The 72,089-nt window shown below is 42.8% G+C and overlaps 1 protein-coding gene across 11 annotated transcripts; it reads right to left on the reverse strand.

Annotated features, from left to right (window-relative positions):
* Window positions 1–7,087: 7,087 nt before the first annotated feature.
* Window positions 7,088–50,691, reverse strand: PPM1K (protein phosphatase, Mg2+/Mn2+ dependent 1K). Of its 11 annotated transcripts, XM_075565585.1 has the most exons (10): window positions 46,130–46,281; window positions 44,660–44,768; window positions 44,099–44,199; window positions 38,101–38,240; window positions 36,861–37,358; window positions 32,544–32,644; window positions 26,043–26,208; window positions 11,502–11,646; window positions 10,733–10,867; window positions 7,088–8,431 (listed from the first exon to the last, which is right to left on the reverse strand). In XM_075565585.1, the coding sequence occupies exons 5-10, from the start codon at window positions 37,304–37,306 to the stop codon at window positions 8,300–8,302; spliced, it is 1,125 nt and encodes a 374-aa protein (XP_075421700.1). In that variant the 5' UTR covers window positions 37,307–37,358; window positions 38,101–38,240; window positions 44,099–44,199; window positions 44,660–44,768; window positions 46,130–46,281; the 3' UTR covers window positions 7,088–8,299. The 11 variants fall into 11 exon arrangements, 9 of the variants coding, with proteins under 9 accessions (XP_075421700.1, XP_075421710.1, XP_075421720.1 ...); XM_075565595.1 differs by lacking the exon at window positions 44,099–44,199; XM_075565605.1 differs by lacking the exons at window positions 44,099–44,199; window positions 44,660–44,768; window positions 46,130–46,281 and adding an exon at window positions 50,514–50,691.
* Between the last annotated feature and the right edge of the window lie 21,398 nt (window positions 50,692–72,089).

Consider the following 72,089-nt stretch of genomic DNA (forward strand, 5'->3'; position numbering starts at 1 on the left):
ACCTGTGCCTGCAAAATGTCTCTGTAAAGCGCTATGTAAAACTAGTAATGTTGTACAAGAACATGCTGCTATTATTATTATTATCAACAATCCACTCCTATTTGGTGTAAGGAAATTATTCGGTTAGTTAGATCACTGCATAATCACATGCCAAAGACTTATAGTTGAAAAAAAAAAGCTAGAAACTATGAATATAGTAGTAACATGTAGCAAGTTTTCTTGCCCCAGTTTAACGGAGATCCACCGTCTCAATCAGTTCCAGACACAAGAAAAAAAATCGAATTGCGTTCAGAAACGGTCATAAGAGAGCCATCATCATGCTCAGCCTCGTGACAATCACCAAGCATTATACAGCTTAGCCAGGACACAGTGTTCAGCACAACCCCAGTCCTCAGTAGTGGTGACAATAAAGTAAACACAAGCTGATGAACATCATAAAACCATCAAGAACTATTAAGGTAGACAAATTCGGTACAAGAATATCGTAGCAATTTATCAGATTTAGGGGGTTATTCAATAAAGTCCAAAGCGGCAGTTTTCATCTGAAAACCCCTTTTGACTTTATGGGTGTCTCCGGCTGAAAAAATGTCCATAAACATCTCTACAGACATTATTCTATTAACCCCCCGGACCTGGTAATGGTTGGAGAGATGGCAGATAAGGGTATATGTGGCTTACCAACATTTCTTTAAATAGCCCTTAACTTTGTTCCAGGTTGTACAAACTGACCTGTCCAGTAGTGGACAAGGTAGCTGTACATATGAGACACTGATGGATGGATGTGTAGCAGTTATACTAACCTGAATTCACTGCAAAGACAGCAAAGTGTGTTAAGCTGTCATATTAGTAAAATGTTACCCAAATGTATCAGCCACTGTCAGTAGGTCCCAGCATTTCGGGCTGCTATCATAATTCCAATGTAAAATAATAAGGGCGCAAACAAGTACTAAACATTATGAAGAAAATGTAAAATATAAACACGCAGCAAATACCAAGCATTTTATCATAACAGTGGTATATTTTTTATAAAAATGTGTGAGGTTAAGCTTAAATTAGACTGATTTCTTATTTAGTTCTTAGTGTGACAGTGTATGCAAAGCTTGATTAAACACTATTTCTGTTAGTCGATTTACAAAATACTTATTTTGATACTAGGTAGACATTGAAATACACATGACAAGCATCTAATGGTGTTTAATTGGTAAAATAGCAACTGTAAAATAATAAAAGATTATTGCAGTCTTATTTTAGGTTTTCAGCACCACCTAGTGGGTGTCATGGGAGTTCTTTATGAAAGCGTTCTGACTACAACTATGGCAGAATATCAAAGATAGTACACTTGTCTAAGGAGGGATGTGCCTATTTTATAAATCTGGTGTTGTTTCTTGTAGTATATGTTCACTAGATTTGCAGCCAAGAGAGAATCGTATCAAGGTTCAGACCTTGTTTCTGGCACTGCTAGAGAAGTATTGAACAAGCAGCTTTAATAAGAAAGTACAGGCACTCAACAGGTGTTGCAAAAACTATAACATTGATTCAGTGGTTTGACGTTTCGGTCCCAAACTCAGACCTTTTGTCAATAGTTTGTTCTACTTTGTGGTATTGTCTCTCTGCAAAGGATGGATCTCCATGCACCCGAGGCATTTCCTTATTGTGTCCGATCATGCGAGTGCACCTAACTCCCTCACATACTCCATAACCTTCAATAATCCAATGGTGAAAAACGTTGTTTGTTTTAACTCTGTCAGTTGTTGTGAAATGTAACTGGATATTTGCAAGGGTCTTGAAAGAGCTGTGTGAGACTTCGTGTTTCAGGCATTTGAGTTCTTTAGACATTTCTGCAACATGTTAACATTTTCCACAAGATAGCAGAGAAATTAAATTACAAATATTTTTTTATTTATATTTTTATATATTTGTGGGCATAATGAAAACAAGGCTGACCACAATTCTGCAATGTCCTCTTTTATATACCATTCTTTAAAGCAGGGGTGTTCAACGCCAGTCCTCAATACCCCCCCGACAGGTCAGGTTTTAAGGATATCCCAGCTTCAGCTCCTCCCCCCTTGATGAAGTGTGAAGCATCACACGAAACGCGCGTCGGGGTGTGACGTCACTCGTGGGCGTCTGAGAGCGAGAGTCCTCGTGGAGCTGAGCAGCATCTGTTGGGAGTTATTTTGGTCCGGTTGAGCACAGGAACGTAAGGAGCACGGTTGTATGAATCTTGTTTGTCTGCCACTGATGTTGCTTACCTCTTTGGGCACATCAGGAGCTTTTGACTGGGGATTGCAGTCATTTATACTCCCCCAGGGCTGACTACAATATACACATATGTCATTTAATGATTCGATTATTGCATACTTACCTATGTTAGAACAGTTAATCACACATATGCTGCTCTGAATATAAACGCCCCTGTTTCTGGTCCCGCAACCATGTCCTACCAGTCCAGACTCTTACCCACTAGTGCCTCAACCCCGTCAGTAGATTATCCTTTATTAGATTATGAGAACATGCAGTTTGATTTCCAGACCTCCCCAGTATAAAAGGGGTTGTCATGGTGATGACAAAAGGAGGGACTGATAATATATATATATCAGGGGTGACTCCATTTTGTCTCTTATATAACCATTTCCTGCTAACACTGATATTCCGCTTAATCATATGATTTAACTAAACCTTTTTCCAACTACCCTTTTTGTGTTTTAATGTTGGCTGAACTTATGTGTTGAAATAGGAAGTATTGACCAAACAAGGTAGCGAACGGGAAATTAAGTACGTCCTCAGCTATTTTATCAGGAGCCATGTGATGTACGGTAGTTTCCAAATAAATGATTTAATGACATGTTATGTCTAACATAAGCACAAAATACGGGAAATGGAAATTGGCAAATATTCATCTTTGTTTCAAGGCCTATATAACCTGAATGTGAACGCCTAACAAACAGGAGATTCTTGACCACACATTGGTGTCAGACTCAATTATTTCTCCTCCGAACGTTCGATTACTTTTCCAGGGCTGTAACAGTGGGAAATCCTTCGAAGGTGTTCGATCCGATGTACTGGAGATGATCCCTACCTTACGGACGTAGAGGATTTGATTATTAAGAACCTACTTAGGCTCCTTTAGTGTATTATTGCTCACCTAGGTTCATACCCACAGAGCTTAATAGCTTTGGTAGCAACATTAGGGATATTATGATATACATACTTGACTAGAACTTATAGTGTATTTCCCTACCATGTCTGTTGCTGCCCCTCTCTCCTACAGGGGTATTTTAACATCACATATATTGTTTTATGTTTATGTTACTTGCTTTTCGGCATTATATATGGTTTATTAAAGTTTTTTTATTTTTTGGATTTTATTAGTGGATGTCATTGTTATACCTTAGGCCAGCGTTTCCCAAATGGTGGGTCGCGACCCGGCACCGGGCCACGGCACCAAAATTGCCGGGTCGCAGCGAGGCTGGCCGCGCGGTGTCTCCCGTCCACCCTGCTCAATTTTAAAAAAATGGCGGCGATTCCCCCCGCGGTCCTGCGCGCTTGCGCAGGGCCCGCTCCCTTCCTCCCCCCCACTCCCAACGTGGGACGGAGGAGGAAGTACCAGCTCCTCTGCGGCCCGCACGTTACGTGGGACGGAGGGGGAAGTACAAGCTCCTACTGCGGCCTGCTTCCCCCCGCGGCCAGCTTCCCGAGCTCACCCCCTCCCGAGCCCACCTCCCGTCCTGGGCAGCAGGGGATATCGGGGGCAGCAAGGGAAAGCGTCCTGCGGCAAGGTAAGTCACCCCACCCAGTCACTGCCTCCCACCCAAGTGCCTCTGGCCCCCTCCCTCCCACCCAAGTGCCTCTGGCCCCCTCCCTCCCACCCACGTGCCCCTGACCCCCTCCCACCCACCCAAGTGCCCCTGGCCCCCTCCCACCCACCCAAGTGCCCCTGGCCCCCTAGTGCCCCTGGCCCCCAAAAAGTGCCCCTGGCCCCCAAGTGCCCCTTGTGCCTCACATGGTAGTAAGCAGAATCCAGGGGTGAAGAAAACGGAGCACAGCAGCAAAAACTCTTGCGCGTTTCACGCTATCAATAGCGCTTCGTCTCTCTGACGAAGCACTATTGATAGCGTGAAACGCGTAAGAGTTTTTTTCTGGGACATGTTGCTACCGCTCTAATAAAGATGATTTTAGTTCCATTCCTGTAGCCCCTTCACTTTTTGCTGCTATGTTCCGTTTTCTTCCCCCCTGGATTCTGCTTTAAAGAATTTGAATGTGGTCCAATGTTCTCAAATAATGAATCTTTCATCATGTAAAGAGATGAAACATAGTAAGTGCTGTACAAACTGAAAGTATATACAATACCAGTACAAAGATAAATGATTTGAAATTTTCTATGCTTTCTTTTACATTTTTTGTTCTGTGATAGTTAAATAAATAAATTGTGTATTTGTATATTCAATTGGTATACTAGAGTGCTATTATTTTGGACTCCTTTCTTCTCTCCTTACATATTATTTGGCCCTTGTAGCACCACTGACTTACTATTAAGTATTCATTGCAGTTGGTATTTAGTTACCTCTATTTGTCTTGTGGATGCGGGTTCCGTATATATATATATATATATATATATATATATATATATATATATATATATATATATATATATATATATATATATACATATATATATACATATATATATATACATACATACACACACACACACACACACACACACACACTATCTCCCTTCATGGTGAGCAACACTCCTGCATTTGGTTATTTACCTCTACACACCACATGGTAAGTGCAAGTTTGACAAGCAGTGAGATACCCATAGTAAATAGAGATAATACTAGAAAACTTCTAAAGACTAAACCAAGTGGGAGCAGAAAGGAAGGAGCAGATAAGATAATAGTACAGGCTGAAAAAAACCTTAAATGCATGCTTGCTAATGCAAGAAGCCTGACAGATAAAATGGGGGAGCTTGAATTAATAGCTACAAGGGAGCAGTATGATATCATAGGCATTACTGAAACATGGTGGGATGAAACTCATGACTGGACAGTTAATTTAAAGGGGTATTCTCTTTTTCGGAAGGATCGAACAAATAGAAGGGGAGGTGGAGTATGTCTATATGTTAAACCAGATCTAAAACCTATTATAAGGGATGATGTATATGAAGGGAATGATGAAAATGTAGAGACCTTGTGGATAGAAATTAGCAGTGGAGGTAAAAGTATAAAGAAAATGTTTGTGGGAATATGCTATAAACCACCAAATATCTGTGAGATTGAGGAAGCTAAAATACTTTTGCAAATGGAGAAGGCATCAAAACTGGGTCATGTTTGCATAATAAGGGATTTTAATTATCCAGACATAGACTGGGGCAATGAGATTAGCGTTACAACAAAAGGAAACAGGTTTTTGGGGGTGCTTAAAGATAATTATATGACCCAAATTATTGAGGAACCAACCAGGAGAGGGGAAGTTCTGGATTTGGTCATATCAAACAATGTAGAAGTAATAACAAATATTCAAGTCCTGGAACATTTGGGTAACAGTGATCATAACATGGTCTCATTTGAAATAAATTATCAAAAAACAGATTACTTGGGTTCAACAAAGACTTTAAACTTTAGAAAGGCAGATTTTAATAAACTGAGGTCTAATCTAGTAGTAACACAATGGGATGATGTTTTTGCAGGGAAAAATGTAGAAGATAAATGGGCAGTCTTTAAAACATTGTTAGAAAAGCACACTTAGTGTATACCCTTGGGTAATAAGTATAAAAGAAATAAGTCAAAACCAATGTGGCTAAATAAACAGGTAGGGGAGGAAATGGACAAGAAGAGGAAGGCGTTTAGATTCTTTAAGTCAGAAGGGACAGAGACATCGTATCAGAATTATAAGGAATGTAACAAAAATTGCAAAAGGGCAATTAAATTAGCAAAAATGGATAATGAAAAAAGGATTGCAATAGAAAGTAAGATCAACCCTAAAAAGTTCTTTAAGTACCTTAATAACAAAAAAATGAGAAAAGAAAATATAGGACCCTTTCAGTGTGAGATGGGTAGGCAGATTATTGGAGATAAGGAAAAAGCAGAGGTATTAAATAAATTCTTTGCCTCTGTGTTTACCAGGGAAGAATCAAGTTCAATAGTAGCGCCACAGGAGGAAGCCACAACCTCCATATTAATGACCAATTGGTTAACTGAGGAAGAAGTTCATAAGCGACTTGAAAAAATTAAAGTAAATAAGGCACCTGGCCCCGATGGCATACATCCAAGAGTTCTCAAGGAGTTAAGCTCAGTAATAGCAAAACCATTATATTTAATATTCAACCACAACCAAATGGTAAATATTGTGAGCAAACTGTTTGCCTCTCCATGCATTGCCAGTTATCTTAAACCCCTATATATCTCCATTGTCTAATGAATTCCAACGTTCTTATAGCACACTGGTGCATATTTTAATTTTTTGGAGACAAATAGCTGGACGGAACGGGACTATTAGCCGCAGCCGTTCAGCCACCCAGGGATAGTTGGCCACGGCCATTTTGGCTCCACGATAGATGTTGCGTCTAGGACAATAGACGTTAGGATTAGGAGGAGTTAAGGTTTTTAGGGTAGGGGGGGTCAATGGATACATTAACTGCAGCGACAAACTGTCCTAGCGGTTAAGCAGCCGTGGCCGATTGTTCAAAGCTAATTGTCCTAGATGCTGACTGGATTCGGGAACTGGAGGTGCGATGTTAGTAAGGCTCGAAATATTACATTTTTGGCTGTGGTAGCAACAATACAGGTGGGTCTGTAGCTAATTGATAAAATTGTTTGCAGCAGTTCAATACGTATCGATAAATTGTAACTGAACATCGCTTGATGTTTTGATTTACAATCAGTTAAATGTTGGATGTACTGAACAGGTTATGAAATAATGTAAATAAGACTGTTCCAGTTTTTATCTTGTAGCTCGTTATCTATTAATACGTTTCACCAAAACCTTACAGGGAGTACAGTAGATGCATAAATATCAGGATCATGAATATAAATGATCATTTCACAAAATGACCATCTTACTACAATAAAATGTCACAAACTATATATATATTTTTTTATTAATTACAAAACCAATATATACACACACAAGTATATACACATTATACACAAATATAGCAATACAACAAATGAAATGCTCTGTATGCAAAGCAGGTAATCCTTACAGTGCCATAACTGCGAGACGTATATGTATAGATTCTGACAGTTGTCACTATCGCTGCAAAAAGAAGAACTCTAGGCAGCACATTGTTTTTACCTATGTTTGAGAACATCGTATTATTTCTACTTTATTTTCATACATTTGTCAAAGCCATTCAAAATGAATTTACACAATCAATACTGGTAAAGTGTGAGATGAAAAACACCATCTGGTTTCAATAACATTAATTCCAGTGCTGATTCTAGAAATCTAACATTTTTACAAACAATTTTTTTTTTTTTTACACATTACACTTTAAACAGGTGTATTCTTAGGCAATAAAAACAAAGATAAATATCTTAAATGTCAATCTTACTGGTATGACTCAATGCCTCCTCTATTGTGCACCTTACATTTTGTAAAAGAACATTTAAACGCTCATTGTAAGCCTTAGTAAAGGAGATGTTGGGAAAATAATGACTTCAAGTAAGGTCAAATTGGCCTGTGGAACATTAATACAGCTTGTCGAATCATAATTGTTATAAATAATACAAATACCAAGCATAAGGGCTTAGCATACGGCCAAAACAAAAGCAATCAAAAGCATCCACTACTACAGTGCAAAAACAAGCATCAAAGTGTCCTGCAGGATTGTTCATGTGTATGGGACTGACTGCAAGATGGGGAAGAAAGAAAGGATAATGCATAACTGTTTAAAACACAGTCCAAACTTGAAGTTCAACTGTCGTTGAATGAACGCAGTCTCGAAAACAGCCAGAACCTACACAAAGATGCTTATTTGCCTGACATTCTGCAAATTTGACATTACTGTATAGGTAACCATGTTAAAACGAAGATCCATATGGCACACCGGCCTGCTTTGCCAATCTTTGCACCTGCTAGTCCTCATTTTTTCCAAATGGTCAGAACTCCATCCCAAGGTTCACATTCTCTGTGCTGCGAGAGCTTGAAACACGTAGTGCAGCAATGGGCTGCTCCAGCACTGGATGGGGTTAAGGAAAGCTGAGGGACGTGATGGAGAACTAAGTACATGTGCTCGATATATACTGTATATAAAACAAATGCACACAACTGCCATGATTCATGGAGACAATCATGCCCATCTCCCACTTGATGCAAAGCTGCGGCTGAAGGAAAAAGAGACTTCTGCGTTCTTGTGCTTTCCCCAGGCTCCAAAAGGTACAACGATAGCCGTGCTATTATCTTCTGCACCATACTGAATAGCCTGCAGGAAACAAACAACCCTTCAATCAAACTCTTACAAAAAAACACAATTCAAGTGGCATACATTTTATTTTTGAAATATATTTTTTGTTTTAATATATACAGCTTTTGTTTACCTTTATTGAAAACTAATTACCTAAGCTGCTGATCGATTAGTTCTCCCGTGATCAAAATCCTGCTTCCCAGGGTTCACTAAATGGCTGCCTTTCAGTTTCAATCAATTCTTCAGTCAGTGTAACTCAGACCTACAATGTATTCTTATATTACTACGGTAACATTATCTATTGTTACAGTTTGCAGCTCAAACGGCTGGGAATAGTGGCAACACATTATCACAAACAGGAAAATAGTGTTATAAAGATCTTGCACTGCTGGGAAAGTGTTTAAAACCTATAGAAAACAAAGGATGCTCAGTATATTACAAACGCATTCAAATGGTATTAAGATGTGAAAAAAATAGTACGTATTATCTTATACTACAGAACGGATTTAAAAAAAAAAAAAAACACAACACGTAGGATATAGCATGGATTTCTCAATTAAGACAAAGTTCATATACTATAGGACAAGTCGCTACATTTGTAACAAGCAATACGTTTCTCACGTAACTTTAAATCATTTAGCATAGCCCTGCTCAAGACACCATGTTCCTTGTTATTTGGTACATACTCATGGGGTATCTCGCTCTCTCCATCAGTATCAGAAATAAATGCTGTGGCACGCGTCTTACTTGACTATATATTATTTATTTTTGTCATACATTGTTGTTTCAAGAGCCCCATGATGTTGATGTATGACACAATAGTCAATTAAGAATGGATTGCCACAGCATTTATTTCCGAGCCAGATTTCGCACAGCAACAGCTCCTGTGACTAAGCACACAGCAAGTAATGCAAGCAGCTATGATTATGAGCTACGGCAGCGGTGCGCAAAGTGGGGGGCGCGCGGAATTTTTTTTTGGGGGTGCGCGGGCTGTTGCAGAGGTCCCGCACTCTTCCGAGTCATTTAAATCAAATGCCGGGGCATCGTGTGAGGCTTCTGCAACGCAATACTTACCTTGACTCTGCCGGCATCACTCATGTCCATGGCAACGCGGCGCCAAATAACGCCACAGGGTCATGTGACGCTACATGCGTCAAATGATGCTGCGGGTCACTTGACATGACCCCATGGCGTCATTTGACGCCGCATCAAGGGAGGTGGCGCGAGCACCAGCGGAGGGAAGGCAGGGGGGCGCAGCTGCAAAAGTTTGCGCTCCCCTGGACTATGGTAAAGTGTGCATTTCTCCCAGTAGACCTCGCTCTCTTTTCTTTACCTACAGCAAACAGACAGGTATTTGTTTATTGTTCTCTCCAAACGTAAGGGGAGCGGTGGTGAATACCACCCAAAAAGAGAAAAATGGACATAGTGCAAAATTGCTAGATGCATATAAAAAAATTTTTTTAAATATAAAAAAAATTATATGTATCTAGCAATTTTGCACTATGTCCATTTTTCTTTTTTTCACATGGTATTCACCACCGCTCCCCTTACACTTGGAGAGAATTGTTTGGAAAGCCGTTTGGAACAGTCTATATGAGGGTTGAGTGGAGGGTTATACCGCCTACATTTATATTTTTCAATCACCTTTTCCACTAATTAGTGTTAGAGGTTTAAGTCACATTGCACCTGTATGTTGTAGACCGTTATAAATGTATTATGTAATAAACAAAATTTAAGTCACTAGATATAATTTTTTTGCTGGGATTAAGGAGTGTTAGGGCTCCATCCACTGTTTTGTATAGGTATTTGTTCATTTGCCGATACTTAATTTCTTTAGAAAATACAACATATTCAATAGCACAAAAGAGCCCTGAACATTAAAAGGATGAGATGAATTATAGTCCATGAAGAGCAGAGTTGCAGACTGCTGGAGCGCATTACGCTTACAGAGCTGTGCTTTGTGCCCTGTTGGCGTAAGCACTGCTGCTTAAAGATTTGTGAAAGGTTAATGGAAATGACTTTCTTCACATTAGGCTGACCTGCGACTGGGGAATTTTTAGGGTAGGCCACTTTCACTGGTGGTAAAGAAAAATAAAGAAAAATTGGGGTGGGGGGGAGTTTTTGGATAAATTCATGTAAAGAAACTCAAAATAAGCAATACATTTTATTTTCCCATTTTTGCAAGTTTTTAGATTTTTCCACCAAAATGTGTTCCGAAGGGAAACTCAAACTTCAAAAGTTTGGATTTCGAGCCCGCAGACCTGCTGATCCCTTAATGACTATACAGACCATTTAGGGCAAGCAGAAGCCAGATATTACCTGTTCAGTAAGTACTTGAGCTGCTTCGCTGGGATCATGGCACTGGTTGATGATATCGCAGATCTCCTGACTGTTTACAATGAAGTTGATGCCATCAGTAGTTAGTACTAGGAAACTATCATCAGCATGATGCAGCTGCAAAATGTAAAGATACTGCCAATGATCATCGTGGAAAACAAATCAAAAATATTGGAACGCATAGCAAAGAAAAGTAACTAGAAAAACACATCCATACATATTTATTTTTTTAAACCTGCAAGCCAGTTTAGCTTCTGCTAGCTACATTCAGAAACTACTGATTGGAAAAGGAATTCCAGTTACAAGATGTGACCTTTTCATAGTCTCAGTCTAGTAGTGAATACAAGGTCACAGGTCATATCATCATTCAATTGTGGGGAACAATTTCCACTGGCTGGGTCTGCTAGATATAAATTGAAAAAAAATTAAATAATAAAAAGCATAGTACACTTGAGAGCTAGTTGAAATTGAAGTCTGAAGTCGATTTACAAAACATTTTTGCACCAATCATTTCAGCAGTTTCAGTGTTTATAACATTTTTATAGTTTATAAGATCCAGTTTATAAAATGATAATTTGACATTACATAATGTATTACATACAATCCTCCCATAAGTACTATTTATGGGATGAAAATAAATACAAGTAAATTACCCATTTATAGTAAAGTCCTCACAGAAAGGGAATAACCAAGGTGAGTATAGTGCAACCCGTGTGAATGTCAGGGATGTTACTCAAGATAGATTTCTTACCTTCACCCGTCTTGTCTCTGGTTCTGCAATGACTCCCATGGATTTGAGATCCAAGTCTCCAATGCTTCGTGTCATTGCAAGTCTGCCATTCACATGGGGTTGTCCTAAGCTGTTCCATGCGACAAAGCCACCACTATTTCTGATCCTGAGAAGACAATGGACAAATAATAACGCTAGCCACTTGGCACGTTAGAATGGTGGGTTTAGCATCCTGTGTTAGTGCCTGCTTTCTATCTGGAGCCGTCTCTTCAATATCAAAAGAAATACAATTAAAAAAAAATAAACGGAACACACACACACACTTTAAAATAGTCCAAATATAGCCTGGTGCTAGTCCCTTAAAGATATGTTACCATCCAGACGACCGATAAGGCAGAGACAGCACTCAGAAGGTAAGTTTGCAAAAAAACTATATTGTCATAAACATCACATAGAACCGTTGTTTGGAACCCACAGAGGGATCTTTATCACATCCCCTTGATAAAAATCCCTCTGTGGGTTCGAAACGTCTGTTCTACTGTATGTGATGTTTATGACAATATAGTTTTTTTTTGCGTCTGGATGTAACGTGTAACGTATCACACACACACTTCCTCCATAACAGTGCACACAAATGGAGGAGTTGAATCGTACGTTTGAGTAGGACCATGCTTCCAACTTTAGACCCGGGACCCTAGCACTTTCAGTTATAGGTCTAGCCATGCTGCATAGGTATCCAAAAAAACTCAATTACGTCAGAGATCAAACAAATTCTATTTTCCTTAATTCCTCCCTGGAAACATATAATGCACCGTCATGGAGGGACTCTGAGAAAAACGAACGGTAAGGGAAAAATCTCTTTTCTCGATTGTCTCTCATGACAGCACACATGGGCACAAATGGGGATGTCGCCAAGCAGTCCCCGTAACTAGGGTGGGAGCCATCTGCATGTAGAACTTTCCTCCCAAATTTAGCTTCACTGGAGAAAACCATTTCCAACTTCCCATAACAATCTCCACAATCTGTTATCACTTGCAAGCTCCTTGTGCCGCCTTGCTTGTTTAGATATTGTCTGAAAAGATCTTTAATGCTACTAATAAGAGACGAGCAAAATGCACTACCGCCTAGTATACCGTTCAAATATCCAATATATTTATGGGAAGAAATCTCTTTTGATGACCAATATCCTTGAGTATAAGCTTCCTGAAAAAGCACTCACCAGCCTTGTTTGCTGGCACAATTAAAAAATAAAAATAAAAATCTACATTTTTATCATCGTCAAGCCTTTTTCCTTTTGTCAGTTGGAGGCCTTCCCACTTCCTCAGGCTCTCTTTGACTATATGAGAGATTAATTGTTTGGGAGTAATCCATTTGATTCTTGTCATTATTGCAAAAAATAAAATAAAAAAAATAATAACATATATTTAAAAAACAAAACAAATAGTCGATACCGTTCTGTGGCTAACAAAATGCTTTTATTTGTGCGAGCTGTCGAGATCTCTGATCTCATTGTAACATCGCCAGAAGAAGAGATCAGTGTATCTCGAAAGCTCGCACAAATAAAAGCATTTCGTTAGCCACAGAACGGCATCGTCTTTTCATTTTTGATTATTAAGCTCAGTTAACATGGTACAGATACCTTTTGTAAGAGATGTGTGCAGAGGTACATTTAATGGAGACCGATTAGGGTGAAATTATATCTTTGGTTTTATTGAGTCTGTTCCTTTATCCAGGCAAAACATACAAAAAACAACAAAATAGCAAACCCCTATCCCTTTGTAAGGGCTAAATTACTTCCCCAGACCCCATCAGCAGGACTGGAGGGATATTCCCATTACCAGCCTATCACCCCAAAGTCTCAGGAGGTACCTTAAGCAGGTGGCCCTCCATGTCAGTCTCTGGCAGGTTCCTGGTCCTCTGTGTCCGGGAAATATAGGTGTCTGGGTGTCTTGATCTTAACGCAACCTTTATGCTCAAGACAGTGTCTGTGTGCAGGCTTCTCTGCTCTCCTATGAGCCCAAATGTGAGCAAAGGAATCTCTCTTCTGTTTCTCACATCAAGCTTTTCTCAGAGTCCTAAGATGCCAGGTGGAGTCTGGTTGATTGCCTGTGTGCAATTAACTAGCTCGCTGCTGGATTTAGAGGCAGTTTCTCTTAAACAGTGATAAATCCCTGTTACACCTCTACATATATATAAAAAAAATAAAAAAAGGAAGGCCTTAGATGCCATTGTGCCCATGGTAACAATTCTACGACTGAAGTAAAAAGACCAAGAAGCCATGCACACTACTCTGCTGAAATGACACTGCTCAATCCAATTGACCTGTTGAGCTGCTGCACTGATCTGGATAGCTTTTTTAGGGGAGTAAAAACACCTTTCCCACTCGTGTTGAAATCCATCCCGACAAAAACAAAAGCGGGCGGAAACCATGAATAGGTTGGAAAAGATCCCCCTTTTTTGCTTTTCCCTCAACCTTCTGGATTACTTGCGTCTGACACAATAAGGAAAGATTTTTGTATAGTTAATAGTTTGCGTTTGCATCTTGGAACATTTGATACCCAGAATAGGTTCTCCCTTGGAAAGCTTACATTCTAGAGCAGGGGTGCACGGTAGTTAGAGGCCCTGTGCTCTTCCCTGAGGCATTTAAATTAAATGCGGGGGGAGGCGTGAGGACTGTAACTTCTCAAAACATGCTCTCAGGTACGTCAATGCTGCGTCAAATGGCACCGCGACACCACATGACGTCACATGATGCAGCTGAAGCAAGATAGCAGGTAAGGAGGGGGTGGGGGGCAGAGAAGAGGGAGGAGAGCAGACAGGGCGCGCAAACAGAAAACTTTGCGCACCCCTGTTCTAGAGCAGGGGCGCGCAAAGTTTTTGGTGTGTGCCCCCCTGCCTGGGAGCCCCAGCGTTCGCACCTCCCCTAGCTTAGAACCCGACGGCAAATGTCGTTACGGGTCATGTGACGTCACCGCAGCGTCATTTGACGCTAGTCATGGCCCTGCGTCACGTCACATGACCCGGCTGGCAGCAGGTAAGGGACTTTACAGAGGCCTCACCCGTCCCCCGGCATTTAATTTAAATGCCTTGAGGAAAGGCGCGGGGCCTCTAACCTCTGCGCTCCCCTAGCAAATCTTATGTCCACCCTGCGGGGGGGGGGGGGGGGTGCACACCTTCCAGTTTGCACAGCGATGTTCTAGAGCATAGTCTTTTGTTACTCTCTCTCGAACCTATGAATCAGATGTCATCTTGACCCATGCATCCCTGAACACAGATATTCTTCCTCCTACCAGAGATTATCAGGGACAGATATTTGCCATATTTTAGAAGGAAGGCGTTGGAAACATCCAACTAGAGCCGGGTTAACGCTTGTGCCCTGGGTCTGACAGGCTGACTGAAACTCACGTCTGCTATCCAATGACGTCTTCATTATCTGATGCATACCCTTAATGGAGCTTATCCATGACACCGACATTAAAATTCATACACTTCTATAATTTCTCCCTCTTCAGATGGGGAAACCTCTCAATCTGAAGCAAAAAATCTCCTGTATGTCTGAATCCATTGAACAGAACAGCTCAAATGTCTCCATAACCGAGCTTTTAAACCAAAAAAAAAATGCATCATTAATCCAGGGGTGCACAAAGTTTTTAACTTGCCCCCCCCCCCCCCATAACTACTGCCTCACGGCCTATCAGGACATCATGTGATGTCATGTTACCATGGCAACGTGATCCCGCTGCAGCATTTCACGCCGGTTACCATGGCGACGCGTCGCCGAAGACCAGGTAAGAGAAGCTGCAGAGGCCTTACGCGGTCCTCCCGGCACTTAATTTAAGTGCCTTGGGGGAGACCGCAAGACCTCTGTAGCCGCCGCACCCCCCTGGAAATTCTCCCGCCCCCCACTTTGCGCACCGCTGCATTAATCTGTGATGGAGCCTCATCAGAACATATAGATACAGGTTTCTAAATTTTAAACTTGTATTTTATTGGTTTTGTATATAGGAGGGAAGGGTACCAAAAATAAGAGGGGGGGGGGCGGAAGGGGTTAGGGCAGTTGTAGGTTAATACATTGTATGTATAAATCATACATTCAAAAGAAGGGATACACTTTCAGAGGGATCCACCAGAGAATCCATTACATAAGTTACCCAAAATTGTCTACTTGGCATGGAGGTATCCGGGGTGGCCAGGTAAGATCGAATGTGTCTTCCATGGCTTCCACATATTTTGGAAACTAGTATGTTTGTCCTCCAGAAGACTAGTGAGCATTGATTATTGATTTTATTTTTGGCTCCGTTGATAGCATGAGTTTTTTCTGGTTTCCAGTGACTAGCTATAGCCACTTTGGCAGCTAAAGCATATGTTTAAGCAGGGAGTCTGTATTTCTGTAATACGTGGGCTATGGATTTGTTAATCAAGAATGTGTCCATATCCCAGGTTGGGACTATACCCGTAACCTGGAAACTGCAGAGATACAGGCACTCCCCATTAAATGCATCTCTGGAAGCAGGGGTCCTTAGAGCTAAAATTAACGGTGTTAAGCTCCTTACTTCAATACGGGGTTAAACAAAAAAAAAAAATGTAAAAAGCAGTCCAAGCTGCAATTTTTTTTCTTCTCTCCTCCCCATATCTTTAATGCGTTTCAATACAATCCACACATGGATAGCTAATTACCTAAGTTGCTGATCGATCGGCAAAGATGCGGCTCGGGGGTTCATGGCCATCAGTGCAGCAGAAGAGGACCAAAGATGCAAAGTTCTGTGGGGAAGATCATGTGACTAGGCAGTCACTAGATACAATTGGTGCACTGCTAGAAAGAGGGCAGGGCTCAAAAACAGGTGTGCCAGATTCTATTTCAGAAGAGGAAGGGGATGTAACTTTGTAAATGATTGCTATAGAAACAAAAAAATGCTCGTTACATTATAAAAAAAAAATTATGCTACAAGTATGTTCTCATAATACAGAACTGATAAAAAAAAAAACCCATATAAAAAAAAAAAAAAACACAACTAGTAGGATATTGCTTGGTCTGCACTTCGTCAGCAGTAATTGGGGATTCCAGTACGCTGGACTCTTTACGGTGCAGGGAGGGTAAATCGCATTTGCGCAGGAATTTATTAATTTCATCGGACTGTTTTATCCATCTCCTCTTTAGTTCTTAAATTGTATAAGTTGTTTAGTATTTAGAACCAATATTCTTTATACAATCAGGACATGCTTTCCTAGAATAATTAAGGTGCAATGTCCCATAACAAAGAGCACAAACTGCAGAGCAGTGCTTAGTTTTAACGACAGCCTAGGTTTAGTAGTTATAGCTTCAGAAACACCAGACAATCTTTTACTCAAGGGTGCCCCCAGGAGCAGACATTGTCACGTTAGCGCGTGCCTCAGTACCAGGTCCTCGATCTGTGAACACTTGTGTAGCGGTCATGTAAAATGGCTACAGTCATCTCTCCTGCTGACAGTAAGGCCTGGTAAGTTGTGAGCATGCCAGCAGTAATTATGGAGGTTTGCCCTCACACCCTGGTGGGGTGCCCTGTGTATGGATGGGAGTGGTCACATGCTCTGACTCCATGGTTAGTGATGTCAGAGGTGTGTCAGCTTCCAGAGTGTACATAAGGCACAGCACTGAGTCTAAAGTTAGATCTGCGTCCAGTTCTGCTAAGAGGAGGAGGAGTTCTGGCAGGAGTTCAAGTTCTAGTACTAGCATGAGTTGCTGAGAGTTCTAGTTATGTTATAGTAACTGAAGAGGAGACTGTGTCCAGGGACCTGGCACAGGGCAGTGATCCCTGCGGGGATAGGGAATCCCTATCTAAAAAGAGATACACCTTTTAAAGGGAGGCACTGACTGGACATGAGTGGCTAGATATCTACTGCGAGGGGCAGCTAGCCCACTCAGGCAATAAAGATGTTCTCAATCACAAACCCTCTCGTGTACATGTGTGGAGTGAATGTACAGAGAGGAGCACCACGAAGGAGTTCCTCAACAGGATCATCCCCATGCGGACGCAGGGACCCTGATGAGGTGGAGGCGCTGCACTGGAACTAGGTGAGACTCAGCACACTACCTCAGCTGCCTGTCTGGACGGGTCATCCCCACACACACCATCATGCGGGAGACTCAGGAGTCCTGTGGCCAACAGGTGCACCACCAGACACTACCACACTGTAATGGGGACCGGTTAGACCACAGGGGCCAATGTGAGATTGGGTGGGTCAGGCCGGTTCAGAAATACCGTTACATTTGGAGGCGAGCTGCTGAGATCAGATCTGTCATCAGGACAGGCTCTAGCTAGGCACACTGGGAAACAGGGAGAGAGTCTGCTGCCACTCTGTGCTGCGTAGGGACGGACCTAGGGGTGGTCAGGGGGCTGACGGGATATTGTCAGTTCGCAGGGACGACCTAGGGGCCTGAAAGGAGTGAGGGGTCTGGAGCCGGGCTATAGCTGACCGAGTCACTTTGAGGCAGTGCTAGTTGGTAGGACGCCAGAAGGGATAGCCTGTTAACGTGGTCAGGAATCCTGGAGAGGGTCTGCGCTAGGCTGACCAAGAGAGGTAGACGCCCCAAGTACTGCATGGCAGAGCCAGAGTACCTAGCCCATTCCAGACACTTACCATAGGGAGCACAGACTGGGAGGAAGGAGTCACAGCAGACACAGAGAGTGAGCCTAGCCTGAGGTAGTGCAACATGAGTCCAGCCTAGATCAGGTACACATGTGGTGGTGCATCTGAGCAATCTTTATTGTACTGGTGTGGAGGCTGCCCCGCAGAGCGGAGCCCCATGTACGATAACTGTTACGAGAGAATGGAGGATCCGCATGGTGCGGAGAACACAAAATGGCGACCAGAGGCTGATGGGGAAGGCACCCGTGGCGTGCGCCCCACTGAAGAGCAAACTGTCGCCGAATTATCGTTAACCAGTCTGCTCTGGAGCGGAGCGAAGGCCGTGGCTGCCCTGTTTTTATCCTGTCTGGGACACCGAGGGGCCACCCTTGAAGCATGTGAGGAAATTGTAATAATTGTGGGAGAACGCTGCGAGGAGAGCAAACAAACTGACTTTTTGGGTTTAAAAGCCAACCAAAATGGCGGTTCCAGCTTGCTAGGGAAACCGCATGGGACAGTCACAGAGGAAATGGCTGATGCAGAACTTGCCAAGAGCTGGCCGGGAATGGCGCGAACAGCAGAGCCCCGCCCTGATGGGGGGCATGGCGCGAAAGCTATGGCTGCGCCTTCATGGACAGTGACTCACTCGGCCCCTGTGCTGAGTCAACCGCTTAGTCTATGGGACCCTCCCCTGATTTCCACCAGGGGGAGTGACTTTCAACTATGGCCTGTGGGAATGCACCCACTGGGCCCAGGGACTGATATCCAGATGGCGCCACTACAAAAAGTAGTTCCGGCCGCGGAAATGATTTGCAAGAAAGAGGGATATTTTGCACGCAAAGCCGCTGCAAGGAGAAGGCGGGAACTAGCCGCGGGAAAAGAATCCAGCTCTGAGGAGGAAACTGGCGCGAAAACGCAGACCGCGCCCACCAGGACTGAGAGAGGCGCGGCCTTAATTAAGGGGCATGATATTCCCCTGTGGGACCCGCCCATAATTGCAACCCCTGGGGGCGGGTTCCAGCTATGTCAGCGGAAGGAGGAGCCGAAGCAGGAAGTGGCTGGCCCAGAAGTTTCTACCGGTTAGTCACGAGGAACCACTGACCTGGAGAGACCCACACTGAAAGTGGTCCCCACAAAGAGAATGGCCTGCCCCTCCGCTGTGGGAACTATGGTCTCCACCCAGCCCTACTCAGTACCCGGCGGGCTACTAGTAGTAAGGGTGGCTAACACCGAGACGGTGGTCGGGCTCTGCCTACAATGCGGGCTGCCCGGAGGCACTGTCAACACGGCGGCACGTTGCCCACATTGCGGGACATTATATCTGTGGCCCATGCCCACATTTATACCCATTCAACCTGCTGACCCCCCGGGGGACATGGCTAAGCGCTCCGCCGAGTCCCCTGGCGCACTATGGCTCAACCGTGCGAGTCCCGGAGAAAGGGGACTGGAGTCGACCAAGTCGGCTGGGTCAGTATCGACCGAGGCAGTCGGGTCGCTCCCCGACCGCGCAGAGACAAGAATTTCGCCACGCTCGGTGACCCCGAGATCCGGGAAGGGAAATTACTCAGATGAGGACCTCCGTGAACTAGCGGTGGCGAAATCGGGATCCAAGAGGGACCCAGGACGGACGACACCCCGTGGGGTGAGTGGCAGCTGTCAGAAAGACAGAACGTCCCCCGCAGATCGTCGAGCCGAGAGACGGAGTCCCTCCGCCTCAGAACGTGGCGGCGACGGACGAGAGACGCCGGCACCCCTGCGGACGGGTAAGAGGAGTCCCTTCACTTACCTTGCCCCAGCAGACGGTGTAGGAGCAGAAGGGCCGTGCCAGGCCCGAGGCGCACGTGGAGAGACGGCATCACTTCCGGTGAAGACGACGGCGGAGCTTCCGGATGTCGTCATCGAAGAAGAGATCCCGAATGGGGGTCCAACCCGCGATGACGGTGTTTCCGGTTCTGGGGAGGACATCACTTCCGGTGGCGACAGCGGAACCGCTGGGAACAAAGCAGCGACGCTTCGGCGATCGGGGGAGGGTCCCCGATTACCTCCAAGGCCCAGAAGTTGGATGGGCGATCCGAGGACTGAGGAGGGTGAGATATCCTCATTGGACCAGTCTACGGACAGCGAGGAACGGGTCGTAACCCCGTGGGGTCCTATCACTCGCCCCTATGCCCCATCCCCTGGCCTAGATAAAGCCCCTGCCCCTGTCACCTGTTCCACGGGATCCCCGCCTAGCCTGGAACTCATGGACATACCTTCGGGGGGGGAGGAGAGACGGACTGGGGAAAGACAGCGCAGTGGCGCTACGGAGGGCGATTCTCGGGGAGGGGGAGAGTTGAGTGGCCGCGGTAGGCCGGCGGTTGTCCCCTGCAGTTCCTGAACCGGTGAAAAAGGCCCCGGGATCTTATAGGTGGTCTGTACCGCGATCTGAACGGTCGTCGGGGGTATTTTCCCTGGAAGATGATAGGGAGACAGGGGGGTCACATAAATTTAGAGAGAACCGTTGGTGGGCCCCACTATTCGAAGGGTACTCCGCATGGATGGACCGCACTCGGTTCCTCATCCGGCGAGAAGATGTAGTGGATTACTGGTGGGCTGTGGGAGAGTTTACACCTGAGCAAAGGGACAGAGAGTTGCAAGAGCGGTGGCTGCAGATTGAGCATAGGGAGATAGAACCCATGGGTCCTAGTATCCTATCAGACCCCGTGGACCCTGATGAGCCCCTATCATGGGTGTTACCTGGGAGGGCAGGTAAGGCTGACCTGACTAGGATAAGTAGGGCCGAGCGGACCATAATGGCTCGGTATAAATCATCCCACGGGTTGGAGTACCCGTATGTCCCTGAGCCTCTTATGGACGAAATAGAGGAAAACCGAGATAGGTGGCTTAGGGAGGCCATTGAAATGCATTTAGTAGGAAGAGGAAGTGCAGTAGTAGGGAAGAAGGCTGAGGAGCGGATAGAGCATTTAGTGCGTGTATGGGGCATTGGCAGAAACATTTATAAACACAGGGTGACATATAGGCCCGAGAGGGGACTGCCTAGGCACTATCACGTCACGGTCCTAGACATGGGCGGTAGAGAGGTCAAGAAACCTGACCCGAGTCACTATTTTTAGGGGGTACTAATACATTACGCGGGTTCGTGGCTGCTGGTCGGGGCGGGCTTGGCGGAATGTACTGTAGACATTTTGTTATGTACCATGGAAATTTGTATGTGAAGTTAACCTAATTATGTGTTGTATTTCAGTGCTTCCTGGAAAAGGGTATACAAATTTAGGTCCCAGCGAGGCCGATGGGATTCACCAGGGGGAGAATCTAGCGGTCTTGTAAAATGGCTACAGGCATCTCTCCTGCTGACAGTAAGGCCTGGTAAGTTGTGGGCATGCCAGCAGTAATTATGGAGGTTTGCCCTCACACCCTGGTGGGGTGCCCTGTGTATGGATGGGAGTGGTCACATGCTCTGACTCCATGGTTAGTGATGTCAGAGGTGTGTCAGCTTCCAGAGTGTACATAAGGCACATCACTGAGTCTAAAGTTAGATCTGCGTCCAGTTCTGCTAAGAGGAGGAGGAGTTCTGGCAGGAGTTCAAGTTCTAGTACTAGCCTGAGTTGCTGAGAGTTCTAGTTATGTTATAGTAACTGAAGAGGAGACTGTGTCCAGGGACCTGGCACAGGGCAGTGATCCCTGCGGGGATAGGGAATCCCTATCTAAGGAGAGATACACCTTTTAAAGGGAGGCACTGACTAGACATGAGTGGCTAGATATCTACTGCGAGGGGCAGCTAGCCCACTCAGGCAATAAAGATGTTCTCAATCACAAACCCTCTCGTGTACATGTGTGGAGTGAATGTACAGAGAGGAGCACCACGAAGGAGTTCCTCAACAGGATCATCCCCATGCGGACGCAGGGACCCTGATGAGGTGGAGGCGCTGCACTGGAACTAGGTGAGACTCAGCACACTACCTCAGCTGCCTGTCTGGACGGGTCCTCCCCACACACACCATCATGCGGGAGACTCAGGAGTCCTGTGGCCAACAGGTGCACCACCAGACACTACCACACTGTAATGGGGACCGGTTAGACCACAGGGGCCAATGTGAGATTGGGTGGGTCAGGCCGGTTCAGAAATACCGTTACACTTGTATAACTGCTGCCACCACAGCCCTGGAGACACAGGTCACAACTAACCAGACTTGGGAGCAAATAAACTTGGGGTTTACTATGGAAGAGTACAATAACACAATTCAACACCCAGGGACATATATACAATAAAGGGGACTTGCAAATACTCACAAAGAATTAGATCACCAGCCCCAGGATGCTGCCTTGGCCAAGCGATGCTGGGCTCTCAGTCCAAATGAGTGGCTCAATAAGAGCCTAAACAGTCCACCCTCAGTCCTTGGGAAACTTCCCAGCAGTTCAATAGAACAAAGTTCTGGGAGGTGGTTGGTTTCCTCCTGGCTACTTAGTTGGCGAGGTGGGGACCTTCATCCAAACGACTGTGGATGCCCCAAAATGTCCTAGATCAAACATTAGGTACACAGAGGGAGATGTGGCCAAGAACCTCCTAGCTACCCAGCTGTGTGGTGGGGAGCCCATACTGCCAAACGTAGCACTGGAGCCCGCCAAAGCTTGGTTCTCCAGGCAGCTTAATTACTTAATTTAACCCCAGAGAGACTAGGGTGTCGAGTTGGATCTTCCAACGCAGCACCCTAGTCCTTCTGGAGTTAAATGAAGAAATTGATGTTCTCTTTATACTGATACTTTTCAGTCTGCGCGCCCCTTGTCTGCTCTCCCCCTTGCTTGCGCCTCCCAGTCTTCTGTCGTGTGACCCTGCGGCGTCATTTGACGTCGCATTGCTAGAAGCCTCCGGAGACCAGGTAAGGAAACTTAGAGGCCTCGCACGTTCCCCCGGCATTTAATCTAAATGCTTTGGGGAAGAACGGGTAGCCTCTGTAAGTGCCGCAGCCCGACCAGAAAATGTTGCATCCCCCAGTTTGCACACCCCTGCCTTTAAAGGTATACGGCTCATTGAATCTGCTCCAATACTAGCTGTAGCAGCTAATGGATGTTTCATTGCATCACTATCTCATTGAGTCATTGGTTCTTTTATATACAGTATATTTCTCAAATAGATCTGCTCGTTCCATTGGCAATAATTGTAGTCATATATAACATGTATATTTCAATGAGTAACCATCTCATTCATTCTCTGTCTCTCCCCTTTCCCTTAGGATTAATAAGCAATACCATATTTTATTTGTATGGGTTTTTTCGTTTCGTGGTATATCATTTTTTTAAAAAAAATAAATAGGATAATTGTATGTTTTAATTATTAATATTATTAGTAATAATAATAAAAGCAGGTTCATGTATAGCGCTGCTAGTTTTACATAGCGCTTTACAGAGACATTTTGCAGGCACAGTTCCCTGTCCCGTGGAGCTTACAATCTATTTTTTGGTGCCTGAGGCACAGGGAGAGTGACTTACCCAAGATCACAAGGAGCTAACACCAGGAATCCAAACCAGGTTCCGCTGCTTCAAACTCAGTGCCAGTCAGTGTCTTTACTCACTGAGCCGCTCCTTCTCCCAATCTCCTTAATTAAAATTGTATTTTCCATCAATCCCCTACGGTTGATAGGGTTTATATTGTACACAATACTAGTTGTAGACTATTCCCTGATGTAGTGTCCCGCTACGAAGCGCGTTGGCTTTAGTTTGTGTACTCTATTACCCAACACTGTACTATTCCTGGTGGTACTACGGCTATTTCTTTGAATTAATATGACCTAACACATACTTGCACACCTGCAGAGGCGCTGGAGGTGACGTCATTTGTGAGCGCATCAGTGCTAAACTAGCGCGTCCTGCTCCTAAGTGCGGGTCTGTCTGCACCCGCCCGTCCGGACATAGTGTTACAGCAGACTTTGCTCGGGCCTGGACTGATGCTCATCAGTGCCAGAGATTTGCCGGCTTACCTACAGTCTCAGTGACCATCTGCTGATCAGAGTACGCAGTGACAGACAGATCTGGTACCAATGTGAGACCCTACCTTTGTCGGAATGGGACTGCCTGCACCGGGGGAATCTACATTCCAGTGACTGTGTGCTTACCTTCTGTTGCTGCTTGCTTCTGGTCGATATTGGCGTGAGCTCTCCTTGGTGTCTGCAATTCATGGGCTTTATAATGGAAATGCTTATTTAAATTTTTTGTACGTGCATTGATTATCCACTTTTTATACCACTAACTTATTTAAAATACTACACTGTGGGTTTTGCACTTGTCGCCTTTCCCTTCCTCCCCCCAGAATTGTGATGTTTGAGCCAACTTGAATAGCAGCATACTCTACCAGGGCTGGCAGTGTCCCCTGAAGTCTGGTTGGTACCCCAATTCCCGAGATTAAATTCTAGTCTCTCCAGCTGTGTAAACATTGCTGCGGAAATCGATCGCATAGCAGGTGACGTCACACAGAGCCTGCACTGGCTGCATCAACAGAGCATACAGCAGCTGACAAACACAAGGATCCTGATTCAATAGGATGTTATAGGACCCTCTGAGTGGGAACCACTCTTCCCTTTAAAAGTGTGAAGGCTTTTATTTATGGATACCATGTGAGTGTAAAACCATATATTTTTTTTATTTATTAAAACTGTACTCTGAGCGTTTTGTGCGTGCTCTTTTTTTCTTTCCTAACATACCCTCCAATTAGAAGGGACGTTTTTCTGCGTCTCCCCTTACTTTTCACGGCACCTTGTAAATGAGCGCTCCTTATTTGTTTTGTCCATTTCACTACTAGTGGGTTATGTGATCCGGTTAGCCTTAAAACCCTCTGATTTGGCTTGGCCTGATCTTGGGTGTGTAATTGGCTGATGACCTGGCTAATCCAGCACCCAAGAGAGCGTGGTCTGTTGTCATGCCCCCAATACATACTTTCAGTTTGCACTGCACATGCTCAGAAGCCACTTCCGGGCGCAGAAGCTCACTTCCTGTTGTCACCACCCACTTCCGGTTTGGCCTAGTTAGGCCTCAAACTGTATCTCCGGGCACAGTTGGTGGCCCACATGGAAGAAAATGCTGTGCCAGCATGTAGAGACGGTTGCATATCCAGGCGTGGAAACATTCCCCTGGCTAGTAACTGCAAGTAGTGCGGATCCGGGCACAGACCCCTAGCTCGGCTTGAAAAAGACATCCATGAGGCAACCTTGCTACCCTGAGGCCGATAGGACCAAAAATAACCAAAGGTGCTAGGGTATCAGAGGCCTTAAAAAGCAGCAACACGTGAAAAATAGGATATCGATTTTGATATGTATGAATCATGCTTCGGTTGCTGCAGCAACCATTCAGAAAAAGTCACATCTACTTCCTCTTTTGAAACAGGCCCTTACACACAACGTTATGAGCTCTGCACTTTGGAACACAGCAACATATATTTGTGATACTTTGCTTGGTCTGATATTGTGATACTTTGCTGCCAAACAGCAGACTGTCTATTATTCTGGAAGCTGGAACAATAATGTGTCACACTTATTTCGTTAGGCACACATCAGGATTTTTACAGATTTACAACAGGAGACCCGAACGATTGCCAGCTTGGGTAAGAATGTAGAATTATACCTTGTGACATGCTTTACATATAGGGGGGAATAAATAAATAAAATCGAAGTATTGCGGCTTTGAGTTGGAAGGATGGTCCAACTGCAAATTATGAAAAGCCAACTCCTCGTTTGTGTGCACCGTCATGGAGGACAAAAGAGAGCGCAAAATCTTTTTTTTAAAAAGACACACACACACACACACACACACACACACACACACACACACACACACACACACACACACACACACACACACACACACACACCTCTCAAAAGTAGCATAGGTAATTAGGCTTTACCAACAGACAAGCAGCATGTTCCTGCCCAGTAATCAGGATATGGACGGTTCTAATGCAAATGATACCTTTGTTTCTCCTCCTTCCGCTCAGGGGTATGGTCAATGGTAAGCTTCAGAGGCTTTCCTTTCCGACTTAACAGTGCACGACTGTCCCCGACACTAGCTACAACTAGCTCAATGCCATCACGCAACAAGGCCACAGTTGCAGTGGTGCCACAATTCAAAAGAGATGCTAAAAATAGCATAACAAAAAGGGAGTCGTTACAATCTGTTCAATCACATCAAGTATAACAAAGCACTTGAGGTTATAATATAAATCCATAGTTCATTTTTACCTAAATCTATTAAAATTAGTTACAATTAAAAAGCAACATGCACATAATAACTATGAAATGTCAAACGCAACAACATGGCTCAATACAAACCAGAGAAACTGTAAACACAGCTGTCTTTATTAGAATATATAAGGTTCCATTAAAAAAAAATTATATATAAAAATTATATTATCTCTTGTATTTGGCATTTCCTAGATTTATTTTGACTACAGGATATTATTTAATCTCTGTAACCTTTCTGGGGGCTTTTAACCCACTCATTGCAAGAATATTGTATATTTTAGATTAGCAGAGGGATTACTTATCTATGGGTCCTATAATTGTTCTCAACTGATGAGCGGGGCCTCAAAGCGAAGGATTTGAGAAGGAAAAACATAACAGTTTTTCCATCCCAACGTTAGGTACTGTAATTATATGAAAACAATGTGTATTCGGATATAATCTGCTTTGGTTTTAGTTCAGCACAAAATCACTGTTGACGAAAGATTCAAGAGTTCCATGTGCTTCTCTAATGGAGCATTTGTGTGTTCCATTATTAGGTTACAATGTCTGGTAAGGATATGAAGGAAAGGAGCACACATCCGCATCAGTGGATCAAAAATAGATTGTGCAATAAACACAATTTTACTACATCTGGAGTTGCCCTATCTATTTCTGATCCACTGATGTGGATGCTGTGCTCCTTTCCTTCTACATATCCTGATCTCTGCCATTGAGGATTGCACGCTGCAGAGTTTTTTCCCTGTCTGGATTTCACTGTCAGGTAAAGGGCAACAGCCCCTCTGTATTTACCTTTCCAGTGCCTGCTTTTTTATTGATCTAAACCCTATGGGTAGGTAATCACTTACAGGTGACCAATCTGTGTGGTAGCCAGGTGGGCACCACTAGGTCCCTTAATATCCCTTGGGTGATCTCTGTTATTATACAGTTATTGTGGACATTGGGACTATACTCTGAATATATTGTTCTTATACAATAGAGCACTTACTGGTGAAGCACCATATACCAAATCACCAATACAATGTCTGGTAAGTACATGGGACACACAGATAACATGTAGTGGGGGAAAGAGTCTCATCAGTAGAAGGTTAAGATTTTTATTGCACTTGGAAGCAAACATTGGCAGAAAAATGTAAATTCACATAAATTAAGTGGTTAAGTGTACCATTTCCAGTGCTTATGATAGAAGCACGAAGATGCGCTTTTTAGAAAAATGGCATACAAATTTCAGATAATCTAATAGTCTTACATTAAAGAGTTTAATTTGTCCTGATTTTCTATTAAATTATTATTTTCTTTATTTCATTAGCAACTGTAGGGGCATTCAATTTGGCGAGGGTTATAATGGTTTAGAAATGTAGTAACAGTCCTACAGTAGTAGTAGTAGTAGTAGTAGTAGTAGTAGTAGTAGTAGTAGTAGTAGTAGTAGTAGTAGTAGTAGTAGTAGTAGTAGTAGTAGTAGACTATTTCACTCAACACGATTTTGAGGCCAAAAAAAACCTGTGCTTCCAAGTATAGACAGATACGCCTTTGAGTAAAGGGAGGAAAGTACGTGGACCTTATGTCAAATATTTAGCAGTTGCTAAAACAACCAAGGATTGTAACAACCCTGTAAATAGGAAGCAATATATGGATATTTACCTGGTGAGATACATGTATTATGCCATGTTGTTCAGTGAAGGTGTCAGTGGTAGTGATTACAAATTAAAAAGCTCAACTAGTACGAATTAACATCAGCTACCATTTAAAGCAGGTATTATTACTACAATGTGCAGCTGGCAATACAGATTATTTTAATTAACATGCTTAAAACCCCTTGATGTTAATGCAAAGCAGGTTGCATTCTTATTAACAAAAAAAACTGTTAATTTGTAGGATTTAGAAACCCTTTGAGAATGAGTGCTAACTGGTGTGATAACCAAGCTTCAAAATGTATATCTCACAAAACAGATTTTTTTTTACACTTCTGTGCTTTTTAACAGTAAAAAAAACCTGCTTTAATATAAAATCATGAACATCAACTAAATGGATGTGTAACACAAAAATAACTTCACAGCATGTTCAGCTACATTCCTAGATTTTGGAACTTGGGCTAAAATAATTAACCATTCTGGCTTAACTTCTGTATGGGATACAGCTCATATACATAATCAACTTCCATAGCCACTATAAGAATTGGCTTTATTGCATGGCTATGGAAAAACCAGATCAGTTTGTGGATTTTCAGGCCGGAAATAGACCTTTAGTATTGCGACGATTTGGACTGTACTTTGAAAAGAAGCTTCTGAAATATATGATGCATTTCAGAGGTGCAGAGAAGTGACCTAGTGGTATTGGCACAGTCTTGGAAGTGGGGAAACCTAGTTTCATTTCCAGGGTCAGCACCATGGGTCACTTTATTGACACCAAAAATAGATGAAAAAGGTCTTCCAACCAGGAACATATTGTGCCTCTATTATTTTATGTACACTGTATATATGCATTATGTACACGCATATACAGGGTTGAAGAAGTAGCTCAGTAATGTCCCTGTCTTTGAAGCAGGTGAACCTAGTTTGCATCCTTGTGACCCTGTGCTAGTCCCTTTGTTTCTCGGTCTAAAATTAGATTGCAAGCTCAATGGGGCAGGAGCTCATTGTGCCAGCAAAATGATATAGCGCTGACTATATAGAGCTCAGTGCATATAACAAAACAAATAATCGTGATTTCAGAAACAATATTTGTTCTAGTTTTGTATTATATTACAGTATATATTTATATTTTTGACAATTGTACAGTAATTTTCCACTGTTAACTAGGGCGCTCCATTACATGATAATGTCGACAGTTCGCATGGTGCAGTTATCTTGGAGCAATTGCCATGTTTCAGTTAAAGGCCTTACACAACTACATAGAGCATAAGCATCTAACTCCTTCATGGTTCCAAAATCTAGGAAGTGGTTTTTAAAGGACTTCACTAATTCATGACAAATTGGTACGTGTGTGTCATGTGTGCTTATTTTGGTGTAATGTGGGAGAACAAAATTATAGATGTACACATATATTTTTTTTCCATTTTCTTTCCTTTAAACAGCACTAAAAAAAAACATTATGATCTTTCAAGATAATCGTGACACTCGCTGGACATTTTTTATTTCATGTTCACCTCAACTAATGTGACAAAGAGGATGTTGGGACCTTCCTGTAGTCCAGGCTAGGAACCGCTGGACTCCTTGACCTGAGACAAAATTAAGCACATCTCTCTTTCCACTGAAGCCCAGCATATAGCGTCCGGGGCCTCCAGTTCTAGAGCTGCTCACCAGGTGAAGTCTCTGTCACAAATAACACGCACACAGAGGCAAATAGGAAATTCATCCAGGGGGGGTTTATCAGACAAAACAAACCTGCAACACTGAGGATGCAATAAGAGCTGCGAGTGCACAGGCTACAGTGTTTATAAGCACCATACAAGAATGGCCACCTTGCCATGACAAAATCATATCTTTTTATTTATTTATGTGGCCACGTCTCAATGTTGGAGAAACAATATTTTGTAATTATATTAAAATCTCTTTTAATTAACTTTTTCGCCCTCTTAATTACCCCGAGAAATAAAAGGCTCTCCGAGGCCTTTAAGGCAGTTGGCTATTTTAATTTGTGTAGATATTTTTCATTCGTTTCTGCAGCCATTTATTTCCTCAGTGTTGCAAGTCTCGACATTTGAACTTAAAAATATGTTTCTCTTCATATTTTTTATTTTTTTATTTTTTTTAAATATACCACATAGAGGTCTTAAAATTTATCACACTTTTTATATATTCTATACAGGGCTATTCCAGAAGTCAATGCACTAAAATGCAAACATCTGAATCCAGACTAGCATCCCTCACAGGTACAGGAATTTGCTAGAAAGCAGACATGAATGGCCATATTAATAAATATAACTGCTCTATATTTCTCCCACCATTGAAAGTAGATTTTATTGCAAATGAGAGACAGACACACACACACACACACACACACACACACACACAATGTAATGCAAGAAGGAAAATAGTATCATGGAGATTAAATGTGCAACTATATCAGAGACTTCTAAAATTCTATTATTTGCACGCGTGTGTGCAACACATTAAATATTCACTATACAATATATAGTGCGAGTTACTTTACCAAGAGGGAAAGAATTTGCAGTAATAAGGGCTGGAATTGTAGAAATCACAGGTGAGGCAATTTGTATGAAGGATTAAATCAGGATAATGACAAATTATATATATCAAATAATTATGGATAGTCTAAATGGGACAGCCGCATTAAGGGTTAACACTTTGAGATAGGAATAATTTTCACCTTGCTTAAAAGATTGCTGATTTTACGCTGTGTTAAAGGAGTGTTAAGATATAACTTTTTTTCCCAGGTACAAAAAAGGTGTACAAATTAGTACCTGTAGCAGCCTCGATCTGCAAATAATAGTAATTTGCGAGGTATTTTTTGCGGTGCTCTTAGCTTTGTACCCGCAGTAATAATAGGGGAAGCATTAAAAAGCGTTGAAAGGTTAGCCAATACCACCAAACATTTGCAGTCTTGCAAATTTCCTCAAGTTATAAAAAGGAACAATACAGCTAAGGCTGGTATGAAGACAAAAACAGATGATGCAGAGAGACTTTCAGCGACACCAATTCCATAATGCTGAAACCTATATTCAGTATCCCAAAGGGCTTTGTGCAAAAACACATAAAATAATTGTACGGTGTATTTTAGCTCTTCACATCTGGAATAGCCATGTAACTAACTAATTAAACAGAGAAAGTTGGTCACCCACGTTAGAAATTCTTACAATACATAAAATTATATTTACGTTCAAATCATTTGCTTCAACAACTATTCTAAATAATAACTGAGACAATCAAATACAAGTATGAATTACCAGACAATGGTGCTTTTTATGTCTGATAATGTGTTTTGATAACACAGTGATCACCCGGGCTTGGTTTCATACCCATGCCTCTGGATTTATTTATGTATTTAAATTTATAAACGAGGACCTTTACCCAACAAAAAGAATAGGAAGTAGTCTATATCAATATTGCTCCTCACAAGTTTTATTCTGCATTAATACACAAGTCATTTGTAGATTGCTTTGCAATTATCTTTGCAAGCAGCATAGAGGGCAGTTTATGAAATCCTAAAGCAATATATTACAAGCGTCCCTTTTAGAGAGTATTAGAAGCGTATTCCATTAAATTGCAGCATATGCATCATCCACCCATGCTGTTTGAAATAGTGACATTACTCCCGCCTAGTCTACCCTCAATGAAGAGAAGTCAGCAGCTAGTTTACAACTTGTGGAGATTGTGTTTCAAAGTATTACATAACACTTGCGAGTACTCTCACATGTCTCAGACAGGGCGCAACCCTGCCTTTCCCCATTAACTCTTAGCATACAATGCCTCCACTGCAGCTAGGGATTCTGGGTAATGACATGCAGATGAGACCTCCGTGTCACCCTTTGCTTCTTGTCCATTTTAACATGGACCCCTATAAGCTTATACCTGACGTATTACGCCGTTTTTACATACATAATACTGAGAAATATCATTCTGGATCCTGACCATACATAAAAATTTAGAAATCATAATGAACTCCTAGACTGCAGAAGTCTAACAAAGATTTAGCACTTCACTACGGAAGAGTCCTGAACAGCAGTAAATTAATTTTCTATCCTAACTAATGCTTTGTAGGCTCCCACTTTAACTTGCCAAAAAGGTCAGTCAGATGCTCTCCAATTAAATAAATGAGAAATCAATTGTAGCCTCACTTCCTCACCACTTCAGTTGAGAGGTCTACATAAGAGAAAGCAAAGTGCTTTGTAAACGTATGAAGTCATTTCTCCTCAGTGTTATGCCATCTACAAAGATCAGCGGAAAGGTAGAGTTGTTACAGACTTTTTTTTAGAAATGCCATAAAGTTACATTTATCTCCTCTGTGCATTCATGTTAATAATACATAGAAATTCACTTCAAACTGCAACATTTCATTTTTGACCCAGGGTCAAGTGCACACACATGTACTGTAACTGACTGAAACACAGGTGTGTTCAAGCAAAAGGAAAACCCAACAACTATTATTATTTTACCCATTAGTGACGAAGAAAGGTTAGAAATTAAATATGCAGCCTTCATTATTTTACTTAGGATATATACATTGTGTTTGCTATGATGAAATTATGAACTATTGCTATCATTATACATACCATCAACAGTCAGATGTGCTTGCCTTGCAAATGCTTTGTCTATTTCTAGGAAAGCTTTGGTCAGCACTTTTTCCATATTGTGCTCCTGTGCAAGGAACTCTCTGCATGGGTGGAAGAGAGATGAAGCTGTTAAATTAAGGTCATTTGGAAAAATATATAACCAATACAAGATATTACAGAAACAGCAGCACCTCCTTTGCTACTTCAGTTAGCACCATTAGTTCCCTGGTTATTTTAGGTAGGCGAGCCACTGGTTTCCATAATCCTGTCCCACTGCTGCTCTTGCAAGTCACAATACTTCAGTTAAAAACAAAAGAATAACTGGGCGCTCCTTCTAATCACCATAAATAAATATTAGCTAAAGTGGATAATCAATAGTGTTAATATAAATACTCCAGTACTGGGTGCATGTATCAAATAGTTCAAATATTGTGAAAACTGACAAAAACAAACATAAAATGTGACAAGTGAATAAAGTTGTGTGATAATACTATTGATACATATGTTAGTGTTTTGGTACCCCCTGCTCAAACCCAAATTAAAGCGCCCCAGCAGTTCTTTAAGTTTCTTAGTTGAATGTGGGGAACGCAGATAACTAAAAGTAAATAGAAAAGACTACAATAGTATGTATGATCTCTGTTCTGTGATAGATGATGAATAAAGATTTTGAACTCCCATAGCCCCTGGGGGTATGATTTTTTGGGTAAATCAGACCCCTGAATTCCACTTCCAAACTGATCTCAGTAACAAGTGAATTCTCGCAGCATGTATAGAACAGAAGAAAAGGACCAATAGTGCAGACGGTCTAAACTATGAACATTTTTGATGGTATCTTAAGTGTGTATTCACAATAAAACAATGCTTTAAAAATATATGTGGGGACGTCTGGAAGAGTTGGTTCCTGGCACAAGAGAGCGATCATACCACCACCTTGGAAGCGTTCAGCCTCGTCCTCGAAGCACCCGTATCATGTGTCTAAGCTACGGAGGAAGCTGTAGTAAGCGAAACGCGTGGAATCTGAGTGCCTGATTGGGGGACCTGAGCATCAAAGAGAGACCGAGCCAGTAAACACGCAAACCGGAAGTGACGCAGGTTAGTCGAAAACAAAGCTGAATGCTTTCAAGGTGGCGGTTAGATTGCTATCTTGAGCCAGGAACCAACTGTCTCAGACGTCCCCACATATTTTAAAGAATTGTTTTATTGTGAGCGCACATTTTAAGTTACAAGTAAAAATGTTCCTACATAGTTTAGGCTGTCTGCACTATTGGTCCTTTTCTTCTGTTCTCTTGTTGGAGAAAAAGACGTTGAGATTAGTTTTCTATTTTATTTTGGTTATCTGTGCTCTCCCCAGCTCAAGTGCTTCCAATTGTTATACACAGCAACACTGTGTTTTCATTAAGGGATGGACAACTATAATTTGTGTTAAAAAAAAAAAAACCACAACACCACTCTCCTTATGTGTTAAATGTGAATGTCTGACACTACATTAAGTAGACACTACACAGGGGTAAAAACAAACATAGTGTCCTGCAATTAGCTGCTTTCAATACTTATAAATCAGAAGTCCAAAAGTAGCAGCAGGACAGGAATGGTGGCTACATATGCGCAAACTGCGCTGTTTATTATATCATATGCAGAGTTGATTGACAACTGTAACCACAACATTGGACTATTTTTTGCTCTCTTAGAAGTTACAGAAATAAGTTGAAGCAGATTGTAAAAGGGACAGATGTCTTCAGCACCAGCGACACGGTTACATCATAGAATCTGAAGAGCAGCATTCCATCAGTGCTTATGAAGCTCTCTCCAAGGTGGATTAATAAGGAAGCATTTCAATGGCATAGAAGAATAAGTAGTAATAGGGAGTGAAGGGGGGAAGGGATAGTGAGCTCTAGCTACTGTCTGTGATTTGGTGATTTGGAAGTAAAATATCAGGAAGGAAGGTTACTGTGTAGCTGGGGGTAGTGAGGCTAAATTGTGGGAACTATTGGTATATAATGATGATTTTATTGTTTCCCACTAATCATTAATTATTTCAAAGTTATTATAGCCTCATGAGCTCAACAAGATTCACATAGTAAATAGATAGTGATATGAATGGCTGCACGTATCCCCTGTGAAGGTAGCAAGTGTGTTTGTGGATAGGCTAGCAGGTATATCTCGATTAATAAAGCCAATAAAAGAGTTATCTTGAGAAAGCGTCAGTGTGACGCGAAACGTACGTTGGTGGGCGTTCCTCTGTGACGTCAGCACGCGCACTGGTGCGGCGACGTCTGTTTGTGAGCGCGGAGAATAGCCGCAGCTTCACTTTGAGCTCCACCCGGCAGTTTTATACATAGCGGTGTTCATGAATACACCATGCCGGGCGGAGAATCAACAGATGCCGCCACTCGTGAGCAGGGATTAAACGCTCCGAGATAGCAGCCCCCCACAGCACCCCTGTATTGTAGAGGGTACGTCACCGAGCGGCTGCTGGGCACCTATACTCTATCTAGTCGCTTATATTTAGTAGACAGGGCTGATTTGCCCTAGAAGATAAGTGGTAACTGAGACAAATTTTGTCTATAGCAAGATAGCCTGCCCATCTAAAACACCTACATTGACTGACACAACTGGGCGGCTATTATAAATATCAGTCACTTACCTATACCACCTATATAGGTCTGCAGAGATAAAGTGATTTTTATTTTTCAGGCAGCTGAAGATAACTCTTTTATTGGCTTTATTAATCGAGATATACCTGCTAGCCTATCCACAAACACACTTGCTACCTTCACAGGGGATACGAGCAGCCATTCATATCACTATCTATTTACTATGTGAATCTTGTTGAGCTCATATGAGGCTATAATAACTTTGAAATAATTAATGATTAGTGGGAAACAATAAAATCATCATTATATACCAATAGTTCCCACAATTTAGCCTCACTACCCCCAGCTACACAGTAGCCTTCCTTCCTGATATTTTACTTCATCCAGCGTTGTATTGAAGGATATATTTAAACCCTTTGGTGGTCTCTCTGACAATTGATTCCAGCTAAGCCACACTAAGCACTGATCAAGTTGGTCTGGCCCGAAATTCACTAGCTATATATTATATATTGTATACTGTCAGAGAACCACATATCAATCAGATGTGGTATGAAAGTGGTGTGACTGACACTTTATCCACGTGACATACACCAGACCCTTTCAACAATAATATACACACCACACTGAGGCACCTTATTCATTCTATACTTTAATATTAAAAAAAAAATTCTTTCTTTTTGATTTTATTCCACATGGTGCCAGTTACATTATATTCCTTCAAACACCACCTCCATTAGTCTACAATTCAGACTCAGAGACATTAAGTTTAATACGTGTTTTAATTGTGTTGAGTGTTTATGTACGTCACTTATTTTACCCATATACACTAATAAAGGTCACTCTTTTAAACAAACTTGTATCAATCACACTATGAGTGCTTGTTCAAAAGGGGTTCTCTCACTTGTCTAGGCAAGTGTTTTTGCATGCGCATAGAAGAATAACAATGAACTGCAATTCTACCAGCCTCGGACTAAAACCAAATTTCTCTGCAGTGTGGGATATGCAAAGCATCTGTGTTTCCGCCAAAAAAAGTAGTCTCCCACAATTTAAATAGGATTCTATGCTCTATGGCAGGGGAACGCAAGCAGGGGGGGTGGGAGGGTGCGGTGGTTGAAGATGCCCCGCACTCTTCTCCAAGGCATTTAAATGAAATACCAGGGGATAGCATGAGGCCTCTGCAACTTCACTTACCTGGTGTCCGGCGACGCCATGGAAACGCGGAGTCAAATGACGTCGCATTGCCATGGCAACGTGATGTCACGACAATGCGGCGTCACATGACCCTGCGGCGTCATTTGACGCCAGAGATATGGTAAGGAGAGGGGCACGAGCAGGGAGGAGTGCAGACAGGGGCAAGTTTGCGCACCCCTGCTCCATGGAACGTGCATTTCCTATACCCCAAATCTACCTGGTGTTTTTTCCCCATTGTCCTTTAATAGTCCCTGAATTTCAATTTGACTATGTGGCGTAAAGAACAGTGTACTGACCACAAACACCATGTGAATGTACTATGTTTCTTTAGCACAATCCCTGAATATGCCTTCATAAATATCTTTAGGGGGAGTCATTATTCTGCTGGTTGCGATCAACGAATGTCTGACATTGCAGGAAAACAAAATGCACTAGAGGAAAAATCGATACAAAGTTAACTGCATACTCCCTGGATACCAACTCATAGAAAAAAATATTCCTTGCAATAAATGCCAGCAGATTCTCTACCTACTTAATGTATTTTTCCATGAACCGGTTACAGAAATCAGCCGTTGCAGCCCCTCCGTGTCCGTCATATACAGCAAAGTATAAGACATCATCCGTCAGCCGGGCAAAATTGAACCGGTCCTCGTTTTCCTTCCGCATTCCCAGCTGAGTGGAGCAGCCAACTTTGGACAGGCTGATTTGGGGAATCAACTTGCCGTACTTTATGCTGGTCGGAAGCTGAATAGGTTCATCGATGCGATTGTCCCAAATCCCAAACGAATCCCAGGTGGCAGGACGGCCGCTCCCGTCAGGATCAAAGCGCGATGAGAAAGACCTGCGGCTGGTGGTGGAGCACGGGCAGGCTGAACTGATGCGTGTGTTATCTTGCAGGACACGGGACGTCAGCAGGGCTCCCCTTCTCACTTGATACCCTCCATGCCTTATGAAAGTAACTAAGGTCGCCGTTGACATTCCTTTACTACACTTGACTTGGTGAAGAAAGTAAAACTTCCGCTTTCAATCACTTAAAAAAAAAAAAGAAAAAAAAAAAAGGATAAGACTGCATTTTGAGAGAAAAGAAAAAAAAGTAGGTTAATCCTCGTTGTCTTGCAAAGCATGTATCGCACAATGATTGTGTCTATTACATAAAGCAGTAAAACGATGTTGGGGAATTGGGAGTTCAACCATGTGGACTATATGTAGTATTGCTCTCTAAACTACATACAAAATGAAGTTCACAAGCAGACGGAACATACGGTCTTGTTGGTGATACACATGCAAAAGTGAAAGGTTTCCACCAGGAGTCATTCTCCCCCTCAATCAAAATGTTGGCCAGAAATGTTTGTAACACTATTCGATTATGTTCATTTTTAGAGAGATTGCTAACACACACACGCGCACACACACACACACACATGTAAAGGGGCATTGCCACGTAGGTATTTTTTTTATTTTTGTGTTTGTATTAGGTCACATGGGACCTTTAAACAGAAGGAGATACCGGCATGGGCTGCTCTGGCAAGTGTCTCTGGAAGCAGGGGATCCCTGGAGCTAAAAATACCAGGGTTGAGCTGCAGAGACCCCCTGCTTCATACTTAAACATTCAGGAAATGCTGCTTTAAATTATGAAGTTAGTTACCTTAAAACTATCACTACTGACTAGGGATGGTTGCCAGGTGTCCAGTATTGAACTGGACTGTCTTGTATTTGGACACACTAGTACTGGACATGTGTGTGTCCGATATTACCTCTCTGGACATACTGACCTGACCGGCTTTGGGGGTCGTGGGATTTGCCTGAGCAGGGAGAGAGCAGGGCTGTTGCTAGGGCGCTGGGCAGCTTCCTCCATCCTGATTAGCTTCATTACCCAGCAGCAGCAGCTCGTCAGGAGGGAGGTGTCAGGAGCCTAGGGGTGGGGCCAAGGAGAAGAGGAAACAGCATGGAGGGGAGAGAAGTGAGAGGGGTGTGTGCCTCTCTCGAGCGTGTCGTACCTTTCACCATTTTGCCCAGTATTTTTTTTAAAGCAGCCACCTGGCAACCCTACTACCGATAGACGTGATTAACTAGGCTACTTGACAATACCAATATGTACTTTGAAGCACTCATTTATACCAAATGTAAGAAAACGTACAGTAGGGCCCTGCTTTACGGCGTTCCACTCATACAGTGTTTCCCAATGTATACCCATATTCATTAAGTTCGGCGCTTGTTCCATTTTTCCGGCTATTTTCGGTATGACGTGCACAGCAGCAAAGTATCCGGCTGTCACTAAACAGTTTTAATGCGTAACTCCTTGTCAGATGCCATTTGTCTGTTTACAGCGCTGCAACTTTGTTTTCAAATGTACAATACAGTACAGTAGGGCCCCGCTTTACAGCGGCGGCCTGGAAGGGAACCCGCTGTATGAGCGGGGCCCTGCTGTACTGCAAAAAAATATTGTATTCATTTTTTCAGATTTTCACCTGTTCTCTACTAGATTCAAATTTAGCAACAAATCGTAGCATTCCAAATTTTTCTTCACCGCAAAGTAGGGTGTCCTTTTATTAATTTCTAAACTATTTTGTTCCTGAAAAATTAGCCCAAAAGCAAATGATGGCACAGCTGCCAAGTCCCTCCCCACACTCCATATCACTGGACTTAAAAAGCCTCATCTGAAAGGCCCAAGACCTGAAATGTATCAGAAAATTTCTGGCCAGAGCTTTGGCATCATGAAGTTAATTTCCAAAGCACTGTAGTTTCATGTATCCTAGCGCAGTAACAGTTACTGTAGCACAGGTTCAAATATCCAGCCCAAAACAGATTGCCACATTTCTGAAAAGTATGACATTTCAGTGTATTCTCCACAGAGACTTACTAAAGAAGCTTTAAGTCTGAAAAACAATCCGTGAAGGGGGGGGGGGGGGGGAGGGTTGAATTTTTTTTTTTTAAAAATCAAAAAAGGAAGTGTTTTCCTGTATAATCATCTTGGCAGAATGAGGACAAACTCACAGTAGGATGTATTCTTTCAACTCTTCATTGCTGGGGTATTTGAAATCCATTGGTTTAGACACTTAGGGACTCATGCAGAGAGCAGCGCTATAGCAAATATCGCCATTTTTTGGTGAAATTCGCGCAGAAAACAGCAGTAAATGGCGAGGTAGGAAAAACGCGCCATTTTTTTTTCTATTTATAAGTCTCGCCGCGCGGCTGGCGAGAACCTACACGCCAGTGTTAAAAATATCCAAATTTAGAAAGGCGCGATCGCTATCTAGCGACTGTTATTGGCGCGATTTTCTACAATTTCCTCCGCCAACAAAAGTTGGCAAGAAGCAGGAGCTCGCCAGCCATAGAAAAAATAAAAAAAAAAGCGCGATTTTTTTCAAACACTTTTCTGCAGCGCGCATCTCTCCATTTTAAACTCAACACACGCATTCATGCTTTCAATTGCAGATTTCGCACATTTCTGCATATGGAGAATAAAACTCTCCATTAAACCTACTTTTTCTTAAACTCTCCAATTATTTCTACCGCTGCTCTCTGCATAGGCCCCTAAATCACTTGCACATCAGTCAATTTGCCCCTTGCAGAATTGAACCTCTTCCTGGTTCAATTGAAGCGCTAATCCCTATGATATCTTTAACTGTGCACGCAATGTCTTGTATATAATGTATACCCTGTTCATTTATGTAACTATTCGTAACCATGTATTATTTGTCTTAACTCGGTGCCCAGGACATACTTGAAAACGAGAGGTAACTCTCAATGTATTACTTCCTGGTAAAATATTTTATAAATAAATATGACCAAAGTAGACCAAAGTCTACTAACTAGTAGTGACATGCTTATGGGGCAACATCTAGGGCATTTGATGTCAGCACAAAAAGGTATGTGGGGGGAGGGGGAGTGAGCACTTGGGGAGAGCAGGCAGGGGCCGCAGCACCAAACGTTTGCACACCCCTCCTCATTTAGGGGATTGGTGTTTCTTGGTTTTTTTAAACCATAATTTGACGCCTAAAAGTATTTTCAAATACAAGTTACTTTGCAAATATGAGGAGCTTAAGTGTGGTAGCAGTTGAATTGCCTCTGGCTGCTCCCTTTTGTCGGATGTCACAATGTTCAACAAGAGTTCACACAGCCAGAGGCCCTCGATCCCTCTCCCCTTACATTTATCGGCTCCCTGATAAAGACAGGGTGGCCTAAGCGTAAAACCACCACCCCTTCATTAACAAAACATTCACCCATTTGGTGGCCCCTAAGAAATGCAACTTTTAACGAATTTTCACAAATAAAAGGAACAATATCTACTTTCGGCATGGACATTGTTAGGTTAGTTTAAAGCAGAACAACATGCAGCACTTTTTATTATTATTACAGGATTGAAGTAGGGGGCCTCCGGAGCGGAACTGTGTTAATTTCCGCGGGTGGGCGGATAAATAATGTAATATAATGTTAAATAATGTAATAAATAAAATAATAAACCCCGTCCCCCAGCAATTTCAGTAGCCAAATCCATGAAAACGTCTGGACATTGATTGGCTGCTGAAACCGACGTCGCGCTGCTGCAGCCGGGAATCACACGTTTGAAAGACTCCAGCTACAGCAGCGACAACACCCAGCTGCGCAGCCAATGGTAGTTTCAACAGTGAACACTACCATTGGCCGCCAGGGGTTGGTGACGGACGCACGCACGTCGCGTAGCGCTGTGTGTGCTCCAGCTCTTACTTGGGAAGCTGGGTCCCTGGAGCTGAAATTAATACAGTTCAGCTCCGAAGACCCCTTACTTCAATCCTGTAAAAAAAAAGGAAAAAAAAAGGAAACAAATCGCAATGCTCCCTGTTTGTTGTTTTTTGGGGGCCGGCTACTTGGGACTGCACTTTTAAAGAGACCAAACGATTCTACATACTGTAGGAATGACGCATGGCTGCAGTCCATGTTTACAAATACACATACAGCACTTCTATGCAACCTCATTCTCACTTGTATCAGTGGGGAGGGAAATGTCAAACAGAATGAGTCACTGTTTCTGGCATTCCTGCAGAGCAGATTTTCACTTTTCTCTCTCCCCATTTAAAGATATCCTATGCTTGTCCTCAAATAGAGGGTGAAAAGGAACAGGAATTCAGAAAATAATCCCATACGTGAGTCATTACAGTAACCAAGACAGAATTAGAAGTAGTTGTTCAAGAGTTAGCTAATTATATGACCACTTGCAGGGAGGAGATTACCTGGTTTGCCTTGGGCAATAACCCCCCACCCCCCCTTTATACTGTAAGATAGGTACAAAATACAGTTTCACCAAATTTAAATAATTGAGACGCATTACTAAAAAGCAAGTCTTGCAAAAGACATAACGTAGGTGCTATAATTAAATCTCAATTAAATTGACTCACGTGGGGGTATGGAACGTATCTCAGGAGAGAACACACATGGGTTGGGATCACCCGGTGAAGGGAGAGGTAGAGTGAGCGTTCACAGGACACTGTTAGTAGTGCCTCCTCTAGGAAGGGGGCACCTGTTGATTACGCTGACGGTTGCTATAAGTAAAGCTTATTGGTTAAGGTATTGCTGTGGGTGTGTATTTCATGTACATAAGTTCCTGCGAAGACCCACTTCCCCTAGGGCGGAAGCTATCGCAGGTGGAGGCGCTGCACCAATTTAACACGTATTGTGAATACCCCAGGCTCTCCGTGGCAGAGGCTTAGGCCTTGTGAGCCTACAGGTTATATAGCACATGGTAGTGATCTGGGTTCGATAGGAACCAGGGCTACATAAGCAATCTAGAAGATAAAGATATTTTCAAACAAGAAAAGGTGTCATCTAACTTAAAGCTGCAGACCAAGCAGTATCCTACATGTTCTTTTTTTAATAAATCAGTTCTGTGAGAAAATACTTGTAGCATTTTTTATTTTTCTTAAAACAACTCTGAATGACATTTTTAATATTATAATGTAACCGGCATTTTTAGTTTCTAAAGCAACCATTTACAAAGTCTCATCCCCTTCCTCTTCTGAAACAGGATCTGGCACACCCCTTTTTGAGCCCTGCCCTCTCTGTAGCGGGTCACCAATTATATCTAGTGACTGCCTGTTCACATGATCTTCCCCACAGAACTTTGCATCTAATTCAAGGGGGGAAAAAATAAAATATAAACCACACGCGACAGCTTGGACTGCTGCCTTAAACAGTTCAACACTACAACTATAAAATTGCATTTAACTGCACAGATCTGGGTGCCAGTGAGCTTTGCAGATCTTCAGCAGATGTGCTGGGAAGCCATCTGGTTACAGTAACTACAGCCTTTCCAACAAAAAGGACCATCTTCACACAACCGAGAGAAATATATCTATATATCCAGCTCTTGTGATCCAAAGTGGTAGTTCCTTAAGTGCCTGCGGCACTGCGTGCGCCGACGCAGCTACATTTTTCCGCCACAACAAAAGTTGGAATTGGAGCTGCAGTCGTGTGACGTCAGCGTTACGTGAGCTGGTTCAGCCAATGAGGGCGAACCAGCTTAGTGACACGTTCGTCATGCCCCCCGCCCCATCTCCTGCAGCTAGCACACGCATCACTGGGTCGGCAGGAGCCGCCACCGTGAGCACAGCCTTATAAGTGAATTTTTGCACATATTCTTGTGAGTCTCACAAATATTATAGTGTCTAGCACATAGAATTTCACCATTACAAAAGTTCATTATAATTTTACAATTAGTTTGTTAACGCTATTTTTATACATATAGAGCTAAAAAAAGAGTGGCTTAGTGAGTAACGACACCCTCTGAAAACAAAGACCGAGTTTGAATCAGGGGAACCTGGTTCAATTCTCAAAGTCCGTTCCTTGTGACCTTGGGCAAGTCCCTTGATCTCCTTGTGCCTCAGCAACCAAAAACAGAGATTGTAACCTGATCTGGGCAGAAAGTAGAGGTGAAAACGGAGCACTACCACTGGCAAAAAATAATCACGGAGGTGACCCCAATAAAAATTATGTTTATTGACGTCTCATGGACAAAAAGATAAAAAAATGTGCAGCACCTACGCGTTTCGCGCTGAAAAGCGCTTTATCAAGGTGTATCATCTGGGCAGAGACGGTCTGTAAAAATCCTATGTACAGCAGTGCGTACACTGTCAGCAGGTGCTATACAAGAAAAGACAAGTATATAGCAACAAGAGAATTACAAAGTTGAATTGTTTGTGCATCACATTTGGGTCAATTTACTACCAAAAAAAAAAGTGATGGATCACTGCCAGTGACTGACTTTCAAAGATCTGGGTTGAGGTGCTCAAATCTCCCGGTTATAAGAATTAGGGCTAATTATGACCCATGCCATAGCTCTGCAATGTTTTGTAGCCCCTCTTTGGCTGTAAAAGGATTAATGCATCTTTCAGCCAGGTCTCTTGGACTTTTGTACTCTACTAGTCACATAATTGGTGTATTTATCCATTACAGGAAAAATACATACATTAGGTCATTTATTTTTACTAAAGTTGCCAGCTTTAGCCTACAGCCTCTCCGTTACAGAGCAAACGTGGATTGCCTCACAGTGATCCCATGATCGTGACATATCTGGATGACACCAACAGTAGAAATTCCATTCAAATCGCATTGAGCACAAGGTCTCAAGTAAAATGAGAAAGAAAGTCTGATGGGGAGCCCAGAATGCTAGACCTCAAGACGTCATGGGGTACTCAAAACACCAACAACACAGAAATCCCGCGTACGAACTTTATTTTTACAGAATTGGAACCGGGTGGAGGAAGCACCAGGGGCTCCATAGCTCAATATATTTACCTTTTATATGTCAGTAAAATCAAAGATGGCAGAAACAGTCGTCCAATAGGAAGCAGCAGATTCATGCAGATTTGACACAAAGATTAGGAAAACGGTGCGGTCTAAAGAAAAACACTAATGTTTATACATTCTCATAATACTGAGACAATACCTTCTCCTTAGTCATGCCTCCCATATTGCTTGGTACAGGATCAGTATCGAGGTAACCCAAAGCACCTTCATACCAACAGAACAACGATGTAGAATTCATATTACCTCTGTTGCTAGAAATCTGCCATTGACTTGACATTGAGCATTGCTGCAGAACGTGCTTTGGGTGTTCAAACATTGCTTCTTCTGGCAACAATCACAACAGACTAGTATTAACCAGCATACATAATATAATTATGCATTCTCTTTAAAGTGACAGTGCCACCCAGAAAGTAAACCATTTGTACTAATGAAGACCATTTTCCTAAATGAAGGATTTATTTTAAACAAAAACATCTCCTGAAAGAGCAGGCGATCTTATAAAGTAAATATTTAAAAAACAAAAACAAATGGTGATCAGTGCAGACTTACTTTTAATGGACTTTGCTTATGAGAGGTTTATTAGCAAGAATAATTGAGCAGACGTCACCTTGGGCATGTCACGTTTATTTCCCTGCTCCGTCCACCAGGGAAAAGCCAACTATGATAAGATAAAAATACCAGACTACATTTTTGAACAATATACAAGCTTACAGTTCAACACCATGGTCATTTGCAATGTAGCGATTGTGCCTCAGCTGTTGGTAAATACACAAGCAAACTTCAACCCTACCAAGCTTTCGCCACAGCTCCATAAAAAGCCATTTATTTCTTCTGTATTACGAAGGATAAACACAGCAGTAATACAGTGTACTATAGCTATATTAACAAGCCTAGTCTTTACCTTTTTTTTATTTTTTAGAAAATCATATTTTAGGAAGAGTCGAGTACAGCACACATTTTTGTAAGAGTCCAACGAGATTTCCCACTTATGTATCAGATGCAGCAGGCCCTGCTTTACGGCGCTCCACTCATACAGCGTTTCCCAATGAATACCCATATCAGGTTCAGCGCTTGTTCCGTTTTTTCCGGCATGACGTGCACAGCAGCAAAGTATCCGGCTCTCACTAAACAACAGTTTTAGCGCGTGCGCAACTCCTTGTCAGATGCCATTTGTCAGCAAAACAGTCGGTTTACAGCTCTGCATCTGTTTTCAAAAGGTACAATACAGTACAGTAGGGCCTCGCTTTACGGCGGCGGCCAGGAACCAGCCGTATGAGCGGGGCCCTGCTGTACATGTTATTAAAAAGGTGCAATAACTGCAATCCCGCGGTTATGATGGGGTTGAGAAATAGATCACTCCTCCTCATCCTATTAGGGTTAACCCTTTTGCTGCCAGCCAAGAGCTTGAAAATGTCAAATAGCTATTATACTTTGCTGCAGTCTATCTAGTGACCCAGACAAATGTTCTGCTTTTATTATTGTGTAAAATAAATAAATAAATAAATGGTACTGGCCACTAGTAGCTCTTCATTTAATAAATACTCGACAATTACTCTTATCGACGTTTTGGTTGGCGGCACCTTTATCAGTAATGGCAGAGAGCGGGTCCCAGGGGCCGCTGCTGAGCCTGGTACAGTCTGGGGCATCATCTCCCTGGAGACGCCGCTGCTGGTGACGTCACAATCACACTGCTGCCCCGGTACAACTGACATTCACAACACAAGCCGGGCAGCCTCTTCAATGCGCGAGACAGACGCGCGCTCAGTGCAGAGCGCGAGCAGCAACGGTCCGGTCCCTCCCCTCCTAAACCGCCGCAGGCACCTATACATACAACACCGCCTCAGGAACCGGAGAGCCCCCACCTCTAGGGGCCGCGCACGGCACCACCCACAACGAGAGCCGTACACACCCCCGTGCAGTCCCAATCCGTTAAACAGTCTCTACAGGCAGAAATGGTTTCGTTTCAAAACGCAGGCGATCAAATGAATGGAACGAGTAAGCGTGAGGGGGTTCTCTTACATGTCAGCGCAGGTTACAGAACAGATCCACACGGGAAATAACGTTACGTATCTGGTGCTGTGAGGTTGGGGAACACGACCGGCTGCTGTGTCCGGGAGGAGTGAGGACACCAGGGGGATGTTTCCTCCTCCGTCTCATGGGGTAAACTGAAGCTGCAACAAAGAAGCAACCAATCGGAGCGCAGGGCTGCTGCTATAACCACGCCCCCTCACGGCGGCTAACCAATAGGAAGGAGTGCTCAGGGCCGCCGCCTACACTTCTCGGTAGGCAGCCAGAGACCACACTGAAGGAGTGGGGAGGGGGAGGAGAGAATTGCTGATTGACATTAAGTAAAACGAGCAACGCGCACGCCCATTGGCTACTTCGTTTGCGCTTAGCCAATGAGTTGGCAGTAGGGGCGGGCCATGCCGGTGTCTGTAGTGGGCTGTGAGGGGAGGAGGCAGTGATAAAGCATAGAAATATGATAACACTGCCAAGTGCAGCATTATTGTTATCATTGCAATCTTTTCCCTTCACCATTTATATCATAAAGTGCATTTTATGGGAAAGGGAAAACAAGTCAAGATTTTTTTAATGAGTAGCCATGACAGGACTGAAACTAGTAAATATATATTGTAAAATGCTACAAGAAAAAACTACTGTATTTTTTGTGTATTATTTGATGTGATCAAGAGTCTCTTCAGACCAGTGGAAAGATGATTATATATGGTGTTTGCTGCACAATAATAAATTAATTCACAAGGTATTTTACAGGAAAGATTCATTTTGAAATAAAAACTCGTTCTCAAATAATGTTTAGACACAATCCCCTGTCCTGTATATCTTGAAAATCTAATATTTCTTGCTTGAGGCACAGGGAGACTGACTCACACAATTCAAAGGCAGATTTCAATAGGAGTTTCCATGCAATATTGCCTTGATCATCACTATCAATTGAATGAATAATCCCCATTGTTACTAAATTCTGTTGCTTCTGAAAAGCTTGTAAATAATGTGTTAGGCCTGGGTCCCACTGCATCCGACGGCACGGGCGGCCGCGTGTGCGTCTCTCACCAGACCCGTGTTCCTGCCATGCCTGCCCCAGTCCCCCCTCGCTGCAAAGCTCGCTGCGCACTGTAACGCATCAGCCAGCAGGGGATACAAGAGGATCGTGATCCCAAGCGGCGACGTGTCACGTGGTGCTGCAGGGAGCCAATGAGGGGGCGGAGGAGGGGCCAAGGGAGAGGAGGGAAGCCGTCTACAGTTACGGGAGGGAGGTCTGAGTGTGTACGTCCCTCCCTCCGATGCCCGTCTTGCAGGCTGCGTGTGCTGGGGAGGTTGCGGCCAGCTGCTGTGCTTGTCTTCGGGAGGGGGGGAGAGTATACAGATTCCGCTGCCCCGTCATGCCTGCACGCTCCTCAAAGACCGCATAGAGCGGTGAGGTGCCGTGCCGGTGTCTGTCGTGGCCCCGCCCCCTTGTCATTTCCACGCCCACACCGCCTGATTTGGCCACGCCCCCTCGCACCTCAGAACGCCGCCCGCAGATCGCGGTATAGCGCTCTGCACGCAGAGCCTGTTTGCAGTGCGGGCGGGCTGTCTAAGGCAGCGGGGCTTTAGCCTTAGGCTAAGGCCCGTTGCACGTGTCCGCACGGCTGTCTTGCTTGCTGGCGGCGCGTGCAACTCACTGCACCGCAATCTGCGGTCTGCAGGAAACTTTTTCCGGCGCGGGGGGGCGTGGCCAAAACGGGTGGGGGGCGCAGCCATGACGTGAGGGGGCGGGGGGGCGTGACCACCCCTCAGCCGTTCAGCCCCTCAACTCCTTAGCCCCTCAACCCCTCAGCCCCTCAACCCCTCAGCCCCTCAACCCCTCACACACACACACACACACACACACACACACACACACACACACACACACACACACACACACACACACACACACACACACACACACACACAGACAGGCACTCACGCACTCAGGCACACAGACAGGCACTCACGCACTCAGGCACACACACAGACAGGCACACACACACGGGGGGAGGTGAATCGGAGCAAGGGGGGAAATCGGAACGAGGATCGGGCAGAGGGGGAATCGGAAGGGGTGTCGGGCAGAGGGGGGATCGGAACGGGGATTGGAGCTGAAGGGGGAAATCGGAACGGAGGGGGTGGGGGATCAGAGCAGAGGGGGGAATCGGATTGGCTGCTGGGATGTCACGTGACGCAACACTGGCCAAAACCACAAGCTCCATGTAGCTCCGGCTGGCTGACGCGTCACAGCACGCAGTCAGCCACGCTGGAAAGAGCTAGCAGGGGCAACTAGAACGGGGGCAAGCAGCTGGTGGCCCGCGGCCGCACGCGCCGCCGGCTGCAGCGGGACCAAAGCCTAACAGTGTTTCACCCACCCTCTCAGAGATTCTGCCATTACCAAGCGGCACTTGTGTGCTGTGTTGGAACTGGGTTCAGCCCCCCTTTTTTTCCCTCCCTTCTCCCCAGTTATAATTCACACTGTCTTACACACTATCAGAGTTGGGGATAGAAGACACATCACACAGCAGCTTAGTTATTGCATGATTGCTATCGTTGATGTGGTTCATTGACTCATGCCCGCTCTTGATGTTTGATAGTTTCCCCATCTTTTAATTTGCTTAGCTTTAGCATCGTGTCTATTAGGTTTATGGTTTTAACCCAATTTATTTTCGTATTGGAGACATACTCCTTAATAAAGATTTGTGTTTTAACGTTATAACCATATCATTTGCTCTCATACCCATCTACATTGAGGTCCTTAAGCCCCTACGTTCATTATCAGTTCTCCACCTTAGCCTCGAGTGCTCTCACCACATAGGGGATTCTTGTTCTGTGTGTTTCGCTAAATTAATTGCACCTAGCATTCTCACACACTACTTTCTTTAGTGGCATTTTGAGAGCACAAGGGTAGAACATGTGCTAAGGAGGTGTGCAAATTATCCAAGGAGTGGTGCAACCTGCAACACACATTGGCTGATGGCTATGTTTGTTCTTCCACCCATCCTGATGCTTATGAAAGTGTGATAAGCATGCTCGCATGAAAAGTAGTCATTCAACTGAATATAGTCTTTTTCATGGAGCTACGATCCCTTTATTTCTTCACAGAGATAGATCTACTCAGCATACTAAACAATGACAAAATAATGTCCTGCAGTTTGATTAGCTTCTTATAACTACCCTTTTGCAAATGGACTACCACAGTCTGACTGCAATGCTAAGAATAGATACAATTGCATGCTTTACTGCTCTCTGGAAGCGAAGAAGTTAGCTCATTGCCTGCATGTGACATACACACAGTACAAAACACTATTTATATTACCTTTGTATGTGAAGCACCTATGTATGGACTGTGCACCCCATTATAAATGAATCACTATCCTTATCATGCTGAAGGAGCTGCCCAGTGAGTAGACAGTGACTGTAAATACCGTAACAATAATGACTGACGTAGGGGAACCAGGGCAAATCAAACAGCCCCAGCCCCATAGAGATTACAATCTTTATTTTTCGTGCCTGAGGCACAGGGAGATAAAGTGACTGTCACAAGGAGCAGTATGCTTCCTGTGACCTTGGGCAAGTCACCTTATCTCCCTGTGTCTCAGGCACCAAAAATATAGATTGTAAGCTCGCTGGGGCTGTAAAATCCTATGTACAATCCTGCTTACCGCACACTATGCTGTAATTGTGAGGCACTTTGAGCCCCATTGGGAGAAAAGTGCTATATGAAAAAGTTATTATTCCAGAAGGCTTTTGCTGTACAAACTTTATGGTCTTTACTACACAAAACAAGAGAGTGGGACGTCGCTCAAACCATAATATCCAAAAATAATATGTAGAGAGAAGGCCTGGTGCACAGGGAAAAGAAATATAATGAAAGAAAGTGACAGAGGTCACTGAAGTCCCCTATTAGTTGCACTCACGGCAAAAACAAGTAGCATAACTATAAGATACAAATATCCTCAGTATGGACTAAAGGTCCCAGGTGAAATGAAATAAAAGCTAGAGGATATAATATCCACAGATTGTCTACCAGTGGATATTATATCCTCTAGCTATTATTTCATTTCACCTGGGACCTTGAGTCCATACTGAGGATATTTGTATCTTAAAGTTATGCTACTTGTTTTTGCCGTGGGTCTTTACTACATCCAGGATTAAAATAATTAATTGTATTTCTGTTTAAAAATATGTGGAGGGTTGTCACTAAAAGTAGCATACCCTACACATGAACGGGCTTGAAAAGTTACCCACTCTTTTCTCCATTAGAGTCACCTGTGACGTGTAAAAATTCATACATTTGTGTATTCATTCATATCATGTTGTCCGTTTCCCCACATTCACAGCACTGAGGCATTATAGCATTGACGCATCTTACCTCAATCCCTTAGGCTGTAAATAAAGTCCCCTTGAGTCTTGCAAAAAGAAACCTAGAAATGATGCAGCTAGTAATGTGACAGCAGGAACAGGCTGTGCTCTTACAGTATGTTCAACAACAGGTCCCTATGCCCGAGGTGAAATCAGCACATGATACATGATACATATACACACACACACACCCACCTTCTCTGTATATAGAGTGAATCAACTAGATGGGCGTAGTGCATGCACTACTTTCTCACTGGCTGATCTCTCATCCAATAGGAGCGAGACTGTTCAAGCCTTTCCTTCTCTTTTTTTGGGAAGGGCTTACAGTACATGCTGTTGTGCTTGAATATGTAGTGTATGTACACACAGACTGTAGTGAGCGTTGCAGGCCCTCCAACACTTGCAACATGAATATACAGTACTGTACGCTTTATTTTTTTAAGTCAGTGGGTGATTGAGGAGCATGGAGGCAAGTGACCCCTCCTAAGGAGACATGTAACACCTTTAATTAACTATATGCAATGATCATATTACCAATAAAATGTATTTTTACATGTTATATGCATATACACACAATATCAGTAGTGTCAAATCTCCCATAACCAGCGGATAGTTATCAGAAAAATCATCAGTTGAGGGTTGTGAGCTTCAACCACTGGCAGAAATAGGTACAAAAGTTACAGCTGAAATGGATAGGTACAGGATATTAAATAAACAGTTACAGTAAACGCTACAGGTGAAGGGCATGGCATGAAACCCCTTTGCTGTCATAAGGCAATAGAGGAGTTAACAGATGTGCAGCAAGTAATATATATGTAAGAAAGAAACACATCCCATGCCCACATATTGCTCTGTAATAAAGGGATCTAGTCCTCCAAATATGTCATCCTCTCTAACTTTGCATGGTTACAAATGAATGGAAACTCTGTAATTTCTCTCAAAATTCTTACAGATTTTCCAAGTTACATATTATCATGCGTTTTAGTGCAGCCATTTATTCTTTGCATCTGTGTGAAATAACGTAAGAAATGACTTCCGATAAAGGCGCATTGTATTCTTCTTTAAGCTATGCAGGAGTATGTTTGGAGTATCTGGTAGATACAAATATATCTTTTACATATTGACACAGACAGTGAGGGATAAGGAAATGTACTGGATGGCCCCACTTTGTAAAACTTCAGGTTTTAATTAAAGATAGATATTCAGCTGTGGAGATAGTGATGTACAGGCCACAACATACAACGTTATCTCTTTCCCAACAGTAAGTGTTGGAGTGGAAACAAAAGGGTAAGGCCGGTTCTATAGTGCCGGGCGCGCGGAATTTTAGTTGGCTGACGTCAGCCTTTCTATAATGGCGCCGCGCATGCGCACAACAGACAGTGGCAAAGACGGGGAAATAATAATAGCATGTTCTTGTATAGCGCTGCTAATTGTACGCAGCGCTTTACAGAGACATTTTGCAGGCACAGGAGCTTACAGTCTATGTTTTTGGTGCCTGAGGCACAGGGAGATAAAGTGACTTGCCCAAGGTCACAAGGAGCCGACACCAGGAATTGAACCAGGCTCCCCTGCAGCAATCTCAGTGTCAGTCAATGTCTTTACTCACTGAGCTACTCCTTCATCTTTTGCGCTGCTACCGGTGGTGTGTGTGTGTGTGTGTGTGTGTGTGTGTGTGTGTGTGTGTGTGTGTGTGTGTGTGTGTGTGTGTGTGTGTGTGTGTGTGTGTGTGTGTGTGTGTGTGTGTGTGTGTGTGTGTGTGTGTGTGTGTGTGTGTGTGTGTGTGTGTGTGTGTGTGTGTGTGTGTGTGTGTGTGTGTGTGTGTGTGTGTGTGTGTGTGTGTGTGTGTGTGTGTGTGTGTGTGTGTGTGTGTGTGTAGGCATACCCCACATTAACGTACGCAATGGGACCGGTGCATGTATGTAAAGCAAAAATGTACTTAAAGTGAAGCACTACCTTTTCTCCACTTATCGATGCATGTACTGTACTGCAATCGTCATATACGTGCAGAATAGATGTAAATAACGCATTTGTAACAGTCTCTATATTCTCCCTGCTTGCGCACACCTTCGTTACAGGTAGGGAGCCGGTATTGCTGTTCAGGACGTGCTGACTGGCGCATGCGTGAGCTGCCATTTGCCTATTGAGCGAGATGTACTTACTCGCGAGTGTACTTAAAGTGAGTGTCCTTAAACCGGGGTATGCCTGTATGTATGTATGTATTTGTGCGTCTACACAAATTTAATATTTTATTTATACCAAGGTTTTTTTTTTAATAAATAATAAATTACATACACACACACACACACACACACACACACACACACACACACACACACACACACACACACACACACACACACAAACACTGTACCTTCACAGCTTCTATAGTATACATACAAAAAGCATGCATCACGTGCACGCGCGTTTGCATAGGCACACGCGGCCGCGTGGCCGCATGCTGTATAGAACGGCCCTAAGGCTGCGTCCACGCTGCTGCTGCCTGTGCACGTACGTTCGCGGGCGCTAGGCTCTTGCCAACACAGATAAACTTGAGTTTGAGGCGTGCTGAAGGGTTTCAGGACCTCAGCCAATCAGCGCCAGTCACTGTCAGGTCATGCCCCCCGCTCGCGCTTACAGAAAGACACCCTGTGCTCATGCTTGGAGAGCTGGTGACGTCATCACTCAAGCATGAGCGTTCTCAGCGGCAGTGTGGCCGCAGCTTAAGAGAGAGATCCATTTAGAACATAGCTCCATTTAGAAATAGGTTGTGTAATTAGTAAGTACAATCTTTTTAACAAGTGAGTTTGAATAAGACCAGACATTCCTAAAATAGCACCTTTTGTTCACATCTTATTCAGTTGGTGGGCTCACATAGGACGCAAAGATGGACAGAATCACGTGTCCGTTTTGAATATATTTCAGGCTGGCACCTTTTATGAAGTTGTATGTTTACTGTCATCCTTAGGACACTAACACCTGGCATAATCTAGGATTTGTGACATCATTGTCACCAGGGGGAATGGATTATGACTTCTTCTGTGATAGATATGCAAATGAGTCAGGAAAGATTAGGAGTTAATGACTTAAGGTAAGCACATACATGCAGAAAATTGTATTAATGCGGCCTCGAAGTTTATGGACATGAAGGTATCTCGTCAAATTCCTCTTCCTTTCACTCACTAAGGGTTTTTTTTTTTTTTAAATTGAACAAATGTGTTGTCCTAGAATATTTAGTTTTATTTTATTAGAGTACACACGCGTTTGGGAAAAACTCACTCTGAAATAACTTGTCTGGAATATAAAAATATAAAGAAGCTACTGTATAGTGGACAGAAAAAAGAAAAACATAAATCAAAGAAAAATATATAAACAAGTCATCACTAGCAGTGGGTCCCCACATCTCCATATCAAGATGTGTAGAATATAAAAAATTCTAAAACATTCACACAAACCAAAGTTATGAAATGTAGCCCCTTTTCCCTATGCCTAAGGGTACTACGCATGCTGCTCACAGGAGGCCTAAGCCTCCGCCCCTGGGAGCCTGGGGTGAGCTCTTTCTTCTTAGTGCAGTGACTCCACCTGTGAGAGATCCCAGCGTTGGCAGGATAACCCCTCACAGGAACTGATACACAGTAATAAGTAACACACCACACAAAATATATATAGCTAAGCTTTACTGTACACACAAACTAACATACAATAACCTGTACCCGCTGTATAAACAGTGACCCAACACGTGGTGGTTCCCCCAAAGTACTGAGGGTGCTGTGGCACCAATAACCCCTGGCATCCTGTCCCAGCAATCCCACCCAAACGTGAGGTAGCGCTATTCCCACTAGATGTAGGTGCACGTTGGGTAGCTGCCTGGGTAGTCCAGTACCCAGGCGCTGCTTGGCGCGGTGTGTTGGAGTGGGGCCTTGTCATGGTAGAGGGGGTCTGGCCCGGGATTAAAGGGGTTACACCCCATTTGGCCACCCCCTACTCTCACATGGGAAGCAAGGGGTTAACTGGACTGTGGTCCAGTAATGTGTTTTTACCTTGCTTCAGCATCCTAATGTATATTCCCCTGTAAAAAATGTATTGTTTCTGTTCCAGTGTTTGCCCCAACACATACACTGGGATTGATGCGGGAGGCTTAAGGGGTTAATGAGCTGCAGTTTAGGAAAATACAAATATGTGTGGTGTCTTTTCAGAAATATCTGGGCTTCAACAGGCTTGATTGAAGTTGGGTGTGACAAGTACAGAGGGGGTTTAGTGTACAGTATGTTAATACCTAATTGGCAGGCCAAAGGTATATTGCTGGTAGAGACAGCTAGGACCCAGGTCTGGGCCATTGGGTGTGAAATATAGCACCTGTGACAAATGTTCGCTACACACAGGCCCAGCTTCAAAGGATTTCTTGACAGGCCTCTAACGCAAATCCTCTCTCTCTTAAAGGGTCCTGATCCTCCACGCAGTGTGAGCTCCAGCCGGAGGGTCTCACACAATGTCTCTGGATCCTGTGACCTGGTCCCAGGCCGCAGGGTGCCGCGTGACCGTCCGGTCACCGGCTCAGAAATAACAATAAGGGGAAGAGTCCCTATCTGGGGCCTTCTGTAGAACACTTGCCTAGGGACAAGATCTAGACCTAGCCCAGGAAGCACGGCTCCCAAGGACACTACCTTCTCCTATTGTCTCCTCCGTCAGGACTGACTCGCAGGCTTTCCACCTGCGGAGGATATCCTGTTCCTGTCCCAATCCCATTGGCTGGGGCAGTCCCTCCCTCTAGGGATTCTGGGACTTGAAGTTCCGCGGCTGCATCTGCGGAGCTACACTAAGATGGCCACCGCTTACTCAACTGCGCATGCGTTCCTCGCCGTACTGCGCGTGCGCAACTCGCAAAATGGCCACCCCACCTCCCGATCGCGTGAAGCTCTGTGGAACCACTAAACAGATCCCCTGTACCGGAGGCAGGGTAAGGGGACTCGGCTACATATATATATACAAAAAGATTCTTAACTCTTGACAGCTCAATATAAAGTATAATAATTCCTATGATACACATGGGCTGCGCTTCAATATCATGTGAGTAGCATAATATCATGTACGGCACACCTGTGAGCCCGTGACCTGCATACGGGACAAGGGTTAATATACGGCACATAAGCTGTCCCACTTTTCACCTTCACAAAGGTTTCTCAAATGAACAATACTGTATCTCTCCTCAATCCGTCCCAATATACAATCTGTCATGAACAGCACACAAGTGAGCACGTGACTTAGGCTACAGCCCCAGTGCCTGCGCAGAGAGCTGCAGGGGGTGGGGGGCGTGACGGGTGAGTGATGGGGGCGCGGCCGTGATGTCACCCAGTAGGTTCGCCTTCGTTGGCTGAACCGCCGGGGGCGTGGCCTAGCGCTCTGTCGCTAGTTCCCCTCACAATTTTCTTGCAGAAAGGAAAAACTCACCGTGCAGTGCGGCAGCCCCCCCTTGCAGCTGGCCCGGCTGCCATAGCATGCACTGCTGTAGCCAGCGGGGACCTGACCTTAGATATGCAACCAGAGTTAATACACAGGCTACTCTAGCCAAAGCACCTTTCCGCTCTGCAAGGTACTTTCGAGGAGTCAATATTAAGCCCTTACTCAAATGCGATCATATCTATACGCTTCCACCACCCAAGAATTATGCAAAAATATGTAAATTAATATAACTGGCAGGGTCTCAGGTCCCTGTTTATTCTAGAAATAAAAACTATGCATATAACCCACAAAAATCAGTTGCGAAGATGGATAAAACCTCCTGTGGTGCTGAGGCAAGGGTGAGGAAGTGGTCGTGGATAAAGTTCTTCTCTTTAGGCAATTACCTCAAGAAGGGAAGACAAGACTTACAAAAAACACTGCAATAGTGCATTACCCAGGGACAAAATGGATTGATTGAACAGAGCAATTTAATATAAAACAATTAAACAAAAAATAATAAAATTACATACATAATATCAATATAAAACATCTATGTGCTGCTGCACTTTGAAGATAGAACTTGCTCCGCCGCTTGGCTCAATAAAAATTGAAATCCTACTCACCGAAGGTGACTAGGACATGCACATTTGTTTTATGGTCTTTGCTGGTGTATACCGCTCGCCGTGGGGTGAAATAAGCCAGTAACTGGAGGAGAATCGCCTTCTATACTCGGAGTCAGCTGCTGCCAGAGTCTGGTCGATCGGCTCCTCTACTGACGTCACCTTCTGTATCTCACTGCTACGGTGTCCCTGCGATGCCAAAAAACCTCCAACGCGTTTCGAAACTCCAAATAGTGGGTTTCTTCGTCAGGGATAGATGCTGCATGGGTCTGTGCTTCTATATATACCCTAGTTCATTCAATTACGGTAATTGATATCATTAGAATATTTCAATAACGGCCAATGTTATCATAAAGTCTTCTGATAGAACATGGATGATATATTATTATTATATAACGGGAGAAAACTAATTGAAATGCAGTTAGTATTGGATCATGAATGCTTAGATCACAGGTCGTGTTTACAGGGGGGAATGAATATAATTGAACCCTCCTTCATAATTTATTACCACTAAATGAGTGGAACTTTAGAACGACCGAGCCTAAGTATATGATACAAAGTTTAAAACAATTTGCAATAAAATATACAACGAAATCAATTAACTATTAATATACAATTAGCAATCAAATGCTTGGATATTAGTATATAACAACAAAAACAACAACATATACAATATACATTATTATACAATACATATACAATATATATTATAATATACAGCGAGATACTTAACGGATATTGAAGAGACACCATATCAGGCCTGGAACTTTGGAGAGAAATTTCAATGTTCCAATTATACAAATTCTAATATTTGTCAAAAAATTGTGTCATTAATGAATTAATTTGGTAAATAATGTAGTGAATTTCTTATAATAATTAATATTGATAATATTTATTAATTACAAATATTAGTGTTAGAATAAGTGAATGGAATTATTTTTAATATAATTAGATTATTTTGACAAAATATATATATTAGTGAAAAAACATGGTGAAATTTTTTTTCACAAATATTCATTCCCCCCTGTAAACACGACCTGTGATCTAAGCATTCATGATCCAATACTAACTGCATTTCAATTAGTTTTCTCCCGTTATATAATAATAATATATCATCCATGTTCTATCAGAAGACTTTATGATAACATTGGCCGTTATTCAAATATTCTAATGATATCAATTACCGTAATTGAATGAACTGGGGTATATATAGAAGCACAGACCCATGCAGCATCTATCCCTGACGACGAAACCCACTATTTGGAGTTTCGAAATGCGTTGGAGGTTTTTTGGCATCGCAGGGATACCGTAGCAGTGAGATACAGGAGGTGACGTCAGTAGAGGAGCCGATCGACCAGACTCTGGCAGCAGCTGACTCCGAGTATAGAAGGCAATTCTCCTCCAGTTATTGGCTTAATTCACCCCACGGCGAGCGGTATACACCAGCGAAAGACCATAAAACAAATGTGCATGTCCTAGTCACCTTCGGTGAGTAGGATTTCAATTTTTATTGAGCCAAGCGGCAGAGCAAGTTCAATCTTCAAAGTGCAGCACCACATAGATGTTTTATATTGATATTATGTATGTCATTTTATTATTTTTTGTTTAATTGTTTTATATTAAATTGCTCTGTTCAATCAATCCATTTTGTCCCTGGGTAATGCACTATTGCAGTGTTTTTTGTATGTCTTGTCTTCCTTTCTTGAGGTAATATCCTAAAGAGAAGAACTTTATCCACGACCACTTCCTCACCCTTGCCTCAGCACCACAGGAGGTTTTATCCATCTTCACAACTGATTTTTGTGGGTTATATGCATAGTTTTTATTTCTAGAATAAACAGGGACCTGAGACCCTGGCAGTTATATATATTAAATTGCTCTGTTCAATCAATCCATTTTGTCCCTGGGTCATGCACTATTGCAGTGTTTTTTGTATGTTTTTTTGTATGTCTTGTCTTCCTTTCTTGAGATAATTGCCTAAAGAGAAGAACTTTATCCACGACCACTTCCTCACCCTTGCCTCCTTCACATCCTTTTCTGGTTGGGAGAAACCAGAAAAACCTTTTGGGCAGCTCCAGGACTATCTTTTGGACTCCTTATCACAGGTTCATTCATTGTCACATGTTTATATTTATTTGATCCCAATTGTCACACGAGCGCTATATTGCACTTATATTTTCACAAAAATCAGTTGTAGCAAAATATGTCCAAAAATGTAAATACTCTATACAGAAGCATTACTTATTAAAGAATTGTTTAATATATATAAAAATGCAGTGCTTCATATTACAGAATTAGATAATTACAAGAACATACAATTACAATAAATGCAAAAGAGTTTCTTAAAATAACAGTATTAAACAGAAATCCCTATAATTTCCGTTACTCTATGTCAGGATTTCCCCCAGAGGTCACTGGCGTTGAAATATGAGAATCACGTGTTTGGTCCAAAACACACCATTGTTGAAATCTGATTTTCATAATACCTTGCCAAGTTTTATGTACTATTTTTTTACCCCATTGAAATAACATAACCCCACTCCTGTCGTAAATCAGCTGCTAGGTTGATGGTTTTACGACAGAGTAAAAAAAAAACTCCTACCAAATGACGTTTAAGTTTTTGCCTTAATATTTAAAACACACTCATAACTTCCCTTCTCTAGTACTTAGACACACGTGAGTCATAACTATAGATTCAGGTGATTTATGGTGGACGTAACGAGACTAATTATGACAATCTTGTTCCTAAATTTGAGTGACAAATGGATATCTGTCCTTGGCACCTCTTACTCATGTCGTGTGTGGTCTTATTGCATACGATTCTTTGCAACGATTACAGATATGTAACTTTTAGTATGTCCAGTAGATGACATCACATGATATTAACATAATAATTAGTTATCGCGATATTACCACCGGAGTGTAGGGGGGAGAGATACAGATTTGCACTTGCCGCTCTATAAGACCGGAGCTGCAGGCTGACTTGCTGCTCTCACTCCCTCCTCCCTTCCGTCCACGCTGCTCACTGCAGGGAGGGAGAGGAGCACATTGGAGTTCCGAATCAGTTTGTCACACCCCCCCCCCTCCTTTCACTCCCTCTTAAAGAAGCAATCCAAGCAATATCCTACATGTGTTTTTTTTTTAATAAATCAGTTCTGTAGTATTAGATAATACTTACTACCTTTTTTTATTTAAAATATTCAACTCAATGCAATTTTAATGAGTTTTCAAATACTGAGCATCCTTTGATTTCTGTAGCAGGTTTTAGCACACCTCCCCAGCAGTGCAAGTTCTTTGTAACATTTTCCTTTTTGTGATAATTTGTTGCCAATATTCCCAGCAGTTTGAGCTACAAACTGTAACAATAGATTTTACCTTAGTAATGTAAGAATACATTGTAGCTGCTGAGTTACACTGAGTGAAGGATTGATTGGAACTGTAAAGCAGCCATTTAGTGAACCAGGGGAAGCAGAATTTTAATGATCGATCATGAGAGAACTAATCGATCGGCAGCTTACATAATTCGTTTTCAATAAAGATAATCAAAGGCTGCATATATTAAAACAAAAAAAAAAGGTTAAAACAAAATGTAAGCTGCTTGGATTGCCTCTTTAACCCCTTCACTCTTCCTCTCGCCTGAGACTCCTCTTAACCCCTTCACTCTCTCCCCTGGGATCCTTCACCCCCTATAGGATTCTTACTCCCCTTCGACTCTCAACTGTCTCTCCCCCCCTCCCCCCAAATTCCTCCCCTCCTTTCTCCTTACCTCTTAACCCCTTTCTCATCCGACCCTTTATTAACCCTTTCACTACCAGGGCATTGCAGGGAAACTGAATGTAACAAAGGGATTAATCCCTTCATTCCCAAACCCTTTCCATGTCTGCACTAAACCTTTTCTCACATACACTGCTCCCATCTCCCTCATCCATTCACCCTGCATCTCTATCCGCCTTAGATACTCCCTCCATTTAAAAACACGTTTTATTTATAAAATGTTAAAAATACATAACATATGTATGGCTACAGCACTGGAGGGATCTTGATTATATGATGATTGTCATTCAATGATATTTTGCTAGTATAAAAGCAGCTCTAGATTCTGATTAGGCATTAATCCGTGCAAGACAAGAATGGCAATATAATGTAAAGGTGTAATAAGACAAGCAAAAGAGAAATAGCATATATAATTTGTCTAACACTTGGAGCACAAATATTTAAATACAAATAATTCAGGGAGTTGTATAATGCATAAAATACATTTCAGATTGTAGTGATAGAAAAGGATTATAAAGGGGAAGGTTTCTGCCTTTTTATAAAAATAAAATAGTCAATTCTATGTCTGTTTCACAACACATTAGGGATACCAAACCACGTAACGGGCGTGTGCTACAGGCACCCAATCAGACGAGAAAGGAGGAGAAAACTAAGATAAAGGAGCTGCTGTTGCTAGAGAAAAGCATTCTGGGTGTTGGGAGTAATGTCATTTGCAACATGGAAATAAACACACAGCCTCTTATGGGGAAAACATTTTTAAACCATCTTAAGATACTGCGTATCTCTGGAAGCAGGGGGTTCCCGGAGCTGAAATTACCACAGTCCAGCTCTGGAGACCCCCTGCTTCAATCCTGTAATTTAAAAAAGAATACATTCAAAACGCAGTACAGCCTGTAGTGCTAGTAAAATGAGAGTAAAATTAAAGGTGGTCATCGGGGGTCGTCCAACGGGATCTGCAATGTTTTATCCTGACATTGCAGCTTCCCTTTGGCTCATGGGAGTGAGGCTTGGAGAAAGGCAATATTATTTTCCAGACACACCTGTACATAAAGAAATTAATATATCAGGAACCGGGAATTCCCCCCGGAGCTATAAGCATTTCCGATTGTGTACGAAATGAAAATGTAGGGATTCATACTTTAACAAGTCTGTTAACTTGCAACCCCCTGTGACAGCTAAGGGGTTACATTAGCAGCAACTGTATACTCTGAAGCCATCTTAAGAGGCCGATCTTTTTTTATTTTGGTAGTGATTTTGTAATGAATAGAAATGAAGTGAAAGCAAATGGGGAAGACATAAAGTATAACGAAAGGAGAGAGTGCGAACAAAACAAGTTACTTTTAAAGCATTGTCGTCATAGTGTAGCGTTATTGGTGTTTTACCAAAGGGAATCAGTGTTAAGGTCACACAGTTGGTTAGAATTTATATAGATATCAAAATGGCTCAGAGTAGGGATCCGTGCAGACAAATTATAGAACAACATTGTTATTTTTTAATTTTATTTTACTAAGGCTGAGTCCCCGCTGGCGCTTAGCGCGCTCATGCTTGGAGAGCGCTCCAAGCATGAGCGCCGGGTGTCCTGGCATTTATGCGTGCGGGGGGGGGGGGGGGGGGATGTCATTGAGCACGCAGGAAAGTTAGTTTTTTTGTTTACATAAGCGCAGAGTGCGGGTGAGCGTGTGTGCCCGCGTGCACATATCTATATATGAAAGTAACCGCGGCAAGCGCCGCCCGCTCAGCGTTAGCGGGGACTCAGCCTAATGCACCTATTGAAAAGACTAAGCATGAGTTTTTGTTCCCTCATTCTCAAAGCACTTGAATTACTATGCTGATAGGAAGTAGAAGCAAGTTGGAAAGTCTGCACTTGCACATACAATCCATACTGTATTCGACAAAATAACAGCTTATATTAAGCAGCAATCCTTAATTTTGCATGTGTTTTACCATGGACATAATCCGGTCCCCTGGAGCTGAACCAGGCTATTCCTAGCTCTGAGGATGCTCTAGTTCCTGAGATATTCAAGTGGCACTACAGGCTGCATTGCCTTATTGTTTTCATTATTATTACAGGATTGAAGCAGGGGGTCTCCAGAGCTGACACTGTGTTTATTTCAGCTCCGGGGACCCCCTGCTTCCAGAGATACGTACCTCCATAGGTACGCCCATTATCCCTGTGCGGATGACTTCACAGCTTCCTACAGTATATTCCCCCATGAGACGGGTCATTTAAAGATGCCATTATGTTAGGCACACAATTACTCTGACTGCAGAGATACCAGCACCGCTACGGAGGTGCGTATCTCTGGAAGCAGGGGGTTCCCGGAGCTGAAATTATCACAGTCCAGCTCTGGAGACCCCCTGCTTCAATCCTGTAATTTAAAAAAAAATACATTCAAAACGCAGTACAGCCTGTAGTGCTAGTAAAATGAGAGTAATATTAAAGGTGGTCATCGGGGGTCGTCCAATGGGATCTGCAATGTTTTATCCTGACATTGCAGCTTCCTTTTGGCTCATGGGAGTGAGGCTTGGAGAAAGACAATATTATTTTCCAGACACACCTGTACATAAAGAAATTAATATATCAGGAACCGGGAATTCCCCCCGGAGCTATAAGCATTTCCGATTGTGCACGAAATGAAAATGTAGTAGAAGGGATTCATACTTTAACAAGCCTGTTAACTTGCAACCCCCTGTGACAGCTAAGGGGTTACATTAGCAGCAACTGTATACTCTGAAGCTACTGAGAAAAAAAGAATAATTCTATAACCCCTAAAAAAAATTCCGTTTTTTGTTTGACCAAAAATAGTTTTTAGAGGTACTGTATCTTTAAATATAGTCACCAAGATCATTTCTTAATCAACCCACAAGTATATTGTAAATCATCCGACTAATATATATGATATAATTGCATTGCTGGGCTGGCCTCTTTAATATTCCAGAGGCGAGAGCGCTCTGGGTAGTGTAAGCGCACCTTAATTTACATGTCATGACTTAGTCTGGGTGGCCTCAAAAGACACAATTATTCTTTTCTGACTTCTTTTTTGGGATCTCGTTTCCCTATTCATGTTACAATCTGGTGAACGAAAAACTCTATGAAGGCCGCCGTACGATAGCTGCATTTTTCATACTGTTCACAGCCAAGAGATCTTGATTTACAGAAAGCTGGTTACAAAATATTTAAGTATATTACATTTTTCCTAAAATGCAGCTTCAGAAATAAAAAAATAAAAACATATATTTACAGGGCACTTAAAGCTGCAATCTGTTCTTTGCAGTAATAATATTATTATTTACATTGTTTGAATCAGGGTTGCAGAGTGAAGGACCATCGCCAAAATTATTTAAAGGAGATTAAAGTAGCTGCTAACAGGAAGTTGCTTTTAAACCAATCAGGAAAGTTCACCTGCGTGATTGGCTGGCTGATAGGAAGCTGTCCAACAGCCATTCTGGACAAGGATTAATATTTTCTTCTTAAATAATAAAATAACAAAATCTGGAATTAGATGAGTAGGCTGCTGTGAATAAATCAATTCATTCATACACTGTCACGGGAGATCAGACTATTACACCATGATTGCAATCACCAGACAAAATAAGAAAGTTAAACAAACAAGGTTTATTTTGACCGAAACTAACAGGGAACGACACAGTACAGAAACACACTAGATGCTGGGTACTATGACATAGCAAGCTTACCCAGGATATGTCCCCGATCAGTCTGTCTCAGGATATCCCAGAAACTCGGGATTACCGCGTATCGGGTCATAGTCTTGTATTTCCAATCCGTCACTGAGACTAACCACGAACAACTGTGGAATTCAGATCGGCATCGGCTCATATAGAACCTTGGCCTCCATCTGAAAATATGGAGAACCGGGTGCTGACCAATCAGTGAAGAGATTGGTCCATCTCGGGCGAGTGAAGACAATCAGGACTAGTACAGTGCTATAGAACGGCCCCCTAGAGGCGAGGCTTCAGTTATGGGGAAATATGAACTAACCAATAGGGAACAAACCGACGAGGCTAGGACCAAGGCATTTCTCCCCGGTTTTAGCTCCATACCTCCTGCAGAGTAAGACACCTTGCTGCTAGGCAGAGAACAATACTCTGGCCTAGGAACATGTACTCTCCCAGCATGTGCGCGTGGATGGTGCTTCCCAGCCCAGCTCCACTTTGTCCCACTATACCACCTGGCCCCACACAGAAGCCAGTCCTTGGACTCTGTGTATGCTAGCCTCAAAGGCCCAGCAAGCAATGAATCCCACAAAATATACTCTACCGTGAGAGAGACAAGGTATCACACAGGAGCAGGACTGCTGTGCACTGGCAGGGCCTAGTCCTCTTCCCTAAGGGGAGGAGTGAATGATTACCTATTCCTCTGGCTGGGGAAGAGCAAGGACTGCTGCGGGGGCCACATCCGAAATCAGAGACTAGAACAGAAACTGTGTTAGGCAGAGGACTGCTGTGTTGCTGTGAAGTGTACAAGAATAAAACCGGTTCCAGTTGAATATACCTCCGGCCTGGTGTGTGATCTTACTGGGAGGAGAGGTAACCGTTTCTACCGTAGGAGATCGCCTCCATACATCTGGAGCGTTCAGCAGATTGAGGCGCTGTGTACCATGGAGTGAATGTCGGGTATATACCCCAGAAGCCTGTCCTGCAGTCCCCATAACCATCGGCGGACAACTCAGCAGTCTGTGAGCCAACAGGTAGCATGCACAATACACCTGGTAACAGGGGAATCTTCCAAGGGGTGGTGGAAACACCTTACACATACATATAACTGGGTGACATACAATGACAGTGCTGGCAACCATTTTGACTGTACACAGATGGCTTCTTTGACCATACACATAGGTGGCCATTTTGACAGGTAGGGGCAACCAGCGGGCTTAACTTTTAATAGCCAGGCTGCACCTACCATCACACACTGACATACTCCTTGGTTCAGACACCTAAGAAAAGGAGAGGGAATCATAGGAAGATTTTCTACTTTAACAGTAGCCATTTGTGCTTTTGTGTTCTGTGCCTGTTCCCCAATTTCGTCCAAGACCATGAGCTACCGTTTCAATGGCGTCATTTATTTTTAGGAGCACAGTTGGACTTCTGTTTACCAAGACTTCTCAGCAATGCATAAAAAACCCAGCTCTCATGAACTGCTGCATTCAACTGTGGCCTTGAAAAAAATTAATGTTCTACATTGTAACATGAAAAAAGAAACAAGTTCTATAAATGTCAGAAAGGAGTCATTGTGCCTTTGACACAACTCAGATGCGGGCGTCTCATATCTTAAATCCTCAGATCACCAGCCCCTGCTCCCCACTGGTCCTTTTGTGTCCCCTTTCCATCTCTTAGATTGTCAGCTCTGTGGAACATGGACCCTGTATTGTGTTACTGTGTAAATTAATGTTGATTATACTTGTTATCGTCTTTTCCCTCACTGTACTATGGAACTTGTTGGTGCATAACAAAATAAATGATTATGATAATAAATGTAAAGGTACGGTTCTGCCTAGGGGCTTCAAAAAATGTTTTAAGGTATGATACTTCCCTCAAAATGTGCTTCCTTTAACATTCCTGGCTGGGTAAACTGCATGGTGATTTAAACTCCATTTGGGAAGGATTTAAAGTTCATGGAGGACCAGCAGCACCTACAGAGGTAAGTATCTCGGGAAACCAGGGGGCACCCAGGGCTGAAGTTATCTCCGTAGACCCCCTGCTTTATACTGTATGTATAAACAAAGAGCTTGGAATGCTCCTTTAAGCATACACTTGCACTTTGAGATATACAGGGGTAGATCCACCCAGCTCCGTTAGTGACTTAATAAGACATTGACTTCAATTAACGTCTCGTTAAGTGCTAACGGGGATCTACAATGCTCCGTAACTATATGCTAAGTGCCATTTTCAGCCATAACGAGCCCTTGCATTACTATTACGGACATTGGTGCTAATCATATGCAAAAGATGTGTTCCCGGTATCAACGCATATTCACAAAGTTCTGTTGACCTCCGTTATACTTAATGGTGGTATTTAACGTTCTCACGGCTAAAATTGCTGTTATTCACATCCAAACCCTTCAGAGAGCTTCATGTTATGTGTAATATCATGTTATAATGGCATTAAAGAGTCATCTCAGAATTTGACACTTAATACCGTCACTGTTTCCCCATCCCAACATCACTGATCGATCATTGCAGCAGCTTTTTTGATAGGCAATCACTTACAATAATGTATATACGGTGTGATGCCCAAACCACATTGTAGCATCTTTTAAGCCCAGATTAAGGCAGGAAACGTAGTATTTCTCTACATAGTGTATTATTTATCCCTGTAAATAACCCCTAACAGGCCCACCGTCCCTTTAAGTCAAAACAAAATCATAAAATAAACCCCTACTCCTCTTAGGAGACTAACTACACATTCAGCTTCAACCCTTACTAACTGGATGGGCAGCTAAGCTGGTTACCACCCCAAACAGGTACAGCAATAAAGTGTTTCGCTTATGTGTTACTCCAGGGTTTGGAGCAGAAGTGCGTCCTTCCTTCCTAGGGGAGCTTGGCCCCATGAGAGCTCTGCAAGTCCAATGTTAAGGACAGGACATCCGCGCTTCAGCACTGTCTCTCGTCCTTCCTTCTTCCTGGGATTAACAACCCAGGCAGTCCCAGCAGGCTCCGTGTCCACTGTCCAGTGGGTCTAGGGGGCTGTGCCTGCTTCCACAGCTGGGGTGAACTGTTCTCTGTCCCCTTCTCTGGGACAGCATTCTCTCTCTTTGGGTATAGTCACTTCCTGACTTTTAAAACTCCATGAGCAATCAGGACTTCAGCCTGCTCAATTAGGCAACAGCTGCAGCTGGCTTGTCTAAGGAGATTAACTCTCTGTGCGTTGGAAAGTCCCATAGCTGCCCTTTTCCAGCACCTAGAGGACAGGGATGGTATCACAGCGGTTATACCGTTCATAAAATAAACAAACTTTTTTGTATTTAAAAAAGTATGCAAAGAGAAAAATGATGTATAATAAACAAAACATATTGTTGCTGTAGAGGTAAAACTCATCATTAAATGCACTTCCTGACTTGGAATTTCTTGATATTTTTATTAAAAAAAAAACTAATTGAGTGCTTATTTAATCATAGTTCGGAGTCATCAAAACATAAAACTCATTAAGAATGATTTTGAAAAAACTTTCCATGTACCGTATAATTTCTGTGCCTTCTTTCTACGCTCCTACCCCCAACTGTACTGTAATCCTCACTGTATTAAATCCATGGAAAGCATCATAAGCTCTAGTAAGAATGTATTTATTTATTCAGTCAACGTGGTTAGGCTAGATGGTGGCCTGAGTACCTCAATGGCCTGTTGGATAACATTCAACTGACTAGATGATGTGGCCAATGCCTCTAATTAAAGCCATGGACTCTCGATGGTGCCTCCAGCCATCTTGAATTTGATGCTGTGTGTAGTGACATTGCTGACGATGGACAGCGAGTAACTGCTGCTTATACTGCAGGATTGCATCATCACCAAGGGCATTATCCTCAGCATGAGCCACATCTGGAGCAGGTGCAGCCACAGCACAAGCCAAAACAGGAGCTGATGTAGGAGTCACAACTGGAGCAGGAGCAACAACTGGAGTCACAGATGGAGGTTCCATCTGCGTTAAATTTAAAGTGAAAAACTCCTATGGCTCTCCCTCAGGAGTATCTTTCTGGGAACGTCTCTCTCTGAGATCGGAGCTTGTGCTGGGAGTCGGTGAGATTGTCCTGTGTATAGAGAACACAGATAGGTATGATTACAAAACTCTGCCAGAATCAATATAAAAATAAGGGCCACATCCTCAAAAGGGTGCGAAGTTTCAGCACGTCTTTACTTCTATTGGGAATCCCTGAGCAAACGATATCTGTTGTGAAACGCGTAGGGTTAACTGCAGAGACCGGTCTGGAGGTTTCCGTACAACACACGCCGAGATCTAGTGATGGCATCACAGATGGCCCAAGACACGACTGCGAGGGCACATGGAGACGCTGAGCTCCAGCGCCCTGAGCAGACCAGCTGGAACCTGGGATCTGCACATGACAGTCATGCTTTTATTTTAAGAGGTATCTTGTGAGCAGGATTTCAATTTTACCACATAATATCAAGAAGAATTTTACAATAAATTGTTGGCTTATTTTTTTACCCATTCCTCAAGCATTTTTGTACGTTGGCTGACTGCTAAATTATTTTCACAGTTAAAGCTATACAAACATAGGGACTTCGTCCCTTAGCAGCTATTGACACAGAGCAGTGTGTTTGGAAAGTATTGCCATTTCGTATTTAGTGTTACACTAAGTATTTTTCCCCTCTTTTGGAGAGTAATCAGTGGACTTTACCAGGCAGCTATTTTCTGGACTTCATAGTAATTCATTAGATCACATATATTTATTGTATTTGTCTTCTCATTGTGTTATTCTTCACGTCCACACATTGAACAGTATATCTTTAAATAGAGAATCAGAGTAGCGCTTTACACCTGATGATGGTATTTCTGTTTTCACATATTTTTCCTGTTCATCTGAATGGGTCTAAGGACATGCTAAAGCTTAGCTCCCTTTAGTGATTCTGGCCATACATGTGCAAATTATGTGCATCATGTATGCTATATGAATGTAAGTAGAACATTTACTTATGTGTGTTTAAATGTTGAAAATCTTTCCTAGGGGGCGTTAATGTTTAATATCTCTTTAGTGACAATTCTATGGATGTGACCGGAGGCATGGTAAAAGGTTACCGTTATTTGTACTAGTTATCCCACGGGTGCGCAAACTCCCTGCACGGGAGCCGCAGCGTTTACGCCCCCCCTCTCTCCCAATGACTTGGTGTCAAATGATGTCGTGGGTCAAGTGACGTCAAATGACCCCGCCCCATCACTTGACGTGCGTTGCCATGGGGAAGCGTCGCCAAAGACCTGCAGAGAGTATGTAAGTGAGTTACAGAGGCCTCAGGCCTACCACGACATTTAATTTAAATGCCGTGGGGAAGAGTGCGGGGCCTCTGTAATTGCCCGCGCTCCCCCTACAAATTCTCCCGCCCCCCTGGGGGGCCCGCCCATGTTGCTCACCTCTGAGTTATCCTACGTTGTAAAATGTGCAGAGAATTGTTTTATTTGGGAACATGTCTAATCGTTAACAGTTGATACATAGACAGAAATGCTGTTTAAAACACTGCAGTGATTACCAATGAGTACTATATGGCTAATGCAACATACAGTGATGTGAACTAAAATAATAATCAAGTCACTGAAGTGACGATAGAATCTTTGTTTAAAAATGACAATTGGTATTCATATTTTTAAAAACACGTTATAGCAAGAGAATGATTGTTAAATGTATGCATGTTAATGGCACAGTCAAAGCTTAGTTTATTATGTTCATATAATTTGAACATTGTTGAGTAATGGTGAGTGTTTTACATACAGTATGTGGGGGATGATTTGGCCATATTGAATTTTTTATGTTAGTCATAATTATTTAAAGATCATTTACCAGCTTCCTCTTGTTCTAAGTGTTGACCGGAGGGGGCAGACTGACCACCTGTGAGGTTCAAATGACCTCTATCATCCGGTGACCATACGGCTCAAGGTGGAGCTCCTTCGGTGGACCACCTCCTGTCCATTTGGCAGCCTTGGTATGGTCAGACAGCTTTTCCTTCATCTTCCTTTTGCTGTCAGCCCCCTTTTTTTTTTATAACATGTCATGTTATTCCAGATCCCATTTTTCTCAGAGGTGAATGTGCGATAACATGTATCACCAAATAACTTGGCATAGTTATCCACTATGCCATTTATCAGTAAATCTAGTTCTTCAGCAGTGAACCATCACCATCCTAATCCTGCCTGCTGCCTGCTGTGTGGGACATCTTGCTTACCAAACCTAGGTATGGGATGTGAGTAACAGTAGGTATTGATCTTCTATTGTTACTTTATTTGTAATTGTTTGTGCCGTAGCCACATTCCCGCTAATAGATTCAGAGCACACGGGTTGTATTGGATGTTGAAGAGCACGTGCTTCTGTATCAAGTATCTGAGAAATGTCATTGCACGTGAAGAACAGCGGTGTAATGTGTATATGCATTAGTAGATGTTTATTTAACACGCAGACGTGCAGAACAATACAGTGTGCAGCTTACTGTTAAGCCTATTAATGAGGACACGTACGGACGTTGTTTTTGCATATACTGTATTTAGCTTTGTGGTTCTCTGTTAAAGTCAGGGAAGCTAACGTCTGTTAACTATTTAGGTAACGTCACGTTAGTTGTCCTGAGTAAACCGAGGTTTGTGGATCTACCCCACAGTAGGCTGAGTAAGTAATATTTTTCAGCAGCGTGCAGGCTAAGTTAGTTTCCTAGTCAGCTCAAAGTGAGCGAGATGCCTGCTTTCTACCCCTGCTGCAGCCTGCAGTATTAGTTTAGTTTTATCTCCTGCTCTGGTAATTTGCTAGGACAAGATGTGTCGCTGATACATAGCAGATATGACTTGACTGAGAGTGGGAAAAAGAACGTGTGGTAATATAATAACAGTTTGAAACAGGCCTCATGGACTGGACACAAAATAGCACATACGTTTTTTTTTCAGGTGTCATGAGTCTAATAGGAAGTTTGTTTTCTATAGTGTAGTCGCAGCAAGACATCAAATGAAAAAAAGGTTCATTTCAAATTACATAATTATATTTAAATCAGAAAGGAAAATGTTGGACTAATTGTTTTAGTATACAATCAAACAAATATGACCCAAAATAACAGCCTATTAACCACATCTCTTAATTAGTGTTATGGATGTTATACAGTTGAACGGACTAAGGGATTAATATGGTAAAATAATTATGTAATGTAGTTTTATATAATGTAGTTTTTATTACCTACTCCAGTTTGACTGCACAGTATGTAGCAGGCATTATAGACATATCTAAAAATGGCAATCCATGCCGTTTTTTTCCATTCATTTTTATATAGGACTAGCTGATATACCCGGCGTTGCCCGGGGTTTAATTTCCCCCCTCTCTCTCCGCTCCAAAATGTGTGTGTTAATCAATTTCTGACTGGTAACAGTTGTATGGAGGTAGGTGGCACCTCCCCCCAGAGCTCACTCCTCCTCGCCTTTTTAACTTGGGAGGTCTTTCACTTTGCTGCAAGAACAGGACCTACTATGGTTCTTTCCCCTCATACAGAGGTAAAAGGAAGGGTTCACAGTGTAGTGTAGGACCTGCATTTTTGGTTATACCTTGACGTGGTATGCAGGCTTATGACGCTTTGGCCAAAGGGTTTAACTAAATAACCAAGTAAATATTATTATTATTGAAGTATTTAAACTTTATACTTATTACGTTATATGTTTTGTCAATTGGATGTAGCATTGGGCTCCCCTGTCTTTTGTTGTATACTACTAAGAGTAAACACTATTTTATATGGATTGAAGACTACTTCCCCATTCTTCATTTACATGAACAGGACTAGCATGTTCTTCAGCAGAGGGAATATGACACATTTAATAGTGGTCTATATTTCAATATGTTATCCTTCAGTGTAAGATAATATTTTTGGGGACACTTAAACATGAATATCATCTTCTAAGAACTTTTTTCTGTTTGGAATCTCTGCAGCATTCTTTCAACACAAACAATGTGATCTTTATGTACACACTAAGCACATACAGTACGTTTACCCCCAAACACTACCCTCCTATGTGCCAACAGAAAACATTACAAAATGATCACAACATC

Source organism: Ascaphus truei, chromosome 1 (genome assembly GCF_040206685.1).
Source record: "Ascaphus truei isolate aAscTru1 chromosome 1, aAscTru1.hap1, whole genome shotgun sequence".
Classification (NCBI taxonomy): domain Eukaryota; kingdom Metazoa; phylum Chordata; class Amphibia; order Anura; family Ascaphidae; genus Ascaphus; species Ascaphus truei.

What these genes read in the sequence shown, in the direction of transcription:
- PPM1K (XM_075565623.1), bottom strand. Translation starts at nt 37,306, where the DNA reads ATGTCAACGGCGACCTTAGTTACTTTCATAAGGCATGGAGGGTATCAA. An exon ending in CGGAAGGAGGAGAAACAAAG is followed by an intron (nt 11,647 to 26,042) that starts GTATCATTTGCA and finishes TTGTCTTCTCAG; the next exon opens with GATCAGAAATAGTGGTGGCT. An exon ending in CTCAAGTACTTACTGAACAG is followed by an intron (nt 8,432 to 10,732) that starts GTAATATCTGGC and finishes TGTTTCCTGCAG; the next exon opens with GCTATTCAGTATGGTGCAGA.